General features: G+C 39.9%; 1 protein-coding gene across 1 annotated transcript; it reads left to right on the forward strand.

Annotated features, from left to right (window-relative positions):
• The first annotated feature begins 11,841 nt into the window (after nucleotides 1-11,841).
• Nucleotides 11,842-15,605, forward strand: LOC147617890 (uncharacterized). Its single transcript, XM_086775594.1, has 4 exons — nucleotides 11,842-12,105; nucleotides 14,637-14,715; nucleotides 14,795-14,883; nucleotides 15,103-15,605. Exons 1-4 carry the CDS (start codon nucleotides 11,968-11,970, stop codon nucleotides 15,325-15,327), a joined length of 531 nt encoding a protein of 176 aa, XP_086631720.1. The 5' UTR covers nucleotides 11,842-11,967; the 3' UTR covers nucleotides 15,328-15,605.
• Nucleotides 15,606-72,089: the final 56,484 nt, after the last annotated feature.

A 72,089-nucleotide genomic window follows, 5' to 3' on the forward strand; every position in this document is an offset into this window, starting at 1 on the left:
GTAGGGCACGGTGAGAGAGGAGATAGAGGGAGAAGAGTTAGAGGAGATAGAGGGAGAAGAGTTAGAGGAGACAGTGAGGATGAGGAGGAGATGAGAGAGGTGGAGGGAGTGATCTGCTATGATGTGACGGATAGGGGCGGGATAGTGATGGATGTGAGGGGGAAAGAGGTAATGGAGTACATGCGTGGGGTAGTATCAAACTTGTATAGAAATTGTTTTATTAGATTTAAAGATCAAAATAGCCGATTAGTTGCGGAGGTGATAGATGCTGTACATAGTCGGTACCCCAATCCCCCACATGCGACATTCTCGGATGTATGGGGAAGGACGCGAATAAGGGAGATCTTAAGTAATAAAAGATCTCACCTTAAGAAACTCGCGTACGATGATGGGCTAAATGTAGCTGCGTGTGGCTATCCTGCCGAGAAACCTGCCATTGCGCACAAACGCGAGTGGAAGGAGGCAAAGAAACGAGCAGAGGGTGGCGTGAAGAGCAGGCAGCATGTGGAGGCACGACAGATCCAGATGGAGACCATTGGATCTTCGCATTTCGGATCTGGCGGCGTTGAGTCATGGGAGGCAGAGTTCGTAAGTATCTTGCCACTTTCTTTGATTGTTTACTTAATTCATTAACTGTGTTGATTATGATACAGCGACGACAGGTTACGGGGAGGAAACCCACAGCCCACGATACTGGGTATGCTCGCCGGCATAGCAGACGTGACACGTGGGCCATCTTCAGAGTCGAGGGACGTATTACGGACGCGCAGTTTGAGATGGCCATGAGACCATACGGTCGACAGGTACTTGAAAACTCTAAATGAATGATTTTGGTTTATTGAATTACATATATATATATACTTATATACTATATATTACTTGAATAGGCACAAGCTACTGATGATCCACCCGCCGCCACTGCAGAGGGTGGACATGAGCAGGTGGACGTGAGCACTACTCATCAGACATTCCGACCGATGTGAGCTCATCTGATCATGGAGGGAGCACCGAGTCATCATCTGGGTCTGAGTAGTACTCAGACTTATAGTATCACATTCCATATTGAGGATGTGGTTGTATATATATTTTTGTAACTGAAGCCATGGGCTACTTCGACATATGGACTCTCTTGTATATATGTGTACACATAAAATTTTGATAGTAATATTGAATCGTGAATCGATAGTATTGCATTCATGTCTGTCTTGAATCGTGTATTGACAATGTATGCATTCATGTCGTTCTTGTCTTAAATCTTCCTCGTGGATGGTCCAATGCACCCAAAAAAAATCCAGAGAGTGTTATTGGGTGCTGGAATGCTGGAAAAGCATTCAGGTACCAAATAGCACTCTCTGGATTTTTTTTTGCTCTCTGTTCGCGTGTATAGACGCGTCAACTCTGCAAAAAGTCGCGTGTATATACGCGGATACTCTGTGAAATGCGCATGTATAGACGCGTTGACTCTGGAAAAGTCGCGTGTATATACGCGGATAATCTGTGAAATACGCGTGTATAAGCGCAGCTAAACTGACAAAACGCGTATATACACCCTCCTATCAGCGCGTCTAAGTGGAGCTAAACTGACAGAATGCATGCCCGTGTATTAGCGCGTCTGACTATTCCTATACACTCGCTTTTACACGCATGTCTCTGGCCGCGATGATACACGCGTTGATACACGGGCCCGTTACTTTTTTTCCACAAGTCATTTTTAGCGGCTAGGAGCGCGGGTATGAGCCCGATCCCTTGTAGTGGATGGGCAAACGATTCTTTGCCCCCTCACCATCCGCTGATGAGCACATACACAGTGATAAAAAAGCACAAAACCCAAAATGTCAAAACTTAACTAAAAACACTGCACATGTACACACCTTTGGGCACGTACATGCACACACATCGAACGGCTCGTGTGTGCTTACACACTTTTATTTGCATGTGCACCCACATGTGCGCCACACCCTACGTGTGCATATTCACTTGCACATTAATTCACATGTACACCTACACGTGCACACACACTTTCATTCGCACATTCATCTGCACGTGCACACACATACATACATACATTTGCACTTTGTCTCAGTACGCAGGTGCACCGCCCTCCCATTTGCACCATGCATGCACACCCATTTGCATGTGCACATAGCTTTACACACGCATGTGTGCACACACCCTTACACCCATGTGCAAATCACACTAATTGCACGCGCGTTCTTATTATTGTTTCTTTTTCCCCAAAAAAAACCCTATTTCTTTTCTTTTTTCTAAAAAACAATTCATTAATTAATAAATTAGTTTAAAAACAAAACAAAAGGTCAAAACCAATAATTATTTGTTTATTTAAAAAAATGTGACGTCGGCCCCGCCCAATGATGATAATATTATTCTTTGGCGGCGTGGCCCCCTCGCGTACCCCCTCGCAGCCTGCGTCCCAATGCCCCCCTTCTCCCCCGCAGGCCAGGCCTACACAGTTGCCGCCCCCTTCTCCTCGATCTTGTTGCAGCAGCAATTCCTTTGTTTCAAGCCAGGAGCGCATGCTGGCGGGTCTGGCCATCGTTGGAAATACCATCTTCAAATCCACCAGTGATCGAATCAACGCACAATCAACATGTGATGTCCCCGGAATCATGTTCTTGATGAACTCACGATGGCCAGGCGCATCAATGACAGTGCACACTTCAACGTGGTCTCAATCTTCCACAGAGCAATGGCGACTGTAATACACACTCATGCTCAGCGTGAGCTTGCCAAGGACCCAGGGATCGCTTGTTCATGTCGACATCCTCTTCTTGAACCTGTCAATGACGCGCATGTCAAGCTTATAGATTAGGTGACGGACTTCCCCTAGTCGGCATGTTCCTTACCCGTAGCTGCAGTAGCGAGAAGAAGACGGTGCTGCATGAAGCTGGCGAGCAGCAGAGCTGTCGGCGACAAGGCAGGAGAAACGGGCGGCTGCGGAGGAGAAGGGCGTAGCTGCGGGGCGGCAAGACGTGTACAAGATTGGTGATATTGGAATGCAGGCCATGTGTTTGTCTTGAAAGAAGCGCAGGCAGTCATTGCTACTGACTGGTCCTTACATCAACTGGATCTAAAAAATGCATTTCTACAAGAGGTTTGCTTTTCAAGCATATCTAAAATCTGAAGTATCATGTGTTTTGTTCTAGAGTGTGATTGTGAAGTAAGCTAGGTCTCAAGCTATTGTACAGAGAGGGGGAGGGCACGGCCTTCCTCGACTTCATCACCAACCACTTTCTTTACACAAGCCTAGCTTACAAGCATGAAACATCCGGTTCTTGGCAATAACCATGCAACTCTAATTGTCGCACGGCAACATTGTCACTCCAACACACATGTCTCCTAAGACCCCAACCAGATTGCTTCACACGAAGCAAAGCATCCTACCTTGTACTCAACCTTTGCAGAAGAAAGTGTCACTGTTGGCTGTTTGTTTCTGATTCAGGATTTAATTCCAAACCCAATAAGATAACAGTAAACTAGAAACTAATTATCTGCTACTATCACAATCTCTAGTCCAATAATCTAAGTCACAAAATCCAGTCAAGGAATTGTTCGATTTGTAATAAGTGATGCCATACCCAATGGTATCTTTAATGTATTTTTACACCCATATCATTCCCTTCCAATGGCTCTCTCGGGGTTGATTTGAGAACTTGATAAGCACACCAACTGCAAACTTGATGTCAGACCATGTATTGCATAGGAAGATCAAACTCCCCACCACCAATTTCTTGTACTCCTTCATATCCACTAGTTGAGAAGCACTCCTTCATATCCACTAGTCGAGAAGCATCTTCAATAGAAAGCTTCGCATCAACCTCCATGGATGTAACCATTGGCTTGCACTCAGCCATGTCAAATACCTTCATAATTTCTACTCCATACTTTAACCAAAAACTGAAGATTCCATCTAACTCTTGCCAGACCTCTATCCCCAAATAGAAATACATAAGTCCAACGCCTATCATATCAAACTCTGAACTCAACATCTCTTGTGTTTGCTAGCTCTTCTCTTCATGGTTTCCGTCATAATAAGGTCGTCTACATATAGAAAAATGATCATATACCTGTCTTTCTTATAGAAAATATACATTTGATGGGTATTTAAAAAAATGAATACCTATAAAGAAAGCATCTATTTGTTGGTACCATGTCTAAGGGAATGCTTTTTGGAGTCTGTACATTTTGTTTTCTAAATTGGGTATCTCAAACCCGAGTGACTGTGCCACTCCTTGAGATGGCCATTTAAAAATACTTGCTTCATATCCATTTGCGCTATTGGCCACTCCATAAGCGGCCAAGGTAAGTACTATTAAAAAGCACAAATCGGGCTCTTCTAAATTAAATAACTTCCTAATGAGAGACTAATCCTATTGTAATGATAAGTCTAATAAAACACGATAAGTATAACTAATTTAAGGTGGGTGATATCTATGATTACACATGATGACATGAGTGTGTGCTAATTAAGATTTAGACTCAAGGATCAGAACTTGTACTCATAGAAAGACTTGAGATGTGCTTCACATTCCATTTCTTTAAATGACTCCCTTTTATATGAGGTGTATAAATTTTCCTTGTTAGCTTATGTGGGATTATCCTTGCTTTTTCATGTGGCTAGTTGGTTGTCACTTCTACTCACTCCCTATCTTCCTTGTGCATGGCATTGCATTTCTAAACACCCCTCTTGTGTGTGTCATATTCTTAGGCTACTCCAAGGTGGTTGGATCCTGTGTGCCATATTCTTAGGCTACTCCAAGGTGGTCGGATGCGAGGTTTCCAACTTTAGTACCCCCATGGGTGCATAAATTACTACTCTCAGGTGGTCAGGTTTGGTTACAACTCCTACACCTCTGCATTCATATGCTACTTAAGGTAGATGTGGATAATGAGATGGGTGTCTACTCATTTGGTGACCCCTTTACAACATTTGGAATAGAACACAGTGAAGTTCTTTGTTGCTTGCTTATGCTTGTTGTTGGTGACTTGCTCTTCCTTTCTTTGATGTTGATGTTGTGGTAGCCTCTTTGGTTGCTATAACCTTGACTCCACTTCTCTCTTCTTATCGAATGATGAGATCCTAGCTTTCTAGAGTGTCCACCTTTTGGCATTGTCTTCTTCATTGTGTCTTTGGTATAGACCTCATCATTATTGCCACTTATACTTGTTGCTGCTTTTGTAAAGAGTTTTCTTGATGGTGTTTTTATTGTTGATGATAATCTTGTCATTGTGGAAGCATTTGTTGATGCCATTAAGACATACACATTTAGTACATATGATGCACATGCATTAAATTTTGTTGCTACTTCTCTCTTTCTCACATACCCCCACATGAAATGCTACTTTTTTTTTGTTGAGTGTCGATTGCACACTGATTATGCCTTGCTACACCACCTTATTGTGTTCTTTGCTTGGGCCATAGATTGTTATCGCCTCCTCCGTGCTCTTTCTCTCTATAGATGAAGACGGTTTCTTTGTGGGCTACCTTTGAGTTGTTGCTCTATCGGTTAGTCTCCTCGCTGTTTTGCCTATGAAGAATGCAAACAAAGCTTCTCCTATAGATGTTATTCCTATAAACAAAACCTTTGGGATACACTCTTTAGCTCTTATCACCATTTGGTCATTTAATGAAGATGCATCTCTCTCTTTCTTCTTTCCCTAGACAATGTACAAGGTTTTTGAAAGAAAACTCTAATAATTTCTTAAACCTCATGGCCAATGGAAGACTACTATTGATACTAAATCAAACATTATGAGCTGAAACTAAGCTAGGAGAGCTAGACCTAAGCTCTTATACCATGATAAAGAACAGAGATGGAGCTCTCCTAAACAAAATAACTTCCTAATGTGATACTAATCCTATTCTAATGATAATAACTTCCTAATGTGATACTAATCCTATTCTAATGATAATACTAATTAAACATGATAAACATAAGTAATCTAAGGTGGGTGATATATGCGATTACCCATGGTGATGAGTGTGTGCTGACTAAGATTTAGACTCAAGTTCAGTTAGGTTACAAGATCAAGACTTTTACTCATACAAAGACTTGAGATGTGCGTCACATTCCACTCCTTAAAATGACCCCTTTTTATGAGGTGAGTACAATTTGGCTTTGTTAGCTTATACAGGATTATCCTTGCTTGCTCATGTGGCTAGTTGCTAGTTTCTTGTCGCTTCCACTCACTCCCTACCTTTCTTGTGCTCCATAGAACCACATTTCTCAACAATACTATACGAATAGTGGTAAATCTAGTTGCGGGGGGGAGGGGGAGGGAACGTCTCTTGAAAGTCAAACCCTTTGACTTGTGCAAAACCCTATCTTGTATTTGTCCAATGTACCATCAGACTTATACTTAGCCTTTTAAACCCACTTGGTGTCAATTGAAAGAATGTGCATAAGCGGAAGCAATTAAACATGAGAGAGAGAAAGATTGCAATCCAGAACAAGAGCTTTATTAGCTTGATATTACAGAGTACAAGAGCCAGCAAATAGGGCAATGTAAGATGATTGAATGATGAATAAAAGAGAGCAACTCTTATATACTTATGCATGAAGCAGGTCCACTGAAGAAACAGGCCGACAAGACCTCCACCACAGCATAAGAAGATGCAATATTTTAACACCCCCTCTTCATCTTGAAGTGTGCAAAAAAGTCAGAAGAAAACTGATGACGAAGGTGCGACCATGGACACCTCAGCATGGCCAGTACTAAGTACACCTCGAAAAATGCACATGTTGTTGTCTTCAAAAAACATAATGCCACTATAAAGAGCAAAAGAAAATCTGCTTGGCTCCAGACTCAAAGTGGAATCGTGAACACATCACATCTAATAACCTCAAACCAATGAACATGGAAAACATCCTGTCCATAGTCTCTGCTGTGACCAATAGTTCTGGAACTCATCCGAACCATGAAAGAAACTTGGTTGATTCTGGAACTCATCCATACCATCAACTGAACTTGCCTGTCTTTATACTTGGAACTCTGACACATGGGTCCCATGCTCCAGATTTAATATAAGAGAGCTTTTGAAAGCCCCCTCTCCCGCCCACAAGCCATTTCTGGAAGACAGCATGCGGGGGGATGCCCTTAGGATTAGAGCAGGACACCAGTCATGTTCTCTCCAGTCTGTAAGGCCTTGGGAGATCTGGGGTTATCACTAGACGAGTCTGTGTCAGTGTCCTATGACTTGTCTTTGCCCTTTTTTGAAGACTTGCCCTTGTCCTTGGCTTTGCCTTTGTCCTTTGGCTTGACAGGTGGCCTTTCTTACCACACTTGTAACATCGACTCAGAACTTTCTTTTGCACCATTGCGAGTGCCTGATCAGGTCCAATAGACGATGAAACTTTCAACTTCCCCTATGAAACTAGGATGGATTCCTCTTCTAAGAGGAGAGTACACAGACCATCAAACTCGAGGGAATGTGTTGTGATCTGAACCCGCAAAGCTTGGGAAACCATGTCATAATCTACAGGAAACCTGATGAGGAGGAGAGCAGCTAACTGAGAAGAGGTCAGGGCAGTACCCTTTGACACTAATTGGTCATGGATTACCTTAACCTTCATCACAAACGACTGCATGGAAGTCCCTGCTGTAAACTCCAGAGAAAAGAGCTGACCCAATAGGTTGACAGGCTGCGTTGTAGAGTCCCGTGCATATAGATCTGTCAGCTTTCTCCAAACAGAAGCAGCACAATCCAATGTTTGCACGGCAGGGGAGACCTCTGGTGAGATGGCTCGTACAAGTGCAGAGAGAGCTTTTGAGTCTTGATTCTCCCAAGCTGAAAGTTCTACGAGGAGAAAGGCATCCTCCTGGTCTTGAATCCACTTCCTAGAGCTGGTAGGGCGTTCGGGCTTTCGTTCGTGGCCCTGAACAATCTCCCAGAGTCCCTTGTGTGTGAACCAGACCTTCATCTGTAGCTTCTAGTGATCACAGTTTGAACCACTGAGCTTGTCCTCCTTACAATCCACGTGCTCTCTCAAGCACCTTTCCATAGGATCCAACTAGGGACTAGTAGCCCTCTATGAAGATGCAGGCTGGACAATAGCAAAAGAAACCCAAAACACACCACCGAGAACCTCCTACCAGAAGGGGGAGGGGATCTTGAACACCATATTAGTGAATTTGGGAATTTCCCAATTCCCATTTTTGAATACTTAAAAAAGGGGACATGGATAACATGTTTGTAAATTTCTCAAAACCCTATCATATGACCTATCGTTGGAAAGCGCTTGAAAAATGGAATCTAAAGTGCTCATTTTGGATTAGTGGTGTTCAAGTTATGGATAATCCAAACTTTTGACCACGTGTCCCAAACTTGTGGGAAATTCCCATATTCCCCAATATGGTGTTCTTGGAGGGAGAAGAGCTGATGTGCCACTTGCCAGGCAAAAAATATCCTTCAAGAACCTGCCACAAAATTGATGCCCTTACTAAATTTGCAGCGAGAACTCCTCCACTTGCCTCTGTAGAAGAAAATACAGCTTGGGGGGTGGCCGATAGCAGTAGGAGGGCTTGTAGATAAAAAAAACGCAGCTAATGAAGAAAACGCAGCCACTGTTGAAGTATCCTACATCGTGGAGAATCTAGGGAAGCAAAAAACCCAAGGCATAGTTGAAGAAGGAGAGAGACAGAGAGCAGATTTTGTGCAACAGCCAAAGCCTAAGCGTATGATACCATGAAAGAATGTTCACAAGCGGAAGAAAATAAACATGAGAGAGAGAAAGATTGCAAGCAAGAACAAGAGCTTTATTAGCTTGAGGTTACAGAGTACAAGAGCCTGCAAATTGGGCAATGTAAGATGATTGAATGAATAAAAGGGAGCAACTCTTATATACTTGTGCATGAAGTAGGTCGGTTGAAGAAACAGGCTGACAGGACCTCCAACGATAGCATAAGAACATGCAATATTTTAACATCAACAACCTTCTATTTTATAGAATGATCCATAAGATCCCAAGTGTGGTTTCTTAAAATTAAGTCAAATTCTAACTCCATGGTCCCCCCTCTAGTCTGCTAATGCTTTCTTCAAGCTGGTTGGCTCTTGTACTATCATTATTGAGTAGCCATCAAGGCCATATCGATATTGTGAGTGGAGGCTCTCTTTTACTCCTCTATTCTCTTAGATATGCGACAAGAATAGCTTTCTGGCTTTTCTATGATTGCGCATCGAAGCTTTCCCATCCAAGAGTTGCTTCAACCATTTAGGATATGGCTCCTTACGAGGTGTTGCAAGCTTCTCTTCTTCGTCATTTGAAGAATCCAGCGCTTATGGGGTTGGCTCTGTCATTAGTGGTTGTGTCTGCTGGGCTACTTCTTTGTTGAAGGATAGTGTGGATGGAGCCCTCTCCTCCACTTGATGAGGTTGTTCCTCAAACACCACATCAGGAATGATACTTATCTTCTTTGTCTCAGGGTCGTATAGTTGATAACCCTTTGAATCCATATTGTACCCTAACAAGATACACTTTTTGATGTTGGAATGCCACGGTTTTGGATGAGTCTGGAACATGCATAAAATAGTGACACCCAAATGTCCTAAAATCATCTCCTCCTCCACCAACATTGCACCAAACTTCTCAAAAGTAAGAGACGAGTCATGCACCTAGGTAATCAGTGAGATCACCAAACCATCACTCTCATGCACTTATGTGCGAGCTCCTTGTTAGTCTTAGTGATCCCTATCGCCGCCATTTGATCTTGTAGATTATTTATCTATGATATGAATTGTTTTTTTGATTCTCCATCAAAATGCTTTTTTGTTGCAAGATGATTCTTACAGTTTTGAATCTCTTGTCTAATTTCTTGTCTCGTACTGATTCTTTAGAACTTGCCATGCTTCAAAAGCTGTGGTAGTATGTTGAATCATGGTCATCACCAAATCAGTGATGCTGGTAACGATGGCACATAGTGTATCTACATTCCTTTGCTCCATACCAAAGCGAGAACATGATCTAGCAGTATGATATGTAGTGGATTTTTTGGATCTAAAGTAGGACACAGCCTTGCATGTACCCCTCTTGCTCTTTCCTACAACTCATATGAATGGACCTAATCTTGAACTTCCAAAGAGAGCACATCCATCATCCCCAAAAACATCACGAGGGTGGAGCATTGACAAAATGCTTCTCTAAAAATGCCATATGTCAACACTTTGCATGCTTGCTTTTGATCCAGTTGTCTTATTATGAATGGGCACTTAGATTTTGTAACATGGCACTAAAAAATATAAAGTGGCCCTACCCCCATGCTTAATGTTAAATAAGGAAAGTCTATAGACTTAGTGTAAATAGTTTCTTAAGATTAGTAAGAGGCTGGACCATTTTGAAGTTTTGTCAGCCTAGTGTGAAAACTAGCCATTTGTACATAAGTCAATTTTAACAATAAGCAATAGAGGCTGGACCATTTTTAAGTTTTGTCAACCTAGCGTGAAAACTAGCCATTTGTACGTAAGTCAATTTTAATAATAAGCAATACACAATCATTCCCTTGCAATGGAGGCTAGACCATTTTTAAGTTTTGTCGGCCTAGTGTGAAAACTAGCCATTTGTACACAAGTCAATTTTAACAATAAGTAATACACAATCATTCCCTTGTAATACACAATCAATTTTAACAATAAGTAATACACAATCATTCCCTTGTAATAGTTTACTTGTGAGCTCTTGTCTTATCTCTTCTTGCTTGTTGTCATTGAATCTTGATTTCTTGATGGATGCATGCCAGATAGGTTTTATTGTAGGTTGTCTTCTTGCATTAGCTTCCCCTTTATTCCGCACCTTTTGTGAGAGAGAATTTTCACTAGCATTTTCTAAAGTTATTAGCAGAGGATGAGAGGCCACAACAAACAACAACAGAGCTAGGGGACAGCCTTGTCTTACAGATCTTTTGATTTCAAACCCCCCAACTAGTCTCCCATTTAATGACAACTTAGAGTGTGCTCCAGCTATTAGAGTATAAATACAGGAAACAATCTTGTAACCAAAACCTAGCTTCTCTATCACTGTTGCCACATAGGACCAATGTATTCTATCATAAGTCTTCTCTAGATCTAGTTGGAAGATAACACATTCCCGGCCTGTCCTCTGAGCTATATCATTACCTATCATTGCTGCAAATATATTATCATAGATAGATCTGCATTTAATGAATCCATATTGTTTGTTAGAGATCACCTCTTGTAGAGCTGGGATGATTCTTAGAGCTATGACCTTTGCCAAGATCTTGTAAATAACTGTGAGTAAGGTAATAGGCCTCCAGTGGTTAAAATGAGTACAAGCAGGTTGTTTGGGGATTAACTTTATCATCCCTTCCCTTAGATCATTGCCTAAATCACCTGAGGAAAAAGCCTTCTTACAAGTAGCCCATATCCAGTCTTTCAAGGAGTCCCCCAAGGCTATAAAGAATTCAACTAAAAGCCCATCCTAACCTTGGTATTTCTCCTTGCCCAATTTTTTCCGGGCTTTCTCAATATTAGTCTCTCTCTCCCCCCCTCCAATGCATGCTTTCATTATTCTCTTTATACCACCTGCATTAGAAGGAACCATGCTTGGTGAGAGGAGCTATGTTTGGTGCTTGGGTGGCAAAAGCGGGTGGACGTCGGTCACAACAGTCGGTTTTCTGACTACCTTATATAAGGAAGAACTCCATAGCACTTTGTCAACTCCATCGCTACTGTTTCTGCAGAGGGTGCTTTCTTAGAGTTTCTACCAGAAGTTAGCGTTTCCCATGTCAGAATAACTAGGGTTTTCAGTCTCTTTTCTTCGTTGAATTTAACGCAAGCAAAACCAAGGCTCTGTTTCTTTTTTTCTTTTTTGCCCCGTAATGGCGTTGTGATTTTTTCTTGGCGATGTTTTGAGATGAGTTTTTCTGACGCCTGCAGGTTCTCATATTTTGCCAAGAAGAGGGAGTGTAAGTTGCAGTATTTGGGAAGTCAGGAGTATGCCAGAGAGAGCCATGAGGCGAGGTCTGCCAAAAAGCAGTGAACGACCGGAAGTCATCATCCTTGATGACGATGATGATGAAATCCTCAGGTGTCCCCCGCATCCACCGCAGCCGTGTCCTCCAACTGACGCTCAGGTTTGTGGCCCTCATCATCACCCCCTACTATGGCTTGAGTTTCCTCTCTCAGAGTTTTTTGGCCATGGTGCTCACCTATAAACAAAGACCTGATGTCTTTACATTGCCTGCATGCATGTTGGCCCCCAAAAAACCTACTAAACTTGCACACTTTGGGTTGAACTCATACGTGCCCTTGTCTTCTAATCACTAAGGGTCAGTCAGGGATGATGTATGCCAGGCATGTGCTTCAACATTCGACTCATATCATATGCCTTGCAGAGGAATGCTGCAGTGTTTTAGCGGAGCAATATGGAACTTAAGGCATTAATCCTGTCACTGAATAAATGACAGAGAATATTAGGGATGAGGAAAACGGACATTAGAGGTGGCTGAATCTCCTCTGGAATGACTGGTTATACTACTTAAAAAGGGGATATCACATATACCAATAGCCTCAGCAGGGTTGTGCTTGCCTAATGCTATACACCATATGTCTTATGGATTGGACTGTACGTTTACCTATCACACCCTTTCACGAAGCCTAAGCCTAGAGATTAAAAAAAAAAATCATTCTCATAGAAATGGCCCTTTACCAGAGGTTCAGTTTTAGTGATTTCATACCTCTGAAATATCTTTACTTGTGCCAGGAAATGACAAATATGCACAAATGGTGCCCATCCTGTCGGGGTGATGAGTTCCCTGTTGAAGATGCACTGTTTGTCCTACAGTCCATGTGGGATTTCCACCCACTAGTGTGTCAAGGGTATCTAGACATAAAATTTGAAGGGACAGTACTGCACCCATCCTTTTTGGATGGTGGAGATTCCCTGGGTTATGGGAGTTGTATGGTCAAGATGCGCTTGTTGTCTTGTAGGAGCATTGATGTTTTTTGGTGGCCAAAGGACCATTTGATTGTAGTGTGTAAAGGGAAGTTCTTCTTTTTCCTGGAAAAGAGACTTCTATTAAGTATCGAAAAATATACAAGAGGGAGACTGTAAACCAAACAAGGTGGAAATCTCAACCAATCCAGTACCTTGTGCTGTCAACAAGGTCCCATATGAGTGAGAGTGACAAAGATGCCATAATCCCACACTCATGAATTTGCTGTGCTTTCTCTCCGCAGCCCTCCAACATCCCTAGATTTTGGCCCAAGTGGCCATGATTGTATAGATGATATCACTCCAAATCCTGCCAATGCTTTGTGACTCATAAACCTTCGTTGGCCTCAGTGCATCTAGCCTTTCAAATGTGCCAGGCTGCAGTATTGGCGATAATCTCCCACGCGTTGTTCAATGTCCAACCTTTGTGTTGGGGGGACGTATCTTGACTATGGCATGTCTTGAAGACGGCACTGCCGAGCAACTCGGTGACCGATCATAATGACTAGATCCATGACGTTCCCCTCATACCTGAGCTGTGGGCCTGACTGTGTCAGCCAAATGATGGCAGCAAAAGATATGTAAGCATTCTTCCTCATCCTTCCAAGGAGATGTGCTATCTCAGTCCAAATCCTCTTTGCTTCCCTGCACTCTCATAAGGAATGGTAAACTGTCTCTGAAGCTCCCACACATCTCGGGCATGCTAGGCTAACACCGACAACCAATCTCCAGTGGTTGTGGCAAGGCCACCAAGGAGATAAAGCCAAGTAAAGGAGGATATCTGTGTCCTCTCTTAAGGGTCCCACTACATCCTCCAAAATGTCCTCTGAATGTCAGGTGTGATGCCATAAGCCTACTCTTAGACCATATACCATAAGCTTCCCAATGAGGTCTAAGTGTAGGGAATCTTTGAACGTGTCCTAGAACTAGATGCTTGGTGTTCCACAAGCCTACTCTTAGACCATATACCATAAGCTTCCCAATGAGGTCTAAGAGTAGGGAATCTTTGAACGTGTCCTAGAACTAGATGCTTGGCGTTCCACACAGTAAAACTGAAGAAAGGCATGCTTTTCATGAGGTTGGTAGCATCCCTCCACACCCACTCACTAGGATCCCAATGCAAATACTTGATAGGGAGGCCGCGATACAACCAAAGGCCCCAAACATCTGTGATTATCCTTGTTGTGGGATCAATATAGAAGAACTTCCCTGCTCTGCCAACAATGCTCGCAAGACACACCACTGGGCCCTCGTTGATAACCTGCACATCGCATTTCTCCAAATACCATCCATCTTGTACAGGGAACAAGACTGGGGCATCGTCCTCCCCCGGAGTGGGGAGACCCATAACCTGAAGAGGTACACCTGTCCCGGAGAAAACTCCAAACCACGAGTGATGAAGCCTTTCTAGGAAGGTCCCTATGATCCAGTGGTTGGGTATAGCAGCATCAATCTGCACAAGCCTTTGACTAGTGCCCCTCAAATGCTGTGTAAGCACTCCTCTCTGATCCTCTGTGAGGCTTTTAAACCTCTTCTAATCCAGCACTGTGGGGAAGAGAGTCTCGCAGCCAGCCCACTGAATATGCATGAATGCCGTAGGTTGACCTATGATGCATTGCAACACTGAATATCCCGTGTCTCAGGTAACAGATTGCGCTAATTCTTTTGCAGGCAGGACATTGTGCTTGGCCATTGCGCCATCTGTGTCTACATGCGCCTGCAGATTTGGAGCTACAACTTGGGCATGTTGGTATGTGTTTCTTCTTTTTGTCAAGGTGTAATTTTCATTTTCTTAATCTATGAATATATGAGTACTGGCTTGATTTTAGGCCTTGGACTTGCAAATGGTAGATCAAGTATCACGATTGATCTCACTTCTCCAAATCATGTTATAGGAGAGGGGCACGAAAACACAAGGGTAAGAGATCATTGTTCTTTAGCAACATATTAGGCCTTTAAATATCAGGCCAATAACAGGCTCATCAAGATTTGTGTTTTCAATTCCAAGGTTCGATGAGTATTTTGCATTAAGGGTGGACATTCTCAGGGTTTATTTGATACTATGGCATCTATTGCTATGGTCCCCATACATGATGTGGTTATGGCTTTCTAATGGTCTACTTTTTGGCCATGGCAGAAACGAAAGCTATCAGTTACCCCACAGCCAGCAAAGGAGCTTACCCTCGCATGTCCCATTTGCATGGGCACCATGATAGAGGAGACAACAACAATTTGTGGTCACATCTTTTGCAGCGCATGCATAAAGCAGTCTCTCCAACACCAGAAGAAATGCCCAACTTGTCGGAAAAAGTTAAGAAACTATCAGATCCACAGGATATACCTCCCGGGGAGCACGTTGTAGTTATCTTCTGCTGCCGCCCCCCGTGAGAAAAAAAAGGGGAGGTAAAAGAGCAATGTTGGCACACGTATGCAGTGCCATTGCTTCAGTTTTGTAGGAGGTGAATTCTTGGTTGATTCTTTAATTTTTTTTCTTAAAAGATTTTGCAGGGGCCCCAAAAAAAGTAGCTGGTGCCAGCTGCAGTTTCCTCCTGTGCTTGTTTTTGTATTGGGGTGCTTTGTTGTAGTCAATGCTACTATCCCTATTGACTTCGCTTAATGTATATATATTCATTCCCCTTTTGAAAAGCGTTCTTCTTGATTAATAAGAGAATGTGTGTGTTAGAGAGAGAGAGAGAGCCCTTTTGACTAACTACAGAAGTGCATGATTATCTCTTAATGGCATCACTGCCATGCAATTACCATGAACATCACTATTATCATCATCACCATCACTATCATGACCATGCAGTGACCGCCACCATCATCTCCATCATGATCATGTGATGAAAAAAGGTGCCCCTTGTAGCCTCTCGAGGGTGTGCCAGACACTTGGAAGGCTTTAAGGGGTGCCATTTTTTTTCTTTTTGTGTTAAAGTGCTTTGGACTACTACTCAAGTGCATGATCATCTTTTGATGGCTATGGATGGAATCACTATCATCATCATGACCTCAGACACTTTGCAGCCTTTCGAGGTGTTACCATTTCAAGACCATACCTTGGTTGCCGCATCATGACCAAGCAAGCATGACAGGAACAAGCTTCTTACCATGCTTGTCTTGTGCACCCATGATCATGCAAGCATGAGGAGTTAAAGCTTCATGATCATGCAATTGACAAGACATGTACCCCTCAGAGAAGGCTTTTAGGTTATTGACCATGTATTATCATCGCCAACATAACCTTGCAATGAAAAAAAAGGAATCTCTTTATTGTTCGTGGTTGATAAGGAGATGTTACTTGCTAGATATGTCTTCTGGTCGCCATCCCTTGGTAAAGATACCTTTCATAGCCTGCCCAAGGACTTGATTTCCAACTAGATTAAATCACTTTGTGAAGCAAAACGGTTGTTTATTGGTTTCGTGATGTCTGGGGTATTTGATTGCGCTGTGGACTTTGAGCTGGCATTTTGAGTCGAAAGGAGTGTTCCAGAAATCCATGAGATTGGTATTTTTGTATTGTAGGTTGTGGAATTACACACTGTTGAGAATATTTGTGATCTAGCATCCATTTGTGTGTCTTCATGACACTGATGATGATGATGATAATGATGTTTTTCAAATTATAATGTCATGATGATGGAGGCTTTTTTTTTTTCCAAAAGCACCTTTCGAGGGATGTTGCACCACTCACACACACCACGGATGTCAGGGTTTGAACCCGGGTCCATTCGTTTGGGTAGGTAGAATGGCCCCGGCTAGACTACTCGGCCTGATGATTGATGGAGGCTATTTCAAGAGATCACTTTTGACAGAGAAGGGTAATGCTAAGGCTCATTTTAATTAAAAAGCCATGGTAGCAGATGGGGCCAGAAAGGTCCAAAAGGGCTGCAATCGGAGTTAACTTTTTACGAGATGATTAAACCTGCTTTTATATTTTTCCTACTGTAGTCTCATGCTTGGCTCTAGTTAAAAGCTACAGATTGCGTTTTGAACTATCTAGGAGCAACAGGTGAAACTCTTCCCCTCTTATTGAAAGCCTTATTAACATAGCAAGCCTTCTGTGACACGTGGATGGTGAGGATAAAAGTGGGCAGAAGGTTACCTTACACAATAATTGGGGGCTACAGTGACACGATCCAAAATGAGGGTGCTCCTACAGGAGAGAAAACTAAAGGTGTTCTTAATCGTGTAGAAAATCAAGATAAGGTGGGTGGTGGTATGCAGAGAGATCCACACTCAAGATGCACAAGAGAAAGGAGATAAAGAGAGAGAAAGACGAGACTTAACCGTGTGTCTTTCAGGTCAAGGAAATTCCTTCTGGTCTGCTACAAGATGCTTTGGAGGGCTTTTATGTTAATTGCACTTATTGCTCCACTTTATCGATGGGTTCCTAAGTAGGTCAATACACAGCTTCTCATGGAGTAAATGATCTTCTGGTTGGATTTGATTCTTGGTTTGGAATGGGAATCACGGGCTTATGGCGTGGGTTGCTTGCATATAAGATATGTGCTTAAGGCATGGGTTGGCTGCATTCAAGAAGATATACGTTGTTGGTGTTCATCATACATGGTTTTTTAATTAGATATATATTCTGATGTGCTAATCATGCATGGCTTTTTAATTAGATATTTAAATGTTGATGTGCTAATCATGCATGTAGTCCTACTCTCTTTTTTGTCACATAAGAGTTAAGTGTCAATTATTTGAACAAAGAGAAGGAGAGCTTCATCTCACATTAAATGAAACCAACAACTAAGAAAGTTTGTGTTGTAGATAGTCATGGCCTAACCCGATTTCGTTCCTATGCAAGATCCTTTGATCAAAGCTTCCATAGTTGTGAACTCTCCACCATGAGGCTCCCAAGATTTGTTCATAGCACTAGTTGAGCTTGATATCTCAACGCTCCCCCTCGAGCTCAACACTGTACTCCAAGTAAGCTCCTAAACTTGCGGAGCTTCTTTGTACCCAATGCCTTTATGAAGATGTCAATCTTTGTATTGATATATATATATCAAATCCATATCACTTAGTAGAACCTTCTCCTTCACAAAATGATAATGCACTTCAATGTGTTTCATCCTAGCATAATAGACTCGATTACTGGCCAGCTGTATTGTTACTAATGTTGTCACAATAAATGACAACGTCCCTATCCACTGGCTTACCCATATCACCAAGTAGCTTCTACACCAGAAGATACCATAACATCACCACTCTACTCAGTCTTTGTACTCGTTAACAAGGCAATTGGTGGGATGTTTCTTGTCATGCTAACTCGCAATAATACTATCAAAAGAAAACATAACGCCGTTGTTAGATCTCATATTGGAGACACTACTAGCCCAATCAAAATTTATATACTCATGTAGACATATCTCTCTGGCCAACCTCATAGAAAAATCTATAATCAACACTAGAATTTATGTATTTGAGATTCCGTCTACCCATATCCAAGTGTGGCTTGATCTACATAAACGGACGCACAAAGCTAATACCATAGCTTAAATCTGGCCTAGTAATGGCCATATAGATCAGGCTACCCACTAAGTGCCTGTACATAGTGGGTTCATCTCATGTATCCATGGAAAACTTAGTGTTCTACTTCAATGACATTGAAATAAGCTTACATCTTGTTACACCATCCTTGAACGTGTCCAAGCAATATTGTTTTGTAATAGCAAAGGGCCATCATGTGATCTCACACCTCTATTCCAATAAATATCAAGTAACTCAGCAAAATCTCTTCTCTCATTTGCTTTAAAAGCATCCTGATATCATGTATGTCAACATCATTATCACCAGTGATAATCAAGTCATCGATATAAATGACTAACAACCTAATTCCTATATTTATCTTTTTTACATAAAATAAAAAATATTCAAGAAAGCACTTGAGTATCAAGATGCCACCTTTTGAGGCTCTTTATGGGTATCAAGTTCATGTGCTATCTATTGCCTTTCATGAGGAAAAAATGGTTAATCCTTTGGACAAGGACGAGTTGGAAAGGATGAGATAACTTCTTCAACTTTGCAAAAGGACAACATGAAGAAGGCTTAAGAGGTCATGAAGGTAAATGTGGATGAGCATAGGCATAAGACGGAGTTTGAAGAAGGTGACTATGTACTATTAAATCTTCCTAAGAGCCATCATAACATTCTCAAAGGATCTTCCAATCCAAAATTGGCTCATAGATATTATGGTCCATACATGGTAGTCAAGAAGGTGGGTGACTTGGCTTACAAGCTTTTTGCCTTCTTCTACAAGAATTTATGATGTGTTTCATATGTCCAACCTAAAGAGCTTTGTGGGCACTCTTCCACAAGAAATTGAAGATCTACCACCCATGACGAAGAAGGGGAGATTATATATGAGCCAGAAAGGATTGTGGACAAGAGGACAAGGGAGTTGAGGAATAGGAACATTGAAGAATTCCTTGTTAAGTGGACCCAATTTCCCATGGATGAGGCTACTTGGCAATCTTTGGAGTATGTGCCAAAACATGGTCTTGTGAGGAAGGTGTTGCTTGACCAATTGGCATGATTTGTATGGTGAAAATGGGCAATACATGCATGATGTAATTTTTGGATAGTTTTGGTGAGGTCCATTGTTGGGGTTGATTCTCTACTCCAACAAGCTTAATTGTGCATCACAATGGAATAACATGATGCGGGACATGATTGGCTAAGTGTATGCATCATTTTCAGCCTACTCCATGGAGTTTTTATGAAGAATCTTTCAAAGGATTTCATCTATCACAAGGGCTGTCTCATAACGGTCCCACACATATGCATTGAAGATGAAGGCTTATGGACTTCCTTACATTTGGAGAGCATATTTGGGGCCTTCACTACTCCCCATTGATTTCATTTGAGGCTATGTTGAATTGTAGATATTTCATATGATTTTGAGGACAAAATCTTTGGAAAGGGATGGTTTGTAATGAAGCATAAGCTAAGGTCCAAAACATGTAAATAATGGGCCATGGATAAGGCTACTATAAATAGGGTCTTGGGTTCATTGTAGGGATCTTTTGATCATTCATATCTTGGACACTTACATGTACACTTGGATCCTTTCTTAGAGATGGTCTTTCATGGTCTAGGGCTCATGGCAAGCTTGATAGCCATCGTCATGAGGTGAGAGGTTAAATCACTTAGGCCTTATGCACATATCTTCTTTGCTACTACATGTGCATGTGGATTTCTTCAATTTTCATCATAATCACACGGATTTCTCATATGTATTTGATGTCTATCAAATGGATGCTAGATTTGGACTTTATGTGTTGATTTCTTGATATTTGGTCTAGATCCGTTTCATTTGACTATGCTCTGGGTATGCCTACTTTAAGCTATACAAAGTGCCTTTGTGTAACCTATACATAAAATCTGGATGTGCATCGCTCTCATAACCTCATGGCTATATCATGTAAACTTCTTCTTACAAATAACCATGTAAGAAAATATTATTTACATCCATCTAATGTAAATATCACCCTTTGTTAAGCCATAGCAATGACAAATCTCAAGGTTGCCATTATTGTAACCTAATCGAGTTGATTGTCTCCTCATAGTCAATATCATATGTCTATGCATAACCCCTTTGTAACCATTCTTATCTTATACTTGTTCATAGATCCGTCTAAGTTATGCTTGACCTTTTACACCCACTTATATCCAATTTCCTTCTTATCCTTAGGCAAAGGCACTAATTTCCATGTCACATTTGTATTCAATGCTACCATCTCCTCATCCATGGCATCTCATTTATGATTTCTAAGTGCCTACTCAAAAGAAGTGGGCTCTACCTCCTATATTTCTTTAACCATGTAAGCATAGTGAGTGATGGAATATATATCCCTCATATCGCATCCTGTTAATAGGGTATCTAACATGTAAGCATAGTGAGTGATGGAATAAATATCCCTCATATATCATCCTATTTAATAGGGTATCTAGAATGAGTAAAACATGGTATCTAACTTGAGTAGACTTGCGTACACTAGGATCACTATCGGTTGTCCTTAGAACAACCATAATTCTACGTGCACCAGGAGTAATGATTGACAGAATGCAAAGCTCCTTGTCAAGGCTCTACTCTCGAAGCCACTAGAGCCACCATCCACATAGGAGTGTGTCATGAGAATATATTTTAAGTCCTCTTTAAGAATATTATTTTTCCCTCTTGAGTAATTTGGGGACGCCTAGGTTACTCTTGCATCATGCTGGCTAGGTTAATATCTTGGGTGACACCACTATAAATATTAATATGTGTGGTATATGACGTATGCTTGGGGCCGTCTATGATTATTTCAGTTAGGTTTGTATGACAGGGTGATTCTTGGGGTACTTATGCCTAGTAGTCATGAGTTGGTGATGGTTTGTGCCTGTTTAATATTTGTGGGATTAATTTAATTATTAATTCGGCTTATATTTTCAGGTGATGAAGATTACAAGGATTGATGAATAATGTCGAGGAGAATGTTTTTTATGTGCATCATATTTATTTTTACAAGCATAGCTTGTAACCTTCGTAGTTGATTTTTCCATTTTGATACATTGGAAAAAATACATTTATAATGTTGAATTTATTAAAGCCTAAAGGCTTTACCCTAGCCCCAATTTTTGGGACACTCTATTTTTGTTGTGGAAGAGTGTCGTGCTCTCAAAAAGCACACTTTGTATATTTTTGGGGGCTATGGCCTATTTTTGGTTGAAAGCTAATAAAAATACAGTTCTTGTGTGGGGGGAAGGCCACGCACAAGGGGGGAAGATTGCACCCAGCATGTTTGTCTTGGAGCTACGTATTATGTTTGCTATGTTTTTATTTAATTTATTTGATTTTGTTGAAACCTGCAAAGCATGTGTTTTCATGGTTGAATTTATGTGTTGAATTTCTCAAGTGTTCCACAAGCTATCCTAGAGAACGATTCCGTTTTCAGGGAAAGATTGCACCCAGCATGTTTGTCTTGGAGCTAAGTATTATGTTTGCTATGTTTTTGTTTAATTTATTTGATTTTGTTGAAACCTGCAAAGCATGACGGTTTTCATGGTTGAATTTATGTGTTGAATTTCTCAAGTGTTCCCCACAAGCTATCCTAGAGAACGATTCCATTTACAGTGGTATCAGAGCTTGGGCTAGGAGATTTGTTGAAAGGTGGGAAAGGTCTTCATCAACACAACTCTCAAGAAAGTTGCAGGCCTTTAACCAGTGGGCAAAAGAAGGGTTTGTGGTCTTTAACCAAAAATTCAAATTCTCAAACTAGCTCTACTTCTTAAACTCACTTACCTCTTCCCAAAACCATTCTTCTTCATCAAAAAGTGGTTTTGCTCAAAGCTTCATGAATTTCAGATCTGACCGTACAGATGGATTTCCCATGGCCAAAAACCTCACTTGCCCTGCTCAGAATTAGAAGAGGTTCAAGCTGCAAATATCCTATAATTGACGGTCTACATGCTGTGTGAGCTTTAGCCATGAAAAATATATATAATCAAGCAAATTCGATGCGCCAAAACGCAGCCTAACGGGCGGAAATCAACGCCGTGTGTTTTCCAAGCCATAAGCTCACAAAATGTTAATTAAGCTAAATTAAAAGCTTAATTAAATTCCACTTTTCCTAAGCCCAATGCATGTCACATCAACTTTTGGAGCTTTCACACTACCTATTTTCCTATTTCAAGGGAAATTCCAAAGAATTGCAATTTTCAGATTTTTGGGTGCAGAAATTTGATTTTTCAGGGTTCAAAGAGGCTTAAAAAGGCCAAATAAATGCTAAAAAATTCTAAAATAATTTCTGAAAATTCTAAAAATTCTCAAAAATTATTACAGAGGTTTGGCCAAGTTTTCAAAATTGTTTAAGTAGTGTTCAAGGTGCAAAAAATTATTTCTTCAGCATTTCGACTAGCCCAAGTCTCCTAAATCACTTGGAATTGCTCGGGACTTGTGCGAAACGAAGGGAATTCGACCCAACCATTGAATCAAAGTCTTTGTTTAGTTTCAACACAAATCGAATTGTGGGAGAATTGAGATAAGTACAATCATTTGCTTTATTTACATACATCAAATAATATCAATTTTACTTATTTACATTCTTTGCATGACTACTATGGCAAATTTTCCTATTTCACCTTCAATTCAAGAGCAACTCCAATCTCTACAACAACAAATTGTAGAAGAGAGAGAGATGCGAATTAAATTGGAGCGACAACTCTCGAGTCGAAGGCGTAAGCGTAACTCTTTGCCATCTTATGATGACGAAGACGACATCATCCAAAGAGCTGTCAATACTACACTTCAAGCACAAAATTCACGAAAAGATTCTAAAATCAGTCGTAAAGCTTTTTCATTTCAGAATTATGATGGCAAGAAAGATGCTCGAGTCCTCTTGGCATGTCTTAGTCAATTGGATGACTACTTTTTGGGGGAGAAATTTTTCGAGAAGGACAAGATCAAATGTGCGACTAATCACATGGTGGATAGCGTAGCTTTATGGTGGAGCGTCATCAAGCAAGGACGTGACAAACCGGATTCATGGAAAAGGTTTCAAAGGCTAGTGAAAAAACATTTCTTACCTTCACAATTTAAATCTAAAGTTAGGCATCAATGGGATACATTGCATCAACTTGAAAAAGAAAGCATGTCTCAGTATGTGGAGAAGTTTTGGAATACATTACTACAGGTACAGGTTGTGGAGAAAGTCAATGAGAAGGACCAAAAGAGAAAATTCATTTCGGGCCTTAAGTCTACAATTAGGGCCGATGTGAATATGTTTAGACCTCATTCACTTTCTATAGCTATATCTTTGGCAACAAATTCCGAACGCAAAAATGGTTTTCCTAGAGAGGCCAAGTCATTTGAGAGTAACCACTCTAAACCTTTTTCTAAACCTTTTCATGCTTCAAGAAATTTTCATAAGCCAGGGTTTGACAAAGGCAAGGAGATGGTCAAAGGCGAATCAAATTCAAAGAAAGTCAACGGTGGCAAGCCCAAAGGTCCTCCAATCAAATGTTTTCGATGTCATAAAGAAGGACATATAGCACCAAATTGCCCAGACCGTCGTGCAAAGAATCCGACACCTGCGACACGAGTAAATATGCTTGAAGGGGACGACAACGAAGAAGAATCGCTCAAGCAAGAGGGCACCTCTAACCTTGACTATACAGAAGTAGAAGGTAAGCCTCAAGCTCATTCGCTACTCAAAATAAAAGGAACAATTAATGAGCATGAAGTTATTGTTTTGCATGATGATGGTAACATTCATGACTTTATTTCTGAAAAGGCCATTAGAGCTTTAAACATTCAACCTTCACCTACACATTATAGAGTCAAAGTTGCATTTACTGGAACCAAGTATAATTGCATGCAAGAAGTGAAAGGTTTAACTTTAAGCATCAATTCCTTAATAGAAAAAAGGAATTTCTTAGTTGCACCTTTACAACGCGTAGATGTAATATTGGATATGCCTTGGAGACATATGTACAACCCTATTATAGACTATGATACACATAGCATTTGTGTAAGGAAGGACAATGAAAATATTTTCCTCCAATGTCTAGTCAAAGGAGAGACGAGTCCTTTATTGAGTCATACTCAAGCAAAGCGAGCTCTTAGGAAAAGGGAGAAGACTTATATGGTTTGGGTTAACCAGCCTAGCGCTGAGTTAAACACATCCAATAGTTCAAAACTTGATCCTTATATCTCCAAATTCAAGGATTGTTTTATGGAAGATTTACCTCCAGGATTACCAAAGTCTAGGCCTGAAGACCATAGTATTGACTTATTGACAGGCAACTCTCCACCTTGTAAAGCTCCTTATAGAGTCAACAATTTAGAGCAAAAAGAAATCCAAAAACAAATCGAGGATTTGTTAGAAAGAGGCCTTATTAGACATAGTAGTTCACCCTTTGGAGCTCTAGTCCTTCTTGTTAAGGAAAAGAATGGAACATTCCGAATGTGTGTTGACTACCGAGCATTGAACAAAATCACTGTCAAGAATAGATACCCTATCCCTAGGGTAGATGACTTACTTGATAAGCTTAGAGGTTCAAAGGTCTTTAGCAAGATTGATTTAAAGTCTGGTTATCATCAAGTACGCATGACTGAGTCAGACATATTCAAGACTGCATTTAGAACCCAGACTGGCCATTATGAGCTTTTGGTTATGCCATTTGGTTTGACCAATGCTCCAGCTACATTCAGTCATATGATGAATCACATTTTCCTAAAGTTTCAAAGCTTTGTTGTGGTGTTCTTTGATGATATTCTTGTTTTCAGCGAGAATCGTCAAAAGCATGAGCAACACTTGGAGCAAGTGTTTAATCTTTTGAGAGAAAATGAATTGTTTGTCAATCCTAAAAAGAGTTCTTTCTTTCAAAAAGAGATTGAATACTTAGGCCATATAGTGTCAGCTGAAGGAATCTGTGTGGATCCTAAGAAGATTGAGTGTATAGCCTCTTGGCCTACACCTCGAGACATTCATGACCTTAGATCTTTTCTAGGTCTATGTAGTTACTTTAGGAAGTTTGTCAAGAATTTCGCTTATATTGCACATCCTTTGACGGAACTTCTCAAGAAAACTACATTTTTCCATTGGACCGAAAGTCAAGATAAATCTTTTCTAGCACTCAAGGATGCATTAACTCATGCACCAGCTCTTACACTACCTGATTTTCAAAGACCATTCTTTGTGGTAGTAATAACTGATGCTAGTGGCAAAGGTTTTGGTGCTGTGCTTATGCAAGACAACCATCCTATCGCCTATGAAAGTCGAAAGCTAAAACCTGCTGAAACAAATTATAGTACATATGACAAGGAATTAGCAGTAGTTGTGCATGCCTTGAAGATTTGGAAGCATTACCTAATGGGTTTAGAATTTCTTATCAAGAATGATCAACAAAGTATTAGGCATTTGCTTTCGCAACCCCTTATTTCAGATAGGCACATCAAATGGGCATCTTTCATACAAAGTTTCCAACCCATGATTCAATACCAAACTGGAAAGGAAAATGTTCTTGCCGATGCTTTAAGTAGAAGACCTCATATCAACAACATTTTCGCTATTGAAAGTGAACCATTTGTACTAATGAAAGAAACTTATAAAGTAGATCCAAATTTTTCTGAGATATGGATCAAATTGCATGAAAACAATTGGACACCTCAAGGAAATTATTCTCATAATGATGGCTATCTTTTCTTTGAGAAAAGATTATGTGTTACTCAACCCTATAGACAACTTGTCTTGGAAGAGATGCACCAACCACCATTCATGGGACATAGAGGAGTTTCCGCAACACTTCAAGTAGTTTCTCGAGAATTCTTTTGGCCTCATTTGAAAAATGATGTAGCAAAATTTGTAGCTAAGTGTAACATTTGTCAATCAATTAAAAGCTACAAAGAACACCATATTAGTGAATTTGGGAATCTCCCAATTCTCATTTTTAAACACTAAAAAAGGAGGACATGGATAACATATTTGTAAGTTACTTAAAACCCTGTCATGTGACCTATCATTGGAAAGTGCTTGAAAAATGGGATCTAATAAGCCATAAAGCGCTCATTTTGGATTCATGGTGTTCAAGTTATGGGAAATCTAAAGTTTTGACCATGTGTCCTAAAGTCTTGGAAAATTCCCATATTCCCCAATATGGTGTTAAAGGCAAAGCTTTGGGATTGCTTATGCCTTTACCCATTCCAGACCGACCATCGGAACAAGTGTCTATGGACTTCATTACAGGCTTTCCTACTACTTCCAGTCATCATGATATGATTTGGACAATAGTGGACCGGTTTAGTAAGCAAGCCTATTTCATTCCATGTAAAAAGACACTGACTTCTCAGCAAGCTGCGACCATATTTGTCAAGCAAATCTTTGTTCATCATGGTCTACCCAAAGTGATAGTTTCTGATAGAGATTCCGAATTTTGTAGTCACTTTTGGATTGCTCTTTTCTCAAACTTAGGCACTAAGTTAGATTTTTCTATGGCTTTTCATCCTGAATCAAATGGACAGACCGAAGTCACGAATAGCACTATCTTGGATATGCTTAGAGCCTATGTTTCCCAGCAACCTAGTTCATGGGATAAGCACATACATCTACTCCAATTTGCTTATAATACTCCTCATTTTGCTACTGGTCCAGCACCATTTGAGATTATCTATGGCAGAGCTTTACCTATTCCAACTACTAGACTCTCCCATAAGATTGAAGCTGTTGACCAATATACTCGAGACTTTGATCGCATTTTATCTGAAGTGCGTGAATGTATTGCAAGAGCTCAAGAGAAGTATACATTTCAAGCAAATAGGAAGCGTAAAGATTTTTCATTCCAAGAAGGTGATTATGTACTTTTTTGAGAATTGAGAAGAGACGTTTGAAGAGTGTGGAAAAATTTCCTGCAGTTAAACTTGCACCTAGATACTATGGACCATTTAAAATTATTGAAAAGATTAATGATGTGGCCTATAGACTAGAGTTGCCATCTAATTGGAATATCCACAACTCTTTCCATATTCATCTCTTGAAACCCTTTCGAGGAACACTTCCTTCTCACCCAATTTATGAAGAACCACCTCTTGTTGAAGGAGTGGAAGAAGTCTTAGTTCCTGATGCTATTATTGATCAAGAGACGAGACAACAACAAGAACTCGCAACCAATATATCAAATATCTTTTGACATTCAAAAACCATCCTTAAGAAGATGCAAAATGGATGCCCGAGAAATTTTTCCGAGCTTATCCTGAGATCCTTCGTTCTTTTCAAACCCAGCAAACCTCCAATTGAGGGCAATTGCAAACTCAAGCAAGAGGGATGTCATGAGAATATATTTTAAGTCCTCTTTAAGAATATATTTTAAGTCCTCTTTAAGAATATTATTTTTCCCTCTTTGGGGACGCCTAGGTTACTCTTGTGTCATGCCGGCTAGGTTAATATTGTGGGTGACACCACTATAAATATTAATACTTGCGGTATATGACGTATGCTTGGGACCGTCTATGATTTTTTCAGTTAGGTTTGTATGGCAGGGTGATTCCTGGGGTACTTACGCGTGGTAGTCACATGAGTTGGTGATGGTTTGTGCCTGTTTAATATTTGTGGGATTAATTTAATTAGTAATTGGGCTTATATTTTCAAGTGATGAAGATTACGAGGATTGATGAATAATGTCAAGGAGAATGTTTCTTATGCGTATCATATTTATTTTAACAAGCATAGCTTGTAACCTTAGTAGTTGATTTTTCCATTTTGATACATTGGGAAAAATACATTTATAATGTTGAATTTATTAAAGCCTAAAGGCTTTACCCTAGCCCCAATTTTTGGGACACTCTATTTTTGTTGTGGAAGAGTGTCGTGCTCTCAAAAAGCACACTTTGTATATTTTTGGGGGCTATGGCCTATTTTTGGTTGAAAGCTAATAAAAATACTCTTGTGTGGGGGGAAGGCCACGCACAAGGGAGGGGGGGAAGATTGCACCCAGCATGTTTGTCTTGGAGCTAAGTATTATGTTTGCTATGTTTTTGTTTAATTTATTTGATTTTGTTGAAACCTGCAAAGCATGTGTTTTCATGGTTGAATTTATGTGTTGAATTTCTCAAGTGTTCCACAAGATATCCTAGAGAACGATTCTGTTTTCAGAGTGACTTGCTGACAGATGAGACACAAAAGGTTGATCTACATTTTCCTTCTCTCTGCGTGATACATGTATACTAGCACATGTAGTACCATGAGATGATGCATCTAGATTTCTTGCATCTATCCTTAACCTGCTTGACCATGGACTAACAGTGCATCCATTTCTAGAGGACTCCACTAAGCGCCTATGATTGCTGCTCTACATGTGGGACAACATCATTACTTCTTATGCTTACATCTTCAGTTGCCTTCATTGGTGCATGCTAGCTACTCATCTCGTTAAGAAACCATCTCTGCTTACTCACATATCATGAGATATAGGGTTATAGCATCTATAACCTTTCTTCTCCAAAGCATAATCAATGAAAATGCATTTTTTAACTTTGGATCCAACTTGGTTCTCACTTTATTTAGTAACATGTACATATGTAATACATCCAAACACTTTCAAGTGAGACACATATGGTTTTATAGCTGTAAAATTTTGTTCAAGCATCATACCATGAATAACTATAATAGGGGTCTTGTTCATAATGTACACATCAGTTGCTATCTAAAAAGTCATTGGGCATATTATTTTCGGACATCATGGCACAAAAAAATTATCGAGTGTCTATTTTTTCTTTTTGCAACACCATTTTGTTATGGAGTGTACCTACATATGAATTGCCTCTTGATTTCTTGTTTTCTTAAGAGATCACTGAACCATCTAATCTTAGGGTTTGACCTGATACCCTTTTTATTCTCAACCTCGGGGGGGTCACTATATGTAAAATATCCCTATCACGTGCATTCAAGGCCTATATTTTAAATCCCTTATTTGTGAATTTTTTAATCTATATAATATCCCCTTTTCTTTATGAATCTGTAAATTTTTTTGAAAATTTTTTAAATCATACCCTTATGTAAATATATTTTTGTAAGTTTCATAAATTAAAATTATGCTTCTGTTGAACGCACGTGATATTCACATTTTTTTGTGAGTGACCCCCCCGAGTTCTCAACCAAGGTGCTTCAAATCTTTGAAAGTGAGCAAACACCAGACTTTTCTCCATCATAAACTAAACCCAGATGTTTCTCCGTCATAAACTAAACCCATACTTTTCTCCGTCATAAACTAAACCCACACTTTTCTCCTTCATAAAACAAACCCACACTTTTCTAGTCAGTGAATGTAACCTAATACCTGTAACATAATACCTGTAACATAATACCTGTAACCTACAATTGTTATAGTCTTGGTCGGTCCCCATATATCAAAATTGATGTGCTTTTCATGTGTAAAATCATGTTTGGCCTGCTTACCAACAAGCTATCATGCTTTATGCACGTTTGGCCTGCTTATTACCAAGATGGCATGCTTCACATACTTTATGCTTCACATACTTTATGCATACCATCAACCTTAAACTTTGACAAACCTCTAATAATATTTTGGTCTTGCATAGACTTCACATGACCAATGTGCTTGTGTCATATATCAATATTTACAATGACACCTATCCCATGCGCAAACATGGTTGCCTTCACCTTAAGCACATTAACATTCAAAGTAAATGTCCTGCCATTTTTTAAACCCCTTGCAACTAAGCTGCATTGATTTTTGAAGTCTTGCATAAAGCACCCTTGATGATTGAATCTCACTTCTAGACCCTACTCAATCATCTTTCCAACAGAAACTAGTTTTTTTATAATATTATGAACATGAAGTACATTTTCTAGGTACTTCATTTTACCATCCTGTATAGGCAATGGGAATTTACCAAGATGCGCAAAAGGGTGCACAATATCATCACTTGTTTCCACAAAGCTTGGAGTTTCCATTTTTTATATATCTCTAAACCACTCACCCCACGTGACTGGTCATGTGGTTAGAGGTAATAGAATCTACATACCAAATATCTCATGATCCTAATGTATCTCTTGTCATCGTTGAACTAAGCAGGTATTGGATCACAAACTGTTCCTAACTTCAGTCATCACCTTGTTTACTTATGATGATGCATAGGTGGCCTTACTGTAACTTTCCACTTTTGATATTATTCCATTTTTTATAGTAGTCCTTTTTGTAATGTGTCTTTGTTTCCCACAATAATGGCACTCCATGGTTATTTCATTTTGATATCTTTGCCAACCACTTGGGCTTGTCTGCCTTCCCTGCCTCTAGAGTGCCCTCTTTATCTTGGTCCTTTCTCCTATTTGTACATTAGATTCTTGTTATTGCTTATGTTTTTTATTTTCCAAAACAGCCTGCATCTTGGCCTCTCGATGATGATCTACCTTTATTTGTACATTATGCATAATTACGACTCATAACATTTGGTCACGATGCTTGTCTGATTTGTGTACCATCACTTATTACATCATGGCCTATCCATCTCAAGAAAGTCGTGTATGAAGACCATCATTGATTTTTTCCATTTGATCATGAGAAGTTTCTTCCATCTACAAAATGAGTCCCCCCATATCCTTTAAGAGTAGGTGATTGGGAAGTATGGTGGAGAGGATTGTCCCATATGCCACTACCGAGAATGACAAGGTACTCAATCTTCATTTGTCTCCCATATTGTATAAACTTAAGAATTAATCATCTTCTAGATCCGTTGCACATCATAAAAAATGTAGCATCGAATATTTGTGACCACATAATTGGCAAGAGAGATTCTTTAGTGGTTCGGGAGGACTTGAGATTAATTGAATGCCTCAACACCACTTGGACAATAGTTATAGAGAATGGGAAGGAAATTTAACCTAAAGCATCTTAGATTTTGAGTCTTGACAAAGGACGAGGATAAGGGAGTGAAGGATAAAATTGCCTCCTTTTGTACCCCTATGGATGTCATGTGTTGTTTAAAGGGGGCATTCACAAAAATAAAGAACAAAGGAGCAACTCAATTGTATGGTCTAGAAATGCATGATTCGAACAAGATGTTTCAAGTATGTTCAATTCACTTATATAAGCATCATGATGGTCTTGCATTACATAACCTTTACATAGTTCATTATTCCCATATGCATTAGAAGGTGTTGAGATCAAAAAGTGCGTGAGGCCATCTACAAAATGGGGGTAGTGTGGTGAGGTATGAAAACGTAAAATTCTAACATGGCTTTATTTTATTTTTTCACTAGTTTGTAAGACATGTCATGCCAAGTAAATAGATTCAAATCCATATTAGGTACATGAGTTCCAAGGAGATCAATCCATCACACTATTGATGTAGCTTAAATAATGGCCGTGGTGGAGGCAGTGTGTATAATTGAGGAAAACCTCTCAAGAACACATCTTGTGGTACACTTGATAGATGAAGTATCGTTGTGCAATGATGTGCATGCTCAATGGTGGATGTTCTTCCTTGAGAATTTCATGAAGACCTTGAAGGATTTTGTTAGCCAAAGATCTAGGCCAAAATAATGTATGGGAGAGGGTTGGTTAGTGCAAGAAGCATGTGTCCACATTTTAGAGTATTTCTCGTTAGTGGATCCCACAATACCATGATTGTGGAGTAATGAGGATGGTGAGTGCATGGTGTCCCACATACCACAAGGAAAAGGAAGAGAAATGAGAATGGACACATCAATGTCAAAGAAGGTGAATAGATTTTGTATTCTCCATAGTGAAGTTATGAAGAGGTGGGTGGCAAGGTATGAAGGGGTGAGGAGAAACCGATATATGAAGAGAGAACATCACATTGATTGGCTTTATTAAAGACTGAAGAACATGGAGAGATGGTGATAGAAGAAGAATGGGAGTACGCAAGAGAATGCGAGCCTCATGTAAGTGTGTCTCTACTTTATCTTTTTTTATTGAAGTAGAATGCGAGCCTCATGTAAGTGTGTCTCTACTTTATCTTTTTTTATTGAAGTAGAATCTCATGATATGGTTATTCAATATCATAAATATATTTCATTTGGTTTTGGTGGTGGTATAAGGTATACAATGCCATGTGGTCCAAAGAAAGGCATTTCTGCAGTTAATGTATAGATAGAAAGAGAAATACCCAAGATTGTTGGAAAACTTTGAGCAAGAGAGTGGAGCAATGCTTGATTATTATGGCATGATTCAAAACATCCTAAAGGTTGGATTCAAGAAATTCTAAATTTTTATATTGGATGTGAAGTGCTTTAAGGATTAGTGTGTGGAGGCGCTCAAGAAATCGTTGAAAAGACATCCAAATGGATCTAGGCGATCGATTCCATAAAATTTTGGTTTAATAGAGAGAGACACATTTATGCTACCTCACCATTGTGAACAAGTAAATTCTAACCATAAGCTTTTACTATATAATCCTTATGCATGTTTCATTTACACTCATCGATGTGCTCTTCTTACAAGGCTGTTTTTCACACATATATAAATGATAAGAAATTATGGTATGCCATACAAGTCACTCCTTGTTCAAAGAGTATTTTTCAAGATAGAGATGTTGAAGAGTTTATAGATGAAGTGTTAGTAAAAAATGAACATATGGAGGGTCAAGTATCAGATGACCAATGTGAGATACCACCAACTAATCAAGATGAAGGTGTCCCTATCCAAGATGATGAGGAAGGAATTGAATCCGAGCTTAATGATGATGATGATGATGACGACGATAATGATGTTGAGTCCATTAGCAGTGGGATAGACCTTTTTATTGATCTTGCAATGGGACATATGGATCTTGAGATAGACCAATTAGCATGTATGGATTTGATGGAAGATGTGATAGATGTTGGGCTAAGCTCACCCTAATTCATTAAACAATTTCTGAATTTGCCAATATTGATTTAGTCCATATTTTCTTGTATTACAATACATTTTTTGCTTCTTCTTTTGTGATATTGGGATTAGATTTTGAGCTCTCTCGAGTGCTCTCTGGAATGTCTAGATTGTTTTCCCATTATGCTATACACATGACTATAGTTGCATGCATAGCCACACACTTTTTATGTATGAGCTTATTCATGGATGGAGAGGTGGAGCTTGTCTACTACACAACAATAGATAATTATGAAGATATTTTCACAAAAGGCTCTTGGGAGAGATTTTGGGGGATTTTTTTTGGCGAGCAATTGTGTGAGAGCGATTTTCAAAAAATGGCAAGCGGTTTTAAAAGAATGGGGATCTTTTAGCTACATACCTGTCTCTCTATGTCTCTCTCTCTTTATATATATATCTCTCTCTTTTTCTCTCTCGCATGATGGCTACATTTTCATATGCACATCATAACTTCCCACATGAGAACCTTCTCCAAACATCTCAATGTGAAAGCCTCATGTTTGGAAGCTTGAAACACTTGCACTTGTGTAGCTTGGGCATTAATATCTAGTGTTTTCTTGATCCTTTTTACAGCTTCTTCTAAAATGCTTGTTCTGTATCTTGTGCGAGCCATCTCATGACTTCCCAATGTCTTACTCCGTAAGTTATAGCCTGCAAAGCAACAATGCATTGACCTCTTCAACAATCAAATTTGTGCTTTCAGCCACCACTGATCATATAGTAGGCACACTGTGTAGGGGATGGTCAATGTTCTTATCCATAGACCATGTATGCATGATATGATTATTGCAAAACCACATCATTTGACTAGTCTTCCTAGCAGCATGGGCCACTGGTCATATAGTAGGCACATTGTGTGGGGGATGGTGTCATGACAATGGAATTATTGGGAGCCTAGAGAGCTCATTGTCCGGGCAAGGCACATGCGGGGTTTAGGAGGGTAGCCAAAATGACCAGGTACGGACTCTAGAGTGGCCAAACACTAGTGAGAGTGGCCAGGCACATGTGAAGAGCAACTAGCTAATAAAAGAGTTGGGTCCAATCTTAGAGGGTCATGTGTTTTATTTTGGCTATGGTTGGGAGGTGAAACGAAGGTCTCTCAGTAGGTAGCCTAGTTGTTGCTGGTGTCTTCATATTGGTATCAGAGCAACATCCTTAAGCACTGAAGGCTGCAACATCCTCAAGACCTGAATGCTGAAGGCGAGAAGAAGCTTGAAAGCACTGAAGTCGTGAAGACGTGGAGGGAAGGAGAGTTTTTCTCTCTCTCTCTCCATCTCTCACTTCGTGGTATAAGTCCACCAGTTTGTGGTGTACACAACATGCCAGCACACTAACTAGTGCCACACATCGGCACAACAGTCAAGCGGCCATTGCATCGTGGCCTTCGTGGCGACTCAGCCACCACACTCATTGGCGCATTTAGGAAGGAAAAAAAATGTTGCCTGAGAGATGCCGCTAGCCACAATCAAAGGTTCACCGAAATTCAAAGGTTTCTAATTAAAAAGAGAGAAAAAAAAATCCAATTTCTTTCGAAACTTCACAAAGGTTTTTAACCTTTGAAGTTTGGAGGCTGTTCCCACGCTGGATTATTCAAGAGGAATTTTGAGCCTTTCTTACGAAGATTGGGAGGTACTTCGCCCACGACAACTCTCAAATTTTCATTTCGCACCGATGATTTCACTTCAAGCTAACAATCCGGTTGCTTTCCTAGAGCTTGTACTTGAGGTTGGTGCTTGTGTTTATTCTCTTGCATCGCATTTAGAGGGTCCATAGGGAGTCTAATAACCCTAAGGATTCCGTAAATGGAGATCCCAGTCATTCGTTGGACACGGAAAAGACAGTGGTCGAGCCTGATTTCACGATGATCGATGATGACCTTCTTGATTATAATTTGGTCACATCACTAAACATTTTAAGGTTCTAGAGTCTCTTACTTTGGACATTGAGGCCAAGTACGATAAGGTACTCCTCTTTCCTTAGGAGTTAAAGGATAACATGCAAGCTTCTACCACCATAAGTGCTTCAGTGGGAGAGATGCCAGTGGCTTCCACCCAAGGGCACAACATGAATGTTGGTACATCTCATTCTAGAGATGCTGCTGCTATTCTAAAAGATCTAAAACCTCTGACTTTTAATGGTTAAGAGAAAGAACGAAATAAGGATGCGCTCAACACTTTTTTACAAAAGTGATAGGATTTGCATTGATTGCATCGCACTCTCCAGAGGAGATACGCATGCTTCAAGAGCGAGCTTAACTCTAGAAGGTAAAGCATATAAGTGGTGAATGAGCTTGGAGTTTGGAAATCAGCCTACTACATGGGCTGAATTTGAAAGTGCATTCATGAGAGAATTTCTTTCCAAGAATGAAATGGATCATAATTGGGAAGTGTGGGACAATTGTGAGATGAGAAATATCTCATTGACTCATTATATATCCAATTATAGAGAAATCATTCTCAAGTTGAAAGGAATGGACGACTTTCATAAAATTTATGGATTTACAGATTAGACTCGAACTATAAGAATCAAGTTAAGCAAAATGAATCGAAAACTTTAGAAGAAGAAATTAAGTTTGCTCAGATCTTCGATAACACTGTCGGAAAGAAAAAGCGTGCTAAGAATGCACAATGGACATCTGGTGTGTCCGAGGGTTCCAAACAGCAAGGTCAAAATAAAAGAAAAGGACCTAATCTAAAGAATGACCAATCTAAGAAGTCTAAAGGACCACACAAAGATCTGAAGCATGAAGATTTTGAAAGAGTGAAAAAAGAAAATTTATGTTCTCATTGCATGGAAAAGGGTCATAGTAAACTACAATGTTCTAAGCTAAAAGAAAATGAGAAGAACCATCGTGATCAAAGTAAAGAAAAGCAAGTGCATACTATTCATGAACGTGCTCCCTCTAGAGACTTCTCGTAACTTTAAAGAGGTTCAAGTTTATCATGCTGATTCTACTCATGTGTGTTGTGTCACACGTCATCGATATGGGTGCTAACATTTGGACCACATGAGTTGGTTCAAATGTATGATCACGTTAAAGGTCACAAGGTACGAGTTATGATTGATGATAGAGCCACAAACATTTTCTTGAACTATCCTTTAGTTAAGAAATTAAAGTTGGCGGAAAGTCAAAGTGACCATAAGTATGTGTTTTCTTTGATTAATGACTATGATAAGATGTGTGGGACATCGATCACCCACTAACTCTTATGTCAAATTCTTGGAGACCAACTTGATGGACACACCCACATGGTATGTGGTAAAGCTAAGGAGCACACCCTATCAGGAGAGAGCCCCCGACTTAGTCCTTTACCATTTTTGAGGAGGTGCCTACTAATGATGTTTAGTGCACATTCCACTTTTCTAGCACCAGATTCTTGAGTTTGCACAAAGCCAAATAGGATGTGTTTTCAAATGAATTATTGGAAGAAGGATATCCTCTAATCCGTGATGTTGAGCATCCAACCTGGCTCAAAGCTAGTATAAGTAAGCCTCCTTACCGGCTTAGTTTTAAGGAAGCACAAGAAGTCAAACGACAGTTAAAGGAATACCTTAAAAGTGGATTCATTCGACCAAGCACTTTGCCTTGGGCTTTACCAATTCTATTGGTGAAGAAAAAATACGGGTCTATGTGACTATGCGTAGACTACCATGGTTTGAATCAAATAATGATTAAGAATAAGTACCCTTTTCCACGAATAGATGAGTCATTTGATCAAATCCAAGGGGCAAAGTACTTTACAAAAATCAATTTACGATCCGGATATCATTACGCGAGAATTTGGGAAGTGGATGTCCAAAAGGCTACTTTTCGAACTAAGTTTTGTCACTAATGAGTTTTCAGTCATGCCCTCTGGTTTGAATAATGCTCCGGCCACATTCATGAAACTCATGGATAGTGTCTTAAAGCCCTATTCAGGAAAATTTATCATGGTTTTCTTAGACAATATCCTGATCTATAGTTGTACCAAGAAAGAACATCTCTAACACTTATGGCAAGTATTTGAGTTACTCAGGAAGCATTCACTTTATGCCAAAGAGAGTTAAAGTGAATTCTTCGTAATAGAAATCTAATACTTAGGCCACATAATCTCCAAAGGTGGCATTTGTACGAATCCAGTGCAAGTTGAAGCCATATTGAAATGGCCACATCCCACAAACTTAGAAGAATTACAATTTTTTCTTGGTTTGTCTGGATTCTATAGAAATTATGTTTGAGATTATGCTAAGATAGTTGTCTCGATGATGGATCAACTTAAAGGAAAGGGAAACACCTTCGTTTGGGGGGATTCCTAGCAAATAAGTTTTGAAAAACTTAAGGTAGTTATAGCTACAACTCCCATTCTCCAAGTTGTCAATCCGAATCAACCCTTTGTGGTAGAGATGGGTGCTAATAATGATGCAGCAGTAGGTGTAGTCCTTTTACAAGGGGGCAACCTATTGTATTGGAAAGTAAAAATTTGGAACAAGCTCAACAAAATTATTCAGCTTATGAAAAGGAGTTATTGCCTAGACCAAAGGATATCCGCATTTAAGAGGGTCTAGTAGCAATAGCAGACTACTAAAAGTATCTTGTTGTTATGGGACACTTATTAGATAATGAGGATGAGGTAATCAAAAAGTGTTTGATCGGTAATAACTAGTTGAGAAGTTTCTCATCCAATGATATTTCAAGCTATTCAACACTTGAAATATAAAGATTTGGCCAAAGGAAGTAAAGTATACGGTCAGTAAGATGTAGAACTCGAGAGTTTTAAGGGATTATCCAAAATGCATAGAGGCCATGATTCAGTTTGGATAATCAAGGATTGGTTGATTTAAAGGTGTTGGTTCATTCCAACAAAAAGACAGTTAGTATGCTAGAGTTAGTTCGGATATTCATTGAGTATAGTAGTCGCATATATGTGGGCTGATTGCCAATATAGTAAGCGATATCGATATAAAGTTTAAATAGTTGTTTTGGCATCCTGTGTTCAAAAAATGGATACTATGCTAAGCTTGAGTACGATTAATCATCCATAGCGATGGTCTAACCAAGAGAGCCAATCAAATCCAAAAGGATATGCTATGAGCATAATTAAGAAGCAAACCAATTGGATGCGTATTGCCCATATAGATTTGCTAACAACTATACCAAACATTTATTACGAGGATCCAGTGTAGAGTTCTCATGGCCATTGGACTCAAGAGAGAGAAGAATCACAAAGGTAAAGATTTTCTTTAAGATCTCCAGGAGATGATGAAAATCGCAAAAGATAATGTTAAGAGAGCCCAAGATCGTGCTAAACATTATGTAGACAAAGATCGTAGGCATATCATCTTTGAAGAAGGTGACAAGTATTTTTAAAGATTCCTGAGCACTCCGAATCTTTGAAAATGGAAAGAAGTCCGAAGTTATCTCCAAGGTATTGTGGTCCATTCACAATACTTAAAAAAGTCGGTAGTGTCTTCATAGATGGTTAATGTTCTTATCCATAGACCATGTATGCATGATATTATTGAAAAACCACATCATTTGACTAGTCTTCCCAATAGCATGGGATCTTGTTGAAAAACATGATAGTGTAGGTACTCCTTTTGCACATCCTACAATCATGTGACTACACATGTATACTACTCCCTATATGACCTAAACACTTTACTCCACTGCCTAGTGGAGTTCTCTTAATTGCCCAAAATGTGTCCAATAGACCTTCTATCTCTCTGTACTCAGGTCTATGACTAGAATCATCATCCAAATCAATTACATTAGATCATTGCCTCTTGTATTGGGCTGATTCTTGATGAACTGCCAATGGGGTTGGGGCCTTCTACATGGGTGTACCTGTGCTGGTGCTCTTTACTGTCAACTTGTGTTGGACTTGGAGTATGCACATTTTCCCTCTCAATGAGATTTTCAAGACTTCGACCTACTCCAATATGCTTGCCCATCATGTATGAAATTTGCTTTGGACTCCACAACAAAGCATTAGCCATGCTTGCTGCATTGTAGAGTGTTAGTTTTTGTTTGTGAACCCCTCCCTAGCTAACTAGATTCCATGTTAGTTTTTGTTTGTGAACCCCTCCCTAGCTAACTAGATTCCATGTTTAGTCTCTAACAAGTTTGTTTGTGGAATACATGAGTGATCACCACTCTTCTCCACCTACTAAACAGTTTGAGACATATTAAAACATCATTAAAGACACTATTTTTAAGACAATGGTTCTTATACATACCAAAATTGTTACATTGCTCCAATGTGCAATGTGCACTTCTGACTTCCATGATGTTTCTAGTGTGGTCAAATTGGATCCAAGCTCTCCTTATATCACCATTCTCTGAACATCTCATTCTATTGATGAGTTTGACGCTAGAGGATGGTCGTTTAGTAGACATCTTGAAAAAAAACCAATGATCAATTTCATTGCCTTGACCTGAAAATCAACTTCCATAGAAGAAGTCATAATGTCAATCCCTCTTCAAACATAGCAAGTCATCATAGCCAAAAGATCGGATAGGTGGTTCTTGGTGTGCGTGTACTACTGACCTTTGAAACCTACAAGAAAGTCACTTCATAAATATGGCCTTAACAAATGCTTCGTTAAATTAACTCACCACTTGTTCTAGTAGGCCAAGTTCTTCTAGAACATTATTGAATTTTTTAATCTCCACAGTCATGTCCTTGATCTCCTTCTTGGACTATTAAAGTTAGCACCAATTCCTTAGCAACACACATCTCCACCTTATTAAGAGACTAAGGTTATGTAGAAGGGGAAGAGGAAGGTGTGAGTGTGAAGGGACTTAAGGTCCACTAGCTCATCTATTTAAAGATGAGGCCATGAGGCATTTTGTATGGGAGCAAGGCCTAGTTGTATTCATAAACAACTTAATAAGCAAGAGTTTGTTCTTGTACTTTTTGAGTCTCTCCTCTCCACACACTTGATCTAGCATGAGCACCACGTTTTCTCAACATGGTATCTACAGCTTGGTTGATTTGAACCACTTTGGTGTAGAATAGGTCAAATATCTCCAATTTTTCCTTATCTTTCTTGTGTGGAGCTCAACCCTCTTCCATTGGAGGCCTTCTAGCAGCCGGTAGAGGCAAAATCTCGTGGAGATGTCAACATGGGATACGTCATAAGCCTTATGCTCATCAAGCTTCAACATCAACATCAACTTTCAAGCTTTCAAAGCTTTCAAAGTGTGCTTTTAAGCACTAATTGTATTGTTTAACACTAATTACTCTACTAATCTAGCAAAGGGAAAGTGTTCTTAAACACTAATAGTGTTATTAAACACTAATGGCGAGTTAATCACCAAAATAAGTATCATTTGACACTAAAAATATGCTTTTTAGCACTAATTGTGTTTTATACACACTAATGGTGATATTAATCATCAACCAAAGTATTTCTTAACACTAAGGTGGTCTTAACCATCAAAGGAGGAGGTCATTTACATTAAGGAGGCTCTTCTTCATCAACATTGGAGGCCGAGCACACACCATAAGTGCCACATTCAAGTCTTCATCGTCAACCCGTTTCTTCCAAGGAGAAATGGTGCAACCATGAACCAATTGTCTTCATCTCATGAGTCAAAGAGGTTGAAGATCTCTGGTTTTTTCATCAACAAAATCAATACTTGAGTTGTTTTAACTTGAACACATGTACACTAAGTGTTTATCTTCAATGTTGTTGTGTATTACCCTTGAGGCCCTTGTTTGTAAGAGAGGCATAGGCATGCCATAAGCCATATGTTCTCATTTCCCAAGCCCAAGGCATGTCATTCCGCTGCATATTCTGCATTTTCATCATATAAAATGAGTTGTAAGGTTGAGCATAGAATCCCTAAATGCTCTACCTTGTTGTTTGTCATGATTTTAAGCATCTTTTGGCATTGTTTTTGTAAGAGGCATTGGCAACATTATGAGCCATGCCCTCTCCTTCTTGAGCCAAGGATGATCAACCTTATTGTGGTTTGAGCATTTACCTCAACCACTTACTCACTCTCATTAACTTTGTAACTTCAAACCCTAATGGGTATCATTTAACTAACATGCACAAAAGTTGTTGTAATTGTGGAGTAGACACTGCCCTTGACCAATGCATAAGGCAAGTGGTAAGACCCTCCCTTTCCCTTTCCCATTTAAATCTACCTCATTGCCCATGGAGGAGATATGGTATTCAAGGAAGCATCAAGCATGTTGGAGGAACATCTATAAGCAAACCATTTAAGCAAGGGTGGCAGCCTTGTCATGATCATTGTGTGAGAATGGTCAAGGTGGAAAGCATGTGGTGGAAGCAATGGCATGTACGTCTAAAGCATGTCATCTACAAGAAGTCAAGCAAACACAAAGAGTGGGGCGCACCATCATTGAGGTGTACATCTTCATCGACAACAAATAAAGACTTAGATGGCGTCAATGTAATAGCCTCTAAGGCTCTAGGAACACATTTGTAAATCCTAGATAACCACACCTATATTCCAAACCTTGTATGCCTAATGTTATAAAGGCATCCTATGTCCAATACCACCTATTCCATTCTTTCATAGTTGGTATTGAGGGGGGGTATTAAGAGACTAAGGTTATGTAGAAGAGGAAGAGGAAGGTGTGAGTGTGAAGGGACTTAAGATCCACTAGCTCATCTATTTAAAGATGAGGCCATGAGGCATTTTGTATGGGAGCAAGACCTAGTTGTATTCATAAACAACTTAATAAGCAAGAGTTTGTTCTTGTACTTTTTGAGTCTCTCCTCTCCACACAGTTGATCTAGCATGAGCACCACGTTTTCTCAGACTAAGGTTATGTAGAAGGGGAAGAGGAAGGTGTGAGTGTGAAGGGACTTAAGGTCCACTAGCTCATCTATTTAAAGATGAGGCCATGAGGCATTTTGTATGGGAGCAAGGCCTAGTTGTATTCATAAACAACTTAATAAGCAAGAGTTTGTTCTTGTACTTTTTGAGTCTCTCCTCTCCATGCACTTGATCTAGCATGAGCACCACGTTTTCTCAACACACCTTCCTTGGACCAGCACTTATCGGTCGAAACTTCAATTACTCTTTAAACCATTGCTTTTTTTAGTCTTATCAAGAAATATCTTTGATGTTCTAGCCTAGAACCCATGTGAATGAATTCCAATGTGTATTAGAAGCTGTGTAAGTCTGTCAATCACTAGGCATGACATAGTACACATAACATGCGCAAGATGCCTTGTGTAAAGTAGTTGGCTTTTTTCAATAGCGAGACAATCACCCTTTCCATCATTAATGGCTAGGATAGCAACTGCACAAGTTTTCTTTATGCACCCTTTGAAACTAGTGTCATTAGGGAAGTTACTGTTCAAATACCAAGGGCATGTGGTGTGTAAACATTGCATTTCACCAATGCAATGCCTTATCCTACACACCCATAGAAAGTTAACATTCGATGTAGCTACCTTTGTCCACATGTGACCATCATACTTATGATTCATGCCATCCATTTCTACTCCAAAACCCATGGTGGCAGGAAACTCAAATGTTACATCCCCATTGTAGAATGTAGGAAGCCTATTCACCTATAACAATAGTGGTATATGTCTCACCAACTTTTGCAAAGTGTTCTTCTTTGTCATATTCAAACTCCACATTGCTTTTTGATTTTAAGGGAGAAAGTACTTCTTGGTTAGGAAATTGGGTGCATAGAGGCACTGCATCTAATACAGATATCTTTTGTAGTAGACTATCAAAATTGGTAGAGCTTTCAATGTTTGGAGGCACCAATTGATGTACTAGATTTGAAATCATGGTCTCCCTAAGGCACTCCATACAAATGATAGACTAACCTAGTGATGAGCACAAGGTCAACCGTAGCCGATTTGTTTCATCTACAAAAAAGGAAATTATGGAGAAAACTATACCACCACTAAAATAGAGGCATTGAAAATAATTTATGCAGTTAAGAAATTTTAGCATTATCTTATTACCAAATCCTTTTACTTTTTATGTGGATTATTAGGCAATTCGATATTTGGTTTAACAAGCCTTGTTTTAGTGGGAGGATCTCTTGATGGATATTGTTGCTTTTGAAATATGGTTTTAACATTATGATTTGGAAAGGAAAACAACACTACATGCTAACCAAATTTGTCAACCCTAGAGAGCCTACTACTAGAGTAGATGATTAATCAGTAAATGCATCATTGTTAAGAATAACTAAAGGAACAAACCAAAAATAGCTCAAGGAATCTTCAATTTACAAGAGCCTACTACTAGAGTAGATGATTAATTAGCAAATTCACCATTGTTAAGAATAACTCAAGGAATCTGCAATTTACAAGAGCCTACTACTAGAGTAGATGATTAATTAGCAAATTCACCATTGTTAAGAATAACTCAAGGAACAAACCAAAAACAGCTCAAGGAATCTTAATTTTACAAGGTAGAGTGTGTAGCAAAATGGTTGTAGATATTTCTAATTACTTATCCCCAATGGTATGCTCGATCTAGAAATGTCACCATAGGATGCCACCAAATTGATTTGCAAGCCTTATCTTATAGTGGGAGGATCTCCTGCTGGATATTGTTGGTTTTGGAGTATATTTTAGCAAGCCTTGACTCTATAACCACTGAGACCCTTTGATTAAATATTTAGAAGGTATGGGGGGTAAAGCTCCAGGCTGGGTGGTACAACATAGTAGGCAAAAGGCGGGGACGTGCTGGTAAACGGAAGGTTGGAACGTGCAAAGACCTTGCACATTACCTCTAGTTGTGCTCTTTTTTGCAACAAGATGCCTATGAGAGACTTGCTCTTGCCATTTGTTGATGTAGACTCTGCATTGGTGATGCACGGCAAAGCCTTTCGGACTAGCCACCACATTTTGCTAGCCTTGCTTTCGCTTATATGACAGCAAGCAAATGCACTGTGAAGGATGCGGGCACAGATGGCTAGATGGGTGGCGCTCTCCCGTAATGTGGCTAACATGGCAGTTGACGTTTTAGTTAACTATGACGTCGTAATAAAATGTGTACTAGGGATGGATTAGTATCTAATTAACTAACATGCCTTGTTTAGCAGTTAATAAAAGCTATGATTAACGCTTAATTTTAAGCTTAATATAAGAATGGATTGGCCCATAGTACAAGGCTTGCATAGCACACTTGATTTAAGTTGTGGCTAGGGCATGATAGTCACTTGGGGCTCTATATGAAGGCCATATGTTCCCTCATTCTTTTATCCGATCATTCAATAATTTCTGGTTTTCCAATATACTGAGGTGCCATCTAGTTTGTTATCAAAGAAATCTTTGTTCTCCTCATCTCTCTAGTAAGCTATGCATCAATCTATGTTTGATGGTCATTTTGTTGTTGTGAGTTGCATTACACAACATATTGAAAGTGATCCATCACATGATCTTAGTATATTTTAATAGTTGTTTTCTAAAGACCTACCCTAAAACTACTATACTGAGAGGTTAGAGAGAGACCTGAAAGGAATGAAGAGGGCCAAAGATATTGGCACCCTAGCTAAGCTAGCAATAATAGTTGATCTAGTTGTGTAACTTAATTACATGGTTAGGTTAGGGTTCGGGTTGGGTTAAATCTAACCATGGTTTAGTATGTGTGCATATAAAAGGCCATCTTGTTGCCTTTTTTTAATCAGTTTTGGCCATCGGGAGTAAGGAGGTGATGCTCTCTCTCTCTCTCTCTCTCTCTTATTTTTTAATACAGTCTTGTATATCTTGCATGCATCTCTCCCCCCCACAAATACACACACGTAGATTCACTCTCTCTATATTTTTTACACAAATTGCAAAGATAACTCTCTCTCTCTCTCTCTCTCTCTCTCTCTCTCTCTCTCTTGCTTGATTCCTCTCATATCCACAAATCTACACACATAGACACACAAATATACACTAAACTGCACGTGCGCACGCACACACACACACACACACACACTCACAAACGCAACATACACAAATGAACTGACACCATTCCCCTTGAATTTTAACTCATTTGTAATGTTGTATGTTGTAGAGTGGCTTCATCAACATATTCTCACAAAAAGCCGTTAGGGAGACTAGAGATCATAACATTTCTCAACTGACAATATCCAAGAGCACTGAAAATGTAGGGCCAAGTGAGATTGTGTCAAATGTGGTTGTTCAAGCTGACCCTAACCCTCCTTGAAACACATCCAAAAAGAGATTACCTAGTGAGCTAGAACTGTTGTGAGGATATTTCCAATGGCCGAGCTTGTAATCTTGAGGTCTCCAAGATCTGCAACTCCTTGAGAAGCAATTCCACCATGTCTCCTGCAAACGTTATCACACTGCCGTGTTGCACTACGGGTCCTTGTCCCTTCTCTCACCTCACTGCACTCACACGCACTCACTAGCATACATTAGGGAGAGAGATTAGCAAGAGCAAGCCAGACTTTTCTTTTTCCTTGGCCTCTAAGTGCTGCGTTGAGGAAGAGGTTTTGACTATTGAGGCACCCAAATTTGATTGGCACCTTCATAGTAGCCTCCTTGAGCTACAAGTAGCTACTTCTCCACCCACATTTTGATACTATTAAGATATCGTGATTGTGGTAATCTTGGTGGAGTTTTCTTTTGGGTTGGTGTGGAAGGTTTAGGGCCCTCCTTGACTTTGGTTGGCACTGAGGCTGCAGGTTTGAGGCTCATGGGCATTGTTGAATGATGATGAGGTTAGAGTCTCTTGTGGAGTGGCTGTATGACGAGGTCTTTCAGCATATGGTTGTCGGCTTTGGTGAGGTTTGTCGATGAAGATGCATAGGCTCCGGGGCCTTTCCTTTGAGTTTCTTGCTAGAGAGAGAAGGTTGGGCTCTGGAAACTTCTTCAGGAATAGCTGCTGATTGCGAGGTTTTGGCATTGAACTTCATAGGTGAGGATGGGGTTGAAGGAGTAGAGGCTTTATCAGAGTTGGTTGTTGGGACACAGATGGTAGGTTATTGTATAGAGGGGCTTTTATGGAAGAGGCTTGTATCCTTTTGTGTTTAGAATCATAGATATCTATTAAGGTTGGATCCTCTTCCTTGCAATATGGTATTGCCAACTTTTGTCGTTGACCATCATGATGACTCTATCGCTAGCAAAGCATAGTGGTGCTTGGGTAGCAATAGTCCATTTATGCCCCAAGATTAAATATGCTTCCAACACATACTCAACCACAACAAACTTGCAAGTGAGGGGGTTAGTTTCAATATACATTGTATGTTTAAAGTACCCCAAACATGGCATGTTCATGCCTTGTGTAAACGTAATCCTTTCAAAATGTGTCGCCGTGAGTGTTGGTTGACCTAACAAATCCCATAGATCAAGAGTCATGAGATTGTGTTCTCGTATTGGATAAAGTTGTGTTTGAGCTGTGGTGATTTTATTTGAAACTTCCAATCCCACCAAAAGCCCAGGGATTTTTTTAGTAAGATATGTTGGAAGTTCCACTCCTGCAAGGTTTCTTCCTCCCGTAATAGCAATTGTACATTGCCTGCAGCAGCAGGAGTGTTCAAGGTGACTGTTTGCATGGATTCATCTAGTGAATACAATGATTCACTTATCCAAGGTCCACCAAAGATGACATTATACTCAAGGGAATCTAGGGTAGCATGAAATGTAAATTCCATATCGCCACCATCGATTATTTGAGTAGTGTATCTAAAGTAACCTTGAACGTCAATGTTTTGTTCATTGGTTCCTTTTGCAAGACTATTTCTTGTAGGGATGAGTTTAGGTTGTCCCAACAATGACATTCAAGTGTCTATTGTGATGATGTTATGACTTGCTCACAAGGGCTAATCAATGTGCGTTTGTGCTTAACATCCATTAGGACCTCAATGGAAGGCTTCTTGGGCCCTTTTATTTGGTAGTTTAAGGAGTCAAACCTTTTCTCTTAAGAAGAAACGTTTTCTAATTAGAAGCTTCAAAACGACTACTTTATTCGAATTTGAATTTTGGGGGAAAAATGGAATTTAAAATCTAGCAGACAAAGCCATATCATGTAACATATCTATGGAAAGCTCTTGATGCATAGATCACGGATCTATAATCTCCGCTCAAATCGGAGCTTGTATGTAGAAGTTATGGAGGTCCGAAAATTGTAAAATTGCCTCCCCCCCTTTTTGGGAAAAAAAGTGCACCCTTTGACCACTCTTATACCTCTCTTACAAACCCAGCATTTAAGTCCACATGGCAACCCCCCATTTGGCTATTCCTTAATCACCTTGATTAGGCTTGGGCAAATTAAAGGGCCCAAGAAGACCCCATTCACTTCCTAATGATTGCCTGTAGGGAAATCCAACCATACCATGATAGAATCTTCCAAAGGAACCATGGGTGTTTTGGTTATTGTTTCAGCTTCAAACCCTATGTATGTTTCATATTCCCATTCACTTTCATCCTCTGTTTGGGTCTCAGCTTTTTCAAGAGTACCCAATGCCTACACTGGCATACTTGGCCCTCTGACAATTCTTAATGAGGTCTGTTTGGAAACTTGCAAATCCTGAGAGTCCTCTTTTAAGGAGTTCATTATGTCCTTGTATAACTCAGGTTGAGCCATTAAAGGTGCAAGTGGTGATGTGATGCTGGCTTTATCATCATAAGAGAAGAGCATTCCTCTGAGAATGAGGTTTTAAGAGACTATTTAATCTTTTAAGGGAATTATCGAATTCCTCATGTGTTTTCTCAAGCCTATAGTTTGTATTTCTGTAGAGAGTATGTCTTCCTCTTGAAAGGGGAAGCGGTACTCCTCTAGGCTTTGTATCTTGGTTGCTGTTTTAGGTTTGGCATTATGAGGCTCAATCACAACTGGTGACCCTATAAGACATTCAACCAAGTTAAGCATGCTTTCCTGAGCTTTCTTTTTGCATTCCACATATGTCATGTGATCATTATTATCCATTTAGGGTGGTTGGGTGGGTTCTAGTTTCTTGATTGGTCTATGTGGTGCACTAAGCGAAGCGTAAGAACTTGTTTCATCCTCACTTAGTGATGTACTAGGACTTGTTACATTTTCTTTCTTTCTTTGGTTTGTTAGTTTTTCATTATGTTTACTCATATGCGACGAGATCAAATTTTCTTTTGGGTTTTTGTATCATGTGTCGCACATATGGATGTGTTGTGGCTTTTGAGGTGGATGCTTCTGCATCATGTATAGCTTTTGTCTCTTTTGTATTTATGTCTCCTTTTTGGGTTTATGATTTCTACCTATTGACTCCTTGTTCCTATCTTTTAATTCGACCTTGGTTTTGACAGTTTGTTGTCTTCTGTCTTTCCTAGGTTTAGAAGGTTTTGTTTTCTCTTTTGGGTTCTGTTTTGAAGCATGTTCTTCCACCCATGTTAAGGTATTATATTTTGCATTCCTTTTGACTGTTTCTCGTGCCTTGGCTTGTAAGCATGTACGCACTTCCACCCATGTTAAGGTATTATCTTTTGCATTCCTTTTTACTGTTTCTTGTGCCTTGGCTTGTTAGCATGTACGCACATTCAAGGGTACCGTGGACAATTGCCCGTTTTGTACACTTACGATGTTAAGAGTTGTATTTTATGAGACAAGTTGCATTGAAACAACTCGTCTTGGGCAATCTTGGAACATGTGATCAATGCCACATCGTTCACAAATGGGTCGCAACAAGGTGTCACTAACTATGGGCATGGAAGTATTCCAAAATATGCAGTCTACCACCTTTGTGAGGTCCATGACAATAGAAACACTGAAGTGTTCGATGAACTGTTTCCTGAGCAGTTTCTACCCTTTCGAATGTTTCTGTTTGGTGCACGGGAGGTTTTGAGTCCATTGTGGATGAAGCGGGACATTTTTTAGTATCATGGTCAAAGGTTTTACAATATATGCAGTATAGAAGAATAGGTGCCTTATATGCACACAATGAGGATTGGGATGGTCGTAGTGATTGCATTCAACACAAGGCATTTCGCATCCTTTCTTAGAGATGTTGACTGTAAGGTTTTAAGCAAGGTTGCATAAAATTATGGGAATGTCAATTCTAAGATTGATCTTTCTTTTGCCTTTGCTTCACTTGGTTTAGATGGGGAACACCTCGTAGCATGATCATCTTGTAGCATGTTATCTAAACGTATTGCTTCTTTGCAACATTGATTGAATGTTTCCGGATTGGTTACAATGATCAAGTTGTGTAAGTTGTTATTCTTTAAGTCCATTATGAGACATCTCTTCAATTGAACTTCGTTTAATTTTCTCCATGACTCACGTGAGTCCAAGAGTTTTATCCTAAGGATAAAACTCTTAATGGATTCATTTGGTTGACGCTCAATTGAATAGAGTTATGTTATTGCACTCCATAGATCACTTTATCTGGAAAAGCCATGTATAAAGGCTGATTTTAAAGTTTTGAAGTTGATCTTGATCGCCGGCATCAATGCGATGAACCATCGACTAGCTTTTCTTTCTAAGCATAAGTTCAACACATGTATGTTAGTGGGGCAGTTGGGATTTCCAAAGGCTTCACATCTCTATTCAAACATTTGAATGAATTGAACAGGGTTTGTTGTTTCGTCATATTTGCCCATAATTTTAGAAATTTGTACAGCCGTATTTCTGTATAAGCCACTAAGGCCGTATATGTGAGTGCTCTTGTTGGAAGAGACTTAGTGAGTCCTTGGGCCACCCCCCGGGCATCCAGGAAAGGGTTGGTACTTATAGCACTTGTAGGAATGTTAGGCAAGGGACCAAAGCTCGGTGTGATCGAAGTCGGAGGGGGTGTAAAACCTGATGTCACACTTGTTATAGGCATGGCCAATGGCATTGGGAGGTGAACTTGTGGCATAGATCTCAATGGCTCGAAGATGTCAGCCGTTGGGTTCAGTCCTTTTTTTTGCTTTTTATACTTTCCCATAGCCTGTTATTACAGCCTTAAGAGGCTGGGTGTACTCTTAGTTGGATTAAACGGGTGTTCGTTTACCCTAATTACTGTAGGCATTATACGCACGTGAACGACCTGAGATATTTTTCCAAAAAAAGTGTATGCTAGAAACTTCCCAGATGGAAGAGGAGGTCCTAAAATCGATTTTTTGTCACTGTCTCAAGACAAAAAAAAATTTTCAAGAATTTTTCTCGTGTTTCGCAGCACGTTTTTGAGGGTGTCCTGAAAGGAATTTGAAAAACTCTATATGAGGGAGTTGTAGTATTTTTGGAATAATACAACTTTGTTTCCTTGAGTCGTCCGTGATTTTGTCGTTTAGACCCTCAAAAAGTAGCCTGAATATGGCTCGTCATTTTGACGCTGTTTTTTTAATGATTTTTCATGGTTTTTGAGTTGTTTTTGGCCTTGATTTTTGGGTCAAATTTTGAGGTTGCTGGTCGGAGGCCAAAATGGTCGATTTTGACTTCAAACGACCAAGTCCAAAGTCGAAGAGCTCGATGTCAGCTTTCCAATGAGCTCTAGAGCACCTTCATGGATATACGGTTTAGGAGATACGGGCCTCTAAACAGGGTGTTTGTTTTTTGGCCGATGGACCCCTTTTCACGTCAATGGACATCACGAGTTTTATAAATTTTATTTTATTTACCGACGGACCCCTTTTCACGTCAACGGACTTCACGAGTTTTATAAATTTTTTTGACACGTGAAACCTAGTTCCGTGAAAGTGCAAAAAATGGTTCACGCCATGAATCGGACTTCACGGAATATAAAATTTAATTTTTTTATTTTTTGGTGGCGCATGAAACCTAGTTCTGTGGAAAGTGCAGAAAATGGTTCACGCCATAAACTGAACTTCACAGAATATTAAATTCAATTTTTTTTTGGTGCGTGAAACCTAGTTCCGTGAAAGTGTAAAAAATGGTTCACACCGTGAACCGGATCCGCTTCACGGAATATTAAATTTAATTTTTTTTGGGCGCGTGCAACCTAGTTTCGTGAAAAAGCAGAAAATGGTTCACGTTGTGAACCGGACTTCACGGAATATTAAATTCGATTTTTTTTGGGCACATGAAACCTAGTTCCGTGAAAGTATAGAAAATGGTTCACGCCGTGAACCGGTTCGCTTCACGGAATATTAAATTTATTTATTTTTTGTCGCATGAAACCTAGTTCCGTGAAAGTGCAAAAAATGGTTCACGCCGTGATCTGGACTTCACGTCTGAACTTTCACGATCGGTATATTTCCGTTCACGGACGGAATACTTTCATTCATAGCTGGATTTTTTTCGTTAAGGATCGAAAATTTTTCCGTTCATGGTCAGAATTTTTCCGTTCACGGTGGCCAGATTTCTGTTCACGGCTTCTTTTTTTTTGGAGTCTAGTGGAAAATACAAATTTTCCTTTTTGGGGGGAGTATTTTTTGAATTTAAAATGAAAGGGGTATGGGTATTGTCCCAGAAAGGTGATTGGGAATAAAAAAAGTCAACCTTTTAATGACACCCCTTACACCGTTCATAAATGACACCCCAAATGGATAATTGTGACAACTCATGAGCATCTACTCATTGAATGCTCATTAGCCTTAATGAGTTATATAAAAAAATGATTAAGAATTAATCTAAGATTAATCCTTTTACTAATCTTTTTCTCTTTTACACTAATCAAGGACTCTAATTAGCAAGGGAATGCTAATCTTTGTACATCAACAATTGTGTAAATTAAACTAAATTAAGGAATTGATTAGACTCTTAAGTATAGTCTCCTCTGATGTGATTAGGTATTTTAATTCATCTAGATGCTCTCAAAACACTAAAAAACACCAATTTCGACTGCTTATATGATCAATTTAGATCCCAATTAACATATTTTCTAATTTTTAGCCTCTTGAACAAGATTAATCACCCTTAATGACAAAAACCAATCAATTAAGAGAAATTAGTCAAATTCAAGGAATTTTTTATGGTTTTAAGAATTTTTTTGAAATATTAAGCTACTCCTTATGCTTGCTAATATTCTTATTGAAAATTTCAACAAAAAACATAAAATTAAACTAAAATTAAAGATCTTAGTTCTATGTTTAAACTAAAGAGAGCTAAAATTCACTAAAAATTACATTGTTTGATGCAATGGATGCAAACTAAGCCCAAACTATGTGCACACCTTAAGAACATGAAAACCACAAAAAACAACAAATTAATCAAAAAATTAAGCAAAAAGCATTCTTTTCAAAAACAAAAAAGAGAGCTATTCTACACCAAATCTCACACAAATCACCAATCAAATCTATATCTTTTTCATGACACCATTAATCAAGATAATGGGAAATTTCTTAAGCGTACATTAGTAGAGGCAAAATGATGGAAAAAGCCAAGGGATGGTTCCCCGATAGCGGTGCCAAAAATGTTATGGCTCACCCTAACCCTCCTTGAAACACATCCAAAAAGAGATTACCTGGAGAACCGTAACTGTCGTCTGAGGATCTTTCCAATGGTGGCAGAGCTCGTAACCATTGAGGTCTCCAAATTCTACAACTCTTTGAGAAGCAATTCCACCATGTCTCCTGTAACGTTGTCACACGGCCACGTTGCACTACGGGTCCTCATCCCTCCTCACCTCACTTCACTCACACACACACACTAGCATGCATTAGGGAGAAAGATTAGAAAGAACAAGCCTCAATTGCACAATGGGAGTGTCTCTTGTATTATGAGATAAATTCAATTATATACATGTCCATAAGTGTTCACACTCACTTAAACTCACTCACTTAAACTCACTCACTCACTCACTTAAACTGTGGCCTCCGACAAGGCACTTTAGGCTCATAGGAGGCCTAATGCTATTACAATGACTACTCTCATAATATATCCATGAAGTACATCACTTAGGACTTTATCCTATCTTGCTACCACTCCCTCTTGAAGCGGGAATCATCATAAATACTCTGTCATACCATTACGGGCGCCTGTCCAAGTTGTAGCTTTGGACACTGATTGCTTCATATCTTGAATGTATGATCCTTTGGTGTATCTACTGTGACTCCTTGATGTAAGATAATGGCGGTAGCTCTTGTTAATCCTAGAATTTGATTAACAATGGTCCAATAAACTATCAGCATGTCCCTCTACCCCATAGAGCTCTCGAAAAAGTGTTATTAGCCAATCAATGGAAGAAGAAGATGATAACTTGCCTGCACTACCTGAAAGTTTGGGAGGCTGGTGCAAATTGAGATGTTGCAAGAGTGGTTTTTTTCACACTTTACTATGATGTAAGACTTCCACATGTACCATTGAATAAGCCGTGTGAATCCAGCCATTTCAACTACAGATCACCATCTTTTGGAACTTGAAGAGAGCTTCACTAGGCATGGTTATGTGTCATCGATGCAAGAGTTCATTATTTCTCAGAGTTTTCTTGGGGAAGCCCTTGCACACCATAACCCTAAAGATCCAAGATTGAAAAATGGGTTTTGGTGGCAACAATTGACATGTTTGATGAAAATCTCAAAGAAACACAGAAGTGGGCATACCTTGCGAGGAAGAATTAAGTTGTTTGGGATGGAAACCACACGCTGATGTCATGTCTATAATGCATGAAAAAAAGTAAGTTACATTCACATTTATTTCTTTGAAATGCTTTCTAATTTTCTTGTGAGCTCCAATATATGACTATTCATTTTCTTGGATACGTAGAATGGTTACATTCAAAGGATATGTATCCACAAGTTTGGTGTCGTGTCATTTCCTTCACAAAGGAAGAAGAGGCAGAGTTATTAATGAACCTTGCAAATATCAATATGTATATAAATGTTTCACAAGTTTGACAAGAGGTTCAATGTCTTGTATACAAGTATTCGGTGGTGAATGGGTTAATTGTTTTTTTTTGATAGGGTGACTCATGTGCATGTACCACACACACATACACTAGGCCATGATATTTTTCTTATACAACATTTTGGTCTTGCAAATCCAAATACTCTAAAGTGGGAGTCAACAATAGTTTCTCACAATAATAAAAAAGTGGGCAAACTAATTTGGTTGATTGTCCTAATGGCATTGTTGTCCCAATTTGTTTTAGGTAATGTTTGTGTGCATCTCTCATATTTATGTCAAAGGCGTAGCTTGTTTAGCTTGAGTTTTGTTAAAAATTTTCATCTTGATTCTCAATTACATGATGAATTCAAGAAGATGATTAAAACAAAAACAAGAGGATTGCCTATGGAAGGGGAACACACTACAAATGAGGAGGAGGGATAGCATAATTACTTGAGGAAAATAGAGCTGATTTTCACAATAAGAGGCTACACATTCGCAACCATCACAAATGCTCCAAATGGAAAGGATTTCTTTGATGTTATATTTAAGTACCAGGAATGGCAACAATTCACAATAGAGAAACAGCAATTCATAGCTCACTTGAGCTTGCCTCCAAATGAGTAAGTTTAGTCTAATGTGTAAAACTCCAAAGTTCCCATGGCTTGTGTATAACTTCTCACCTTTTTGGCTGAATCTTGTCCAACTGAACTTCTTTCGCACATCCTGTGTGAACTGTCACTTTCTGGCCTCCTTTGTTCTTTGTGATTCCTCCCAGATGTCGGATTCTTCTTGCACCATATGCTGCTTCTTCCTTTAGCTTTTGTCTGGCTTTCGAGAAGTAAACGACAAGAGTACTTGCCTTATTGTGCTTTGCTGACTACAAAGTTGTACCTGTTGGCGGGACGATGCTTAACAACTTGGATATGGGAAGGAACCTGCTGATCCTTTCGGACCATCCCCTTGTTCTTCTTGCACTAACTTGGCAACTTGGTCCCAAACATGACTTTGTTCTACCCAATTTATGAGTTTGTCCTTTGTCCTTGGCAAATCATGTTTCTCTCTCGTCCACACACTAGCTCCTATGAATGTGTCACCGCCTGTACAGCCATTGGTGGGCTCGGATGTTTATCCTCCCTTCAGCGAGTGTCTAGCCCACCCACGTCAAACTTCTTGGCTTACCTTTAGCTACATGGGTCTCCCGGGACTTGGCGTGCTAGGGGCATCGGTGCCTAGTAGGCGATGAGAGGTCGAGTGTGAGTTCCCATTTGGGACGCAATGCGATGAAGGGATATGGCAGCATCGCCTATCGTGTGTACGTTTGTGGCTTGTACCAATGCACAGAAGGTCATGAACTCGGTGTGCCAAGATGAGAAACGAGTGATGGCCAACTCAACAGGATGATCTCACGAGACGAGGTAGCTCATCACCCCTCAACAGGGCCGTGTGCTCGGGGTGAGATGTTGGGAGCCCTTCGGTGGTTGCCTCCATCCCTCACCTTAGCTGCTGGGTCTTGGAATGTTCCATGCAAGACAACGTGGATGGCATTAGAAGTGTCGTAACCCCAAGGCTCGTTGGGCTGGTGGTGTCACGGCGCTGGGAAGAAGAAGGAGCCACTCCCCATGCCCCAACCCACCTCTCGCCCCTCATTCATTTTTTATATCGACGAAGGGGGCCGTTTTTGTGCCATTCTATCAAGAGTTGGTGGCTCATGTGCCTTCGTGTGGCATTTGCGTACCTTTGCACAAGCCATTGTGTGGTGCATGCCCCTGTATGTTGGTCTGCAACCGCTGCTCGACCGTGTTGCATGTGCGCGAAGTTGTGCCATTTCTGGTGTGGCAATATCATTCCACAACTCTGGTCGAAGCTTTATCAAATCAAGCAAAGGTAAGGTACAAGCCACTGGTGCTATGACAAAATAGCTTGCACGATACCCATATCCATCTCCTTTGTCAACCTTCTATGCATGGAGGGTATCCTCAAGGTTTGAGAACAGTTCTCATATTCTCCCAAATAAGATGGTATGGTTTTCATTGTATGATTACTTCTAGGAGAAACAACTGTTTGAACTTCCTCCTGGGTGCTTGGGCATCTAGAGTTGTTTTCTGTGCCCCTGGTAAAATCCACTTCAGAGAATGGAGGTGAAATAATAGAGGACATATTCTCATTAACTTTCTCATGAACTACTGCCCACATCTCATTTGCCATGTCCTCGTTAGCATCAATAACTTCATCAGTGCATGGGAAGGCAAGACTAGGTGGTGGCAGAATGCCTTCTTTCAATGGGGTGTCAATTGGTGCAGACTTCTCGCTATGAGCTTGTGAGATCAGCTCACTTTTCATTTCCCAACTTAATGACACTTCTGGTATGGTTTCTAATGTTGTCTTAAGAGAGGTGGGGCCCTAAGGGACAGGTGGAGGTGGGCCCTCAAGTATTGATTGAGCTTCCCTAATGAGTTGTTGATGTACAGCTAGTTTGATCTTCTCCTCACATGAGGGTTTGGGTATTCTTGAAGCTTCTTGGGTAGCTCAGATAAAGCTGCAATGCAACTTCTATGAGCATCAATGATGGCATCTAGAGTCTCGTTCACCTTATCCACAAAAACAGAACCCCCTGAACTCAGTTGTAATAGCCTCATCTTGTTTAGCACTAGGCCCAGGTTGAGGTTGATGCTTCTCATGCACTTCTTGGGATGTAGAAGCTTGATCCTTCATGTTTTGTTTAGAGACTTCTTAAGAACTAGTGGATGCACTCTTAGTTTGCTTGTTGCGGTTCTTTTTCCTCCTAGTGGTCCTTTTTCTTTTGGAATGTAGGGTTCTTGTCCACTAGATTTGCCTTTGCATCCCTAGTTCGAGGTGTCTCATCAGTCTGCATTTTGGCATTTCGTGTTTGTGATGTAGTCATGACTGTAAGTGGCATGACATCCTCATTCTCTGATGAAGGTGTGGCGATGGAACTGCCTCTACAAAGTTGAGTGAGACCTTTGGTTGAGAGGTGCCTTCCTCATGTGGTTTCAGCAAACAATCCTTTTGAAAGTGTTCTACACAACACTCTTAGTAGACAATATCTTTCAATTGGTGGAAACTGTGGTACTGTTGTATTGATCGAGCTGCTTGCCTTTGGCAATGTGGACAATCATGAGCCCAATGGGGTTCTCCGCACTCATAACAGGGGCCCATTAGTTTGGCTTCTACTTTCCTTTGCTGCCATTGACCTGAGGGGCCTGGAGTCCTAGGTTGGTAGCCGCCTAGCAACATCAAAGAATTTTGTTTCCCCGATTGAGGCTCCTATGCCTGCCTTGGATATGCGGGACTTTCAAAGAGATTTTCCTTGGATGAATATGATGCATATTCCTGCTCCTCCACATAGCTTGGGTTTACCAAGTCTCTACACATATTTGAATTGTCGTAGTCAATAAACCTCACAGGAGCATACCCAGGAGCAGGAGGTTGAGCTCCAAGTACAGGTCGTGCTTGCTCTTGTGCCATCGGTGGCTTACGTTCAAAATTAGTATACTGTTGATGCATTTGTGGAGCCACTGCACCCCTTTGCTGCTCATGCTCTTGTCTCATTCTTGCAATCCGAGTACATTCCTGTGTAGTGTGGGTATAATTCCAAGCACAGGCCTGGCACCACTTCTTTGTGGGTTGGTTTGTGACTAGAGGAGAAAAGGTATTACATTCTTCGGTTTTATGGTTACTGCCACATGCTCCACAAAGATGAGGACCTGTAAGTAGTACACTCCTCATTCGCTGCTATTGTTGTGGCTGGATGGGTGGGCGATAGGTTTGTCCCAATCTCCTTAGTACTAGGTTAGCTATCTGGTCTCGATTTACTATTGCGCTAGACCCTGAACTTTGGTCATCACCCCACTGATCTCTAGGTTGCACCTCAGGGCCAATACCATCTTGGAATTTGATGTTATCTGTGAAATCCATAGCATCATGGCAACACTCATTGAAATTTGTATGCTTCTTTGCATAGAGATGTGTGTGCAGTGTTGAATTTTTTAGTCCTTTTAAGAAGAGAGAAATTAATCGACTTTGGGTGGGCTTCTCATCTTCTGGGCAACGATTAATGTACTGCTTCATCCTATTTACATAGTCTCTAACACTCTCAGTCTCGCCTTGCTTGAAAGAGTAGATGTTTGCTACTGTGTCATGCTGAATCCCCATCAAGGAAAAAGCAGCAATGAATCCCTCTTCCAAAACTCGTAAAGAAGATTTGTCTGAAGCGTCTAGTTCCTGAAACCAAGCAAGGGCCTTTCCCTCAAGAGTGAGCCCAAATCCTTCAATTTGCGTATGCTTGTCAGTCAGCTCAAACTGCTTGCCTAAATGCTGCTACATGGTTATATGGATCTCCCGATCCTTCATACTTCTTTACCAGTTTTTCTTTACCAGTTTCTGAAGAGTTGATGGCCTTACTCGTCTTTAGTACTCATCATCGGGCCTACGGCCTCTCACTCTCAGTGGTTCCTCTCTTTTGTAAGATGGTCCATATGCATCCTAAATTGGTGTGGGTCCCCTATTACCTGCCTCACCAACCCCCTCCAAAGATCTTGTTACCCGCATTTCGGGAGGTGCATTTATGGGAGGCCGAGTTGGCTCCCCTACCCTCCGATTGTCATAGTGAGAGAAATGTTGTTGTGGTGTGATTTGTGGTTGCACTTTTGATGTAGGATAATATCTTGGTGCTAGAGTTGGGCTACTTGCAGTGGTCCACTTTGATGTTGAGGGTCCCTCTCTAGTGAACTCTCATAGGGGAGGAGCAACAGTTTCTCCAAGAAAGGCCGTCTCTCTAGGTTTAGCTGTATTAGTTGAGAACACTTCCATGAATAATGGTTGTCCTCTCCACGTGAGCTCACGAATCTCCTTCCAATCTAAGGTTCAGTATTCATTGGCCCATAATTTTATCAACGATTCGGTTCTTGTATCCTGCAAGCTTCTCGACTACCACCATCTGAGTGCTAGAGGAAGATCTAGCTCTGGCAATCTAGTTGTGGCATAATATCCTTCTAAAGAGTCCTTATAGACCTCTTGAAGTGGGTCATCGTGAAAGACCTTTGTCACTAGAATTTGTCGTACAAACTCCCATAGGTTCTCAGCCCCCTGATCCATTTTGCTCTTGCCTTTCCTGTCCCTTTCCAAATTTAGATCTACAAAAAGTAAATCATCTATGGATGGCTTTGAGGACTGGGCATTGGATGGTCCAGGCATGTCTGGCTCAATGAGCCAATCATCTCTAGACTCCGTTGCTCCGGAAGGCTTCGATAAGTCTAGGAACTCACTCTTAGAGAGTCCTCCTAATTTGTCTACTTTCTCTGGATGATAGGTGACTTCGTAGCGAACACCATCTCCGCCCATGTACATGTTACTCTTACTCTGGTCATTGACTAGAGGTGCTCTATCAAGCTCTGAGAAAAAGTCTACAATCTTAATGAGATATGGTTGTTGTGGATCCCTAAAGATCTCAGCTCCTTGAGCATTCGTGTAGACATATTGAAGTCTCACATTGAGTGGTAACCCCATGATGTCGGCTTCAAATGGATTAAAAGATCTTGTGGGTGTCCTATTTGGGGCTAAGGGATGACTATTTGACGGCCCTAGATTGTCCATAGACAATGAGCTAGAGTATCAGATTGGGATTCGGAAAAGGTTTTAGCAATATCTGCCAAATTTCCTACCGATTGGGTCCCACTTTCCTACGTAGGCACTCTAGAAGGTGCCATAGACCCTATGGCAATGTCTATATGATGTCCCGACCGCAAGTGCATAAGGTCAAATTTTAAGGTTGTTTTTTTTAATTTTTAATTTTTCTTTTAAAAAAATCCAAAAATTTTCAAGTTGGCTGAAACTTTGCCAGAACCCATTTTGAACCCCCTCGAACACATCAGGTCAAAAAAATAGCGTATTTTTCAGGATAAAAAATCGCCTAAAATTTACCAGTTTTCCATATTGAACTCACTATGGGAAAATGGTTCCGGGACCAAAATTTCGATGATGGGTGTTTTCTAACTCCTCTCGAAAAGTTAGATAACCTCCCAAATTTTTACGACAAAAAATATTTTTTTTTCACCCCTTTATCTGATGCGGTGGCGATCTATATGGTGCGGTGTGTGGGTCTCTCCGCGCGGTGCGCTGTTTACGCACAACCGCCTTCTTTTATTATTATTTTTTTCTTTTTTGAAGTGCGTGTGCAGTGAACTCAATGCGTGTGCAGCTGTGAGATTTGCAGCGAATTCAATGTGTGTGCAGGGAACTCAATGCGTGTGCAGCTGTGAGATTTGCATAGCAAATTTGAAATATTCAATCTTCATATGTGTGTATAGATTTCAGTTTCTCTACAGGTGCAGGTTTAACAGAGATTTAAAATGCACAAAATTAAAGATGCAAAAAACTAAACTAAGCTAAGAACAAAAAATAAAACGAACATGCAGAAAATTGAAATATAAAAAATTATCCTCAAACAGAATGACAGAAATGCAAATCTAATCAGGCCTCTCTTTCACACACAAATTGAAATTGGCAGGTTTAGCGCCTACCTCCAATCCTTCCCGTGTGTTTGAATCCTTGTCCTGACCTCAAGGGAGAGGCGTAGCTAGCCAATCGCACTCAAATTGCAAGACAATAAAGAGAATTTAACAAAAGATTAGTCTTAAATAAGTACCAATATTAGTCCCAAAGTATGCTCTCCTATCCAACGGTTTTGCAATAGATTGGAGCTTAACAAGGAGTGGTAGTGTGTGTATGGTGCTCAACTAACAACTAATGTAGGCAGGCAGTGGCGCCACTGTAGAGCGGTTCTCTCTACCATGTAATATAGTGCTCATAGAGTACTACCGATCAACAAATGTGTTGAGAAACACAATGTCAATCCAAGGATTCGACCCGGTTAGTGCATGAAGGCTTATCCCTGCGGGAGAGCTCACATACACAAACCACCACTTAACGATTCAACCATTCAACACCTCAATCAATCTCTCAATCCCTTAAACCCACTACACTAATCAAGAGAACAAGCAATGCATGTCAATCTCTTAATCCCATTCAAACATTGATTAAATCTTAGCTTTCCCTAATGCCAGCAAATCCATAAGCGTGCATCTACTAACCCACAAGCTTAAGCAAGCATAGAATGTAACATTCACAAACCCATAAGCTCATAGAGAGAGTCTATCCATGAATAACTCATTGCCAATGAAGTGGGCAAGAGCTTGCATCAATGGAGACTACACTCACACACACTACAAGCATGCAGCATACACAAGAGAAAGAAGCATTCAACTAATCATAGATTAATCTACTTCAATGATGCTAAAACAGATTATAAGAATGAAGTGGAGCTATACTCATTGGAGCTTGATGCTCATTAGAGTACAATAGAGAGAGAGTTAGAGAGTTGCCATAGCTTGAGAGCTCAAGAGCTTTACTCAATAGCTTATGAGAATGGCCAAAAACGTCCTCTTTCTTTAGCTAACATCTCTTTTATAGAGATGTCACTAACCCTAGACCTCTTTCACACATGGGCGAACAACCCCATAAGTGAGCCTTGCTTAATACACTTAGAACTCTCATTTAGAACCCACATTGGCCTAAAACGATTTACATTGCACTTCGGCACAAAAATATGGAAAAATTATATGCGTCTTTATGTTCCCATGGCTTTAATCTCGCTCTCTCGCATTAATTGCTTCCGGCCTCCTTCTCTAATCCGTGTTCCCATGAGTGAACACTTGCTGTTGCTAATCCTCTTTCTAATCTCTCTCCCTAATGCATGCTAGTGAGTGTGTGTGAGTGAAGTAAGGTGAGAGGAGGGACAAGGACCCGTATTGCAACGCGACGGTGTAACAACGCTTGCAGAAGACATGGTGGAATTGCTTCTCTCAAGGAATTGTAGAGCTTGGAGACCTTAAGGGTTACGAGTTTGGCCATTGGAAAGATCCTCACGAGACAGTTCCGGCAGGTAATCTCTTTTTTGGCAAGGAGGGTTAGGGTGAGCCAAAACATTTTTGGGCGCCACTACCAAGGAACCATCCCTTGGCTTTTTCCATCATTTTGTCTCTAATCTATGCATAACCCATTGTCCATTATCTTGATTAATGGTTTCCCATGAAAAATATGTAGATTTGATGGTGATTTGTGTGAGATTTGGTGTAAAATAGCTCTCTTTTTTGTTTTTGAGACAAGAATGCTTTTTGCTTAATTTTTAAATTAAATTATTGTTTTTGTTATTGTTTTGGTGGTTTTCCATATTCTTAGGGCTTGCACATAGTTTGTATTAGGCTTAGTTTGCATCCATTACATCAAACAATGCAAGAGAATGCATTTCTTAGTGAGACTGTTAGCACTCTTTAGTTTAAACATAGATCTAAGATCATTAATTTTAGTTTAATTATGTATTTTTTGTTGAAATTATTTGGATTAGAGTGTTAGCAAGCATTAGGGAGTAGCTTAATCTTTCAAAAAAATTCTTAAAACCATTAAAAAATCCTTGAATTTGACTAATTTCTCTTAATGGATTGGTTTTTGTCATTAAGGGTGATTAATCTTGTTTAAGAGGCTAAAAATTTAAAAAATGTGTTAATTGGGATCTAAATTGATCATATTCAGAGTAGTTGTTGAAATTGGAGTTTTTTAGTGTTTTGAGAACATCTAAATGCATCAAAACACGTAATTACATCAATCTTTTGATCAATAGGAGAAATTTGACTCTCTTTACTTAATTTTTCCTTAAAGAGAGGAGACTATAATCAAGAGTCTATTTAATCCCCTAATTTAAATTAATTTACACAATTGTTAATGCACAAAGATTAGTTTTTCTTACTCTATCCAATGATGTACTCAATTGTATGAATTAATTAGAGATTAGTGGTTGGTTAAGATACTTGATTAGTATAAAAGAAGGAAAGATTAGTGAAAGGATTAATCCTTAATCACTTTTTTACATCACTCATTAAGGCTAATGAGCATTCAATGAGATGCTCATGAGTTGTCAATTTGTCCATTTTGGGGGTCATTTATGAAGGGTGTAAGGTGTGTCATTAGAAGGTTGACTTTTTTGATTCCACTTACCTTTTTGGGCAAATGCCCATATCCCTTTCATTTTAAATTCAAAAAATATTTCCCCCAAAAAGAAAAATTTGTATTTCCCACTAGATTTCAAAAAAACCGAAATTTAATTTCCAAGTGAAGTCCGTTTCATGGCTTGAAACACTAAATTACGGGGAAAAAAACACGTGAATGAAAATCCCACATGAACGGAAAAATGACGTGAATGGAAATCTAACGTGTGAAAAAAAAGAAATTTAATTTCCATGTGAAGTCTGGTTCATGCGTGACGCCGTGAAACACCAGTTCACGCGTAACAAAAAAAAAACAAAATTTAATTTCCATGTGAAGTTTGGTTCACGCGTGAAACACCAGTTCACTCTAGAAAACATCCCTGTTTGGAGGCCCGTATCTCCTAAACCGTATATTTGATGAAGGCACTCTAGGGCTCATCGGAAAGCTGACATCAAGCTCTTGGACTTTGGTCTAAGTCACCCGAAGTCAAAATCGACCATTTTGGTCTCCGACGAGCAGCCTCAAAATTTGACTAAAAAATTGAGGTAAAAAACAGTCCAAAAACCACGAAAATCACAAAAAACAACGCGAAAACGACGAGGAGCTATATTCGGGCTACTTTTTGAGGGTCTAAACGACAAAATCACAGACGACTCATGAAAACAAAGTTGCAGTACTCCAAAAATACTACAACTCCCTCATACAGAGTTTTTCAAATTTCCTTTTGGAACACCCTCAAAAACGTGCTGCGAAACAGGAAAAATTTTCTCGGAAATATTTTTGGTCTTGAGATAGTGATGGAGAAAAGGTTTTAGGATCTCCTCTTCCATTTGGAAAGTTCCTAGCACACGCTTTTTTCAAAAAAATATATAAGGTTCACGTGCGTATAGCGCCTAGGCTAATTAGAGCAAACAGACACCCGTTTGATCCAACGAAGAGTATGCCAAGTCTCTTGAGGCTATAATGGGCCGAGGGAAAGTATAAAAAGCAAAAACAAAAACCTCTAATTGCTCATTAAGGAGCATTTAGGCACTCCGACATGGCCACGATGGAATGATTGCCAAAGGTCACACAAGGACAACCCAATGGCTGACATCTTCGAGCCATTAAGATTCATGCCACAAATTCACCTCCCAATTCCGTTTGCCATGCCTATAACAATCTTGTCATCGGGTTTTACACCCCCTATGACTTCGATCCCACCAGGCTTTGGTCCCTTGCCTAACATTTTTGTAAGTCCTATAAGTACCAACCCTTTCCTGGATGCCCACACCTTGGACATACTGACTAGTCTAGGAAGGGGGGTGGCCCAAGGACTCACTGAGTCTCTTCCAACAAGAGCACTCACATATGGTTTCAATGATTCATACAGAAATATGACCGTACAAATTTTCAAAATTATGGGCAAATATGACGGAACAACCGACCCTGTTCAATTCATTCAAATGTTTGAACAGAGATGTGAAGCCTTTGGAAATCCCAACTGCCCCACTAAGGTACATGCGTTGAACTTATGCTTAGAGAAAAAAGCTAGTCGATGGTTCATCGCATTGATACCGGCGATCAAGACCAACTTCAAAACCTTGAAATCAGCCTTTATACATGGCTTTTTCCAGACAAGGTGATCGATGGAGTGCAGTAACAGAACTCGATTCAATTGAGCATCAACCAAATGAATCCATTAGAGATTTTATCCTTCTGACAAAACTCTTGGACTCACATGTGAGTCATGGGAAAAATTAAACGATGTTCAATTCAGGAGATGTTTCATGATGGGCTTAAAGAATAACAGCTTACACAACTTGATCATTGTATCCAATCCGAAAACATTCGATCAATGTTGTAAAGACACAATACGTTTAGAAGACAACATGCTAGAAGATGATCATGCTACGAGGTGTTCCTCATCTAAACCAAGTGAAGCAATGGCAAAATAAAGATCGATCTCGGAATTGACATTCCCATAATTTCATGTAGCCTTGTTTAAAACATTACAGCATACATCTATAAGACAGGATAAAAACCTTCCAAACCAGACATCCTTAATGCCTCTAATAAAAAGAGGAGCGAAATGCCTTGTGTTGAATGCAATCAATATGACCATCCCAATCCATTGTGTATACAAGGCACTTGTTCTTCTATACTGCATATATTGTAAAACCTTTGACCATGATAGTAAAAAGTGTCCCGCTTCATCCAACTTCATCCAGAATGGACCCAAAACCTCCATCTCCCATGAACCAAACAAAATCAGTCCAAAGGGTAGAAACTGCTTAGGAAGAAGCAGTTAATCGGACACTTCAGTGTTTCTATTGTTGTGGACCTCACAAGGTGGTAGACTACATAGTTTATAATACTTCCATGCCCATAGTCACTGACACCTTGTTGCGAGACCAATGTGTGAATGATGTGGCATTGATCACATGTTCCAAGATTACCCAAGACGCGTTGCTTCAATGCAACTTGTCTCACAAAATACAACTCTTAACATCTTAAATGTGCAAAACGGGCAATTGTCCATGGTGTCCTTGAATGTGCTTACATGCTTACAAGCCGCCAAGGCACAACAAACAGTCAAAAAGAACATAAAAGACAATATCGCAACATGAGTAGAAGAACATGTTTTAAAACAGAACCTAAAAGAGAAAACAAAACCTTCTAAACCCAAGAAAAAGAAGGGACTACAAAAAACTATCAAAACCAAGGTTGAGTTAAAAGATAGGGAAAAGGAGCCTGTAGAGGACATAACCACAAAAGGGGACATAAACAAAAAAGAGCCAAAAGCTATACATGGTGTAGGAAGCATCCACCTCAAAGACCACAACACAAACCTCAACACCCATATGTACGACACAGGATACAAAAACTCAAAAGAAAATTCAATCTCGTCGCATGGATAAACATAATGAAAAACTAAAAAACCAAAGAAAGTCGGAGAATGAAACAAGTTCTAGTACATCACTAAGTGAGGATGAGACAAGTTCTTCGTTCAGTGCACCACATAGACCAATCAAGAAAATAGAACCCACCCAACCATCCCAAATGGATAATGATGATCACATGATATATGCGGAATGCAAAAAGTAAGCTCAAGAGAGCATGCTTAGCTTGGTTGAATGTCTTACAAGGTCACCGGTTGTGATTGAACCTCATAATTCCAAACCTAAAATAACAACCAAGATACAAAGCCGAGAGGAGTACCGCTTTTCCTTCCAAGAGGAAGACATACTCTCTACATAAGAGTCATTTGAAATAGACTGCATGAACTATAGGCTTGAGAAAGCATGTGAGGAATTCGATAATTCCCTTACAAGATTAAAACAGTCTCTCAAAACCTCATTCGGAGGAATGCTATTCTCTCAGGTAGGATAAAGCCAACATCACATTAGCACTTACACCTTTAATGGCTCAACCTAAGTTACACAAGGACATAACGAACTACATAAAACAGGAATGTCAAGATTCACAAGTTTCCAAACAGCCCTCATTAAGAATTGTCATAGGGCCAAGTGTGCCATTGTACGCATTAGGTACTCTTGAAAAAGCTGAGACCCAAACAGACGATGAAAGTGAATGGGAATATGAAAAAAACATAGGATCTGAAGCTGAAACAATAACCGAAACACCCATGGTTCCTTTAGAAGATTCTATCATGGTATGGTTAGATTTCCCTATAGGCAATGATGTTCAGTGCAAACGCGAATGAACAAAACATTGAAGTTCCAGGTTACTTTAGATACACTACTCAAACGATCGATGGCGATATGGAATCCAAAGACCAACACAATAGGAACAAAGTCCTATGATTGCATTATTCCATACTAATTTATTCAAAGCATAGGCTTGATTTGAGCACTCTAATGTTTTCAAAGTCGCCAAATTCGCATTCCAGTCAGCTAGGGCCAGGAGCACATCCTTGATACAAAGGGTGGAGCGACTAGTGCACACCAAAAGAGGCAGACCGCTTGCCCTCTCTCTCTCTCAACTCGAATTGGATTGAACACACATTAAAGAACTGAAATATCATATTAGGGAGTTCAGGAAAATCCTAGTTCCCATTTTGCAAGATCTAAAAATGGGCGATATGCTGAACCCTTTTAAGATTTTGTCAAAACCCACTCATGTCACATATCATTGGTCTCTTGAAGATTAGGTTCTCAATTGACATTCTCCGACAATTTTGGAATTGGTATGCTCAAGATACACCAAAAAGTAGATTGAGAAGAAAATTTCCAAAATAATGGGATTTTCCCAAACTCCCTAATATGGTCTTAACTCTGTCTCTCAGATCGAGCACACAAGTGAGCAAAGATCAGTTCAACATGGTAGATTATAACATTGGTAAGAACATAATTATACTTCAACAATTTACATTATGCATAAAGTTGAATAAAAATAAAAGCTCATGTAAATATATGTAAGCGTACAAGAGTACAAAGTATATAAAGTGATCAAATGTCTACAAATAGTAAAATTCACATTTTGGCACCATTTTCCTTGTCCCTCCTAACCCTAGAAGTCATTCCACTAATCCTTACTAGGTTGGAATTCCTAGGGCTAGAAGTTAGGGTTGTTTAGGTTTGTAAGTCTGGTCTTAGACCCTGTCTTGCGCTTGTTGACATGCCCATGCCTATAGATTGCACTTTATCTTTTATTCCATGCTAGAGACCAAAAACCACTGGAGTTCATAGGAGAATCTACATTTTCTTTGCCAAAGCCAAAGAATCTTAGCCCTTCTTCCATGGATTCTTCACCAACTGGTTTCTATGGTGGTCAGATTTTGCCAAGCTGCAACACTCTATTGAGTGCTTGCCGAGCGGCCTGAACAATCATCTTTACGTACCACTTTATGTTGAGATATCGAGCTCGTCTAGTGAGGCGGTGGACACTGGGGGATAGGCCCCACACTTACACCACTGGCATGGTTGGTGAGATCATGGGTGATATGCAGCCAGTGGGATGACAGGCTGTGTGACAGCCATTCTAGAGACTGGCATAGTTATAGCGCCAACTCATTTAGTTGGGTTCACACTATAGAGAACCCTCATATGTATTGGTTGAGTACCTTTCATATTATGTGTACTCTTATCTTTGTATATGGTGTGTTGAGTGTTGAGTGAAGAAAAAGAAGATTTTCAGCCTCTCACCTTGTGTGTTCCCTATTAGGTTTTTGTGAGTGTGTGTGTGCTTGCAAGAGCTCAAGCTCTCTTCCCCCAGCATCTTTTCATGGTATTAGAGCCTAGTTCATGCTAAGGGCTGAGTTGTAAGCAAGAGAACCATAGGAAGCGGTACGAGGGTAAGAGCTTCAACTACTCTTCCCTATTTGTGTTGGTGACTACACCCTTGTCGAGAGCTCTACGGGAGAGGCACCGGCAAACGATCTCTGATTGGGCAGCTTTCTTCGCATGAGTAAAGCTATAGGAAAACTTTTTTGTCTCTATCGGACAGAAAGTTTTTGGGCCGAAAACGCGTTTCAGGCGCGTCTGGACCTCCGTTTTTCAGAAAGCAGGCGATTTCGAGCACTGCAGGTAAGTCATCAATTCTCTGCAGAACTCTGTTTTAAGAACTGTAGGAAGACAGATTGGCTGTGTAGACACAGTGTGTGCTGCAAAGAGGTCAACAGTTGCCATTGGGTGTATGTATACATATTGAAGTCACTGGTTGTGACATTTGAGAGTACTACAGTACCGCTCTGCAGAAAATACAGCAGTTTGTGCAGGACAAACTAGAGTGCTGTTTCTGGTAAAATTGTGTGTCTGGCAAGATGTCAAATGATGGCATAACCCAGATTGTGGCTGAGAAGCTTGATAAGAACAACTTCCATGCTTGGAGGTTCAGGTTGATAAATTTCCTGATGGGAAAGGGCTATTGGGACTACATAGAAGGTGAGCATGAAGAGGCAACGGAGATACCGGACATAAATTCGACTGTGCAGATGTGAAAGAGTTTAAAGACTGGAACCAAGGAGCCAGGAAAGTTATATATTGGCTCTCCATTAGTATACAGGACACCATGATTGGGCACATTCAGGATACCAAGTCCCCCAAGGAGGCGTGGGACACCTTGGTAAAACTCTATGAAACAAATACCAAGGCACGTAAGATACAGTTGTTGAAGAACGAACTTCATATTGTGGAAAAAAAGAGCATGTCTGTGAATGACTATGCATTGAAGATAAAGGGTATTGTGGAATCCCTTGCATCTATTGGTGTGTCAGTAGATGATGATGATAAGGTGGAAGTCTGTCTACGTGGTCTCGGGCCACAATACAAGGCGTTCAAGATGTCTATTCAGACTCGGGAAAATATTCCCAGCTTTACAGATTTGGTATCTATTCTAATTATAGAAGAGGAGCTTGGGTGAAGACCAACAGTCTTCACAAAACAAAAATAGTTCAGAGCAACAAGCCTTCTACACAAGTTCAGGAAGAGGATGAGGAAGAGGAGGCCTTGGACGCGGTCAAGGAGGTGGCCGAATAGGTAATCAGAATTATGGTCAACAACAACAACAACAATCTTAGAATTCACAACAACAACAACAACATGCAGGTGAAAGAGGCAAATTCAGAGGTAGGGGGAGTTAAAGAGGTCGTGTAAATTGACAAATGACAATATAATGATGCACGTGAATGCTTTTATTGTGGTAAGCCTGGACATGTGTAGGCAAAATGTTATAAGAAGCAGGCTGACATGCAAAATGGGAAAGTGTAGCAAAACAACTATGCATCCTCAAGCAGAAACAATGAGGATAATGAAAGGTTATTTGTTATGCAGCATGTCGTGTGAATGCCATGTCTAAAAATGTTGAAGCAGCACAAAAAGATGATATATGGTATGTGGATTCAGGTGCTTCGAACCACATGACAAGTCATGGGGAGTGGTTCAAGGAGATAAAAACCTTGAAAGACCAGGTTTTGTGGAAACAGGGGATGACACTGCTCATCCAATTGCCCATGTTGGAGATGTGCCATTGTCTATGCAGGATGGCAAAGTGAAGTACCTTCTTGCAGATGTACTTCACGTTCTGAACATAACAAAGAATCTGGTTTCAGTTGGCCAGATGATTGAGCAGGGTTTGCAGGTTTGGTTTAACCCTGATGGTTGTTATGTTGAAGACTTTAAAGACAAGTGCACGTTGGTTGCAAAAGGCAACAGAGTGGGCAGAATGTTTACGTTAAATGTAGACATGCCTGAAATGAGTGCTGCGATGTTTGCAAATGGTTCAGGAATTGTTGCAGACACAGACATTTGGACATGTGAATGTGCAGAGAATGAAGTCTATGTAGACTAAAGGAATTATGATAGGGTTGCCAAAATTTAAAGTGGAAGGTATGCGGAGAATATGTGAAGCATGCCAATTTGGAAAGCAAACAAAGCATGTATTTCTACGTAACAGATATGTGAGCAGAAATGCACTAGATGTTGTGCATTCAGATGTATGGGGTCCTACGAAGACCATGTCTATGGGAGGCTGCAGGTATTATGTGACATTCATTGATGACCACACAAGGAAAGTGTGGGTATATTTCATGGAGGAGAAGAGTGAGGTGTTCACTCACTTCCACAATTTCAGAGTTTTGGTTGCAAACAGGGAAATATGTAAAGTGCCTAAGGTCAGATGGAGGGGGAGAGTACTTCTCTAATGAGTTCTCTGAATTTTCGAAGAAGAATGAACATCCAGCCATTTGAAAGTACAACTAAACCATCAAAAATACAACCCATTTTTGAAAATGCTAAAATATCTCAGAAAACAAAAAGCTAAAAAAATTTGTTAAAAAGTGCAAGTTTTACACTTCAATACTTTGAAAGATGATAGGGCTGCTCATAAAATCACACATTTTTTGAGAAAAAATACTCAATTTGCAATAAAATAATAATGTCCACAAAATTGGTTACAATGAGAGGTCTTATGCCTCTCGTGTTAAATCTTTGACTTTCTCCAGAAGAATTTTTTTGGTTTGTTCTCGTAGATGACCCGACTTTTTCAAGGTAAAACCATAAACAAGAACTTCCACATCCTCCATGCTTAGGCTATCCACGCGACGTTGACTACGATTTGCTTTCTTTCCCTTTTTATTTACTCGAATCATCTCTGGATAATATTTTCCTGATAATGCATCATCTCCATTGACCTTGTACCAGTGGACCTCAATTGAGCTTACTTTTCCATTTTCCTCAAGGACTTTAAGTACCTTTGCCAACCAAAAAGGACATCCGCTTTCATCATCTGTTGCTAACACTGCAATCATTGCACCTACAGTGAGCTCCTCAATATTTCCTTCCCACATTTCCTTCTCTTGCAGTCGTCGTTGACTAGTCCTTCTTGCACCAACATACGCTTCGCGAGTCTCCCCATGCACCAATGTTTGCAATTCTTCAGGCAATTCTGTTTGTTGATTTGGCATTTGAATATTATCATCATGGTCTTCAAGTTCTTGTACTCTCCAAAGAAAGGGCTCCAGATTTATCAGTGATCTTGAATTGCTTTGAACTTCCTCAATCAAGATTTCTTGCTCATGAAAAAATGTATTCCACCATCCAAGTGAGCAAGCTGGAAAATACACATGTGCTGATTGTATGGTCTCTTTAATTTCTATCAAACATTGCTGATAATTGATGGCTCGCTTTTCTTTTTGAGCTTTTGCTGCTTCAATTCTTGATGCCAAAAGCATTTTTGCTGCCTGAAGAATTTGTCGTTCTGGGACACTAAGTAAAAACTTCAAACCATCCTGAGGATGCCATGCCTCTGAGTTAGAGTACTTCTTACACCACAAACGTGTTTCAGCTTCTTTTTCTTTTATTTTGAATTGATGTTGGAAACTATGGTCATTAAGCTGAGTGAATGCAGGGCTTGCAAAATCTCCACCTGTTGCAAACTCTCTAAAATCATAGGTGCCTTTCAAAACATGAATTTTTGGCGTAGGATCATAAGATTCTTTAAGAATTATGCACACCTCTGGAAGGTCAAATGCACTTTTCCTT

Source organism: Cibotium barometz, chromosome 36 (genome assembly GCF_041138505.1).
Source record: "Cibotium barometz isolate CiBa-2024 chromosome 36, ASM4113850v1, whole genome shotgun sequence".
In the NCBI taxonomy this organism is placed as follows: Eukaryota; Viridiplantae; Streptophyta; class Polypodiopsida; order Cyatheales; family Cibotiaceae; genus Cibotium; species Cibotium barometz.

Coding starts and splice junctions, on each gene's coding strand:
- LOC147617890 (XM_086775594.1), top strand. CDS start 11,968: ATGCCAGAGAGAGCCATGAGGCGAGGTCTGCCAAAAAGCAGTGAACGA. Junction 12,106..14,636: donor GTCCTCCAACTGACGCTCAG/GTTTGTGGCCCT, acceptor ATTCTTTTGCAG/GCAGGACATTGTGCTTGGCC. Junction 14,884..15,102: donor AGGGGCACGAAAACACAAGG/GTAAGAGATCAT, acceptor TGGCCATGGCAG/AAACGAAAGCTATCAGTTAC.